This window comes from Leuciscus leuciscus, assembly GCF_965113295.1.
Source record: "Leuciscus leuciscus genome assembly, chromosome: 7".
Lineage (NCBI taxonomy): Eukaryota > Metazoa > Chordata > Actinopteri > Cypriniformes > Leuciscidae > Leuciscus > Leuciscus leuciscus.
In genome coordinates this window covers 1,622,387-1,685,984 of record NC_138731.1, presented here as the reverse complement: position 1 = coordinate 1,685,984, position 63,598 = coordinate 1,622,387, and the positions used below count along the sequence as shown (strand labels likewise).

General features: G+C 43.0%; 3 protein-coding genes across 7 annotated transcripts in view; 1 reads left to right on the top strand and 2 right to left on the bottom strand.

Annotated features, from left to right (window-relative positions):
- Window positions 1–19,704: 19,704 nt before the first annotated feature.
- LOC309502190 (uncharacterized protein) lies at window positions 19,705–31,357 on the bottom strand. The gene is made up of 2 exons (XM_082174466.1): window positions 31,320–31,357; window positions 19,705–20,809 (listed from the first exon to the last, which is right to left on the bottom strand). The coding sequence occupies exon 2, from the start codon at window positions 20,796–20,798 to the stop codon at window positions 19,767–19,769; it is 1,032 nt and encodes a 343-aa protein (XP_082030592.1). The 5' UTR covers window positions 20,799–20,809; window positions 31,320–31,357; the 3' UTR covers window positions 19,705–19,766.
- Window positions 28,302–30,277, top strand: LOC309503691 (uncharacterized protein). Of its 3 annotated transcripts, XM_082176451.1 has the most exons (3): window positions 28,302–28,470; window positions 28,522–28,818; window positions 29,404–30,277. In XM_082176451.1, exons 1-3 carry the CDS (start codon window positions 28,318–28,320, stop codon window positions 29,950–29,952), a joined length of 999 nt encoding a protein of 332 aa, XP_082032577.1. In that variant the 5' UTR covers window positions 28,302–28,317; the 3' UTR covers window positions 29,953–30,277. The 3 variants fall into 3 exon arrangements, 2 of the variants coding, with proteins under 2 accessions (XP_082032577.1, XP_082032576.1); XR_014207822.1 differs by having other exon boundaries at window positions 28,302–28,818; window positions 29,701–30,277; XM_082176450.1 differs by having other exon boundaries at window positions 28,302–28,818.
- Window positions 31,358–63,226: 31,869 nt separating the features above from the next.
- LOC309502196 (uncharacterized protein) overlaps window positions 63,227–63,598 on the bottom strand; it is a 14,069-nt gene continuing 13,697 nt past the window's right edge. For all 3 annotated transcript variants that reach the window (XR_014207181.1, XM_082174473.1, XM_082174474.1), the window contains one exon: window positions 63,227–63,598. This exon is cut by the window's right edge and continues 200 nt beyond it. Coding sequence is in view for 1 of the 3 variants with exons in the window: in XM_082174474.1 (XP_082030600.1) it covers window positions 63,478–63,598 (121 nt within the window). In the remaining 2 variants the exon portion in view is untranslated.

Sequence of the window (63,598 nt, the reverse complement as noted above, 5' to 3'; positions counted from 1 at the left end):
TGTTGTCACATGTGTTTTATGTGAGATTGGGGCTTGTGAATATAGAGAGTGTCGCTGTTTTAGGATGCGCACTACTTTAAGTGCACTCATTTATTCACGGTGAACTTGGGATGCGTTTATTTAAAGGGGAAGTACATACGAGCTCATGCACTTGTGTATAACATTATATAAATAAGAGAGCTCATGCATTGTTGAGTGTAATAATTGTTCATTTATTGCCACAATTCATTCTAAGTAAAAACTCTGGATATGAAGCATCTCGTCTGACTGTTTATTGATAAACGTGCTCCCTTACAGGAGTGCTACATAAAAAGTTGATCAGTTGCTCGTGCAAGCGTGCGTGTGCGTGTGGTCCATGAGCGTGCACACCTCTGGTTGCAGTTTCGCTTGTCGCCAGAGGGGGCATAGTTCTGCAAAAACTCAGAGACTTGCGCATTGCACCTTTAAGGGCAAAGGGATGCCTCATTGCTGTGCCACACACATTGTGCTGTCAGGACTTTTTTCTCTGTATACAATAAATTATTACAAATAATAATTACCAATGCTGTTTCAATGTTGTTGAATAACACAAACATTTAAAGAAATGGAGCTTTATAAATGGTTCACCAAACGAGTACTTAAAAAGGTATTTAAACAATATTTCATAAAACAATGTGATTGATTTTACTCACCTTGACTGTGGCATGTTCTGTAACAAGCAGTTTGTTCTCCTGACCTGCACCATAAATGGATGACAGACAATTGCTAAAACAGTAAGAGATCTTGTGGCTGGCGTGACGGTAAGAGCCACGAGCGCGCTCCCATACGGGTAAAAAAGAGCGAATAAAAATAAGATTTAGATGAGAAATAGGTAAATAAGATCTGTATTGCACTGTCTGTGTGCTCTCGTGTATCATTAGGAGTGTCTGATAGATGTAAACAGTGAGAGATCGTGTGGCTGGTAGTGGCCGGCGCGATGCTAATAGAGCCACGAGACGCGCGCTGCATTTGTTTTGTTTTTTTAAACCTTACATATTGTGTAAGTTCGAGTGGCCGGCGCATATATCCATGACTGGTCGAGTGGCCGGCGCATATAACGCAGTGGCAGGCGCATATATCCGTGACTGGTCGAGTGGCCGGCGCATATATCCATGACTGGTCGAGTGGCCGGCGCATATAACGCAGTGGCAGGCGCATATATCCATGACTGGTCGAGTGGCCGGCGCATATATCCGTGACTGGTCGAGTGGCCGGCGCATATATCCGTGACTGGTTGAGTGGCAGCTCCCCCTGCCACGCAAAGATTTTACCCCTACAGCCTTTAATGCAACAACATCATATCTAAAAACCCTGACAAGGAGGATTTTTTATGCAGAATACATAACTTTACTTTTACTCTTGATACCTTAAGTACATTAAGTACAAGTATGCAAGATAACACTTGTACATAAGTAAGGTTTTAAATATAACTAGTAATATTTCCCCAATGTGCCATTAATACTTACCAAAAGTAGTTTACTAAAGTATCACAATATATCTTCCAAAAATTGCTTTGGCATAACTCTAAACAATTTCTCTTTTCTTTGTTTCCCTAAACCAGACCAGACCCCTTTACTGCAGGATAAACCTGAGCGTGCCAGTGCTGGACAGGTTTTTTAGTGACCGTGACACACAACCTGATATTCGGCTGAGCAGGGAGGCCGTGAGAGTGCTGCTGGACTAGGGGTGTCCCCGACTATGGATTTTCATAGTCGAATCAGAATCGCAAAGTCTTGCCTATTAGTCTTCGACTAATAGTCGAATCATGTGTATGGGGCTGGGGGCGGGGCTTTAACATTTCATAGCCGCGATGTACAGAAAATCACACAAAGATATAGAAGAAAATGTATAAAAACATCTTGGATCAATAAAACTAAGAAATAACATTAATAACTCCAGAAAACATTTTTTAAATCGGCTAAATTACCTGTGCGAGCAGGCTCTAAGTACAGCACAACATCGATGCACCGAAAAAATAAAAAAATAAATTAAATATGAACAGAATATACCTTTCTAATAAATAAAAATACAAAACAAAATAAATCAGAATCAAGTCACAAGATGAGCAAATGTGTGCAAAATGCCTAAAGTGCAGGGGAACATATATTCAAAACACAAGCCACAAATAGTTAGATTAGATAACCCTGACAGATCAATAAATAAAATTAAAATAAAGAAATGATTAAAATAACGATAGTAGCCAGAATTTTCAACTTTGTCTTTTTAACTGCAGAAACAACAATAAATGCTAAACTGGAGTGGCAGTCTTTTTAGCTAAAAATGTTCACAGCATCCAAAAATCTTATTAGAACCGGCTGAAAAGTTTTAAAATCACTTGTACCCTATACCTGATCGAGAGACCAAATCCAGTCTTTCACTCTGTGTCCGTTGGAGTCTTTTGTGCGCGCGGATAAAATACATTGTAAAACACGTAACGTGAAAAACGTTTAACGACTCAATCTCCTAAAACAGTTAAATTAAGGAAAACCATGATCGCACTTCTGCCGGCCAACGTTAACAAGTTGATTTTCCACAGGACATTCTAAAATGCTTAACGTGAAAAAAGCTTTTAAAACGCTTAAAACGCACTTTAACGTGGCTTAACCCTCTGGGGTCTGAGGTGTTTTTGGGGTCCTTGAGATGTTCTGACATGCCCTGACATTTGTGCTTTTTTCAGTTGCTTATAAACATATTAATGGCAAAGGTGTAATTACACTCTATTTAGCACAAACAGGGCTACCATAATATGTGAGCAACATGTATGTACATGTTTGTATTTTTGAGAGAATAATGTTTATGCATGGTTATTGAAAAAACAAAAAATTTAAGTTATATATATTTTTTATAAATATTCTATATGTTATATATATATATTCTACCAAATTGGTTCACAGTTGGAAGCATCTCATTTTATTTTTCCATGTCTAGTAATTGTGCAGTTAATTCTCATACTGTATTTTCAGTTTTGGAATATGTATCCTCTCCCCAAATTTGTCACTAATAAAACACAATAAAAATTATTTAAAGAAAAGTTTACATCTACCTTGTAAATATATTTTTTATTAAAAAGGTTACAATTACAACAACAATTCAAGTGCAATCTTTCTTTGTAAAAACTAAAGTATACATTTTATATCATACATATTTCAAAGTTTAGGATTCATTACTTTGAATATAGCCTAGGCTACATTGGGAAAAACACTAATAACATATTATTTGATTACTTTATTTTTGACAAAACATACTATATTTAACATATGAGCAAAAATTGGCAAACAAAACCTTATTTGAGGTGGCAAATATTTTACAGTAAAAATGTATAATCTATCCAAAACTAGTCAACGAAATGTTGTCTTTCATATGTCTGTAACATAGGTCTTTCGTTTATATAAGAAATATAAATGTTAATTTGCAGTTTAATACGTTGCTTATACAAATACATTTTATTTCAACATATTTCAGTCGATTTTTTGTCATCTCAGTATAGTTTGCTAAAAGCGGATCATTCATTCACACACAGAAATGCGATTAAAATTTAAACAGTCTTTTTGCGAGCGCGCGTCTCTGCCATTCATTCATTCACACACAGAAACGCGATTCACTTGAGAATGAAAAAAACGTACTACAGTATTCTCAGGATCCGTTGCTCCTCGAAATACCAGCACTTCTGAGGTACATTTTCCATTATTCCTCACAGCGCTGCGAGACAGTGTAAACAAGTACAATGATCTGAATAAACTTGATGTGTTTTCTCGAGCTGATATGTGGGCGTTCACAGTTTGTATGGGATCGTCTCAGTCATTTGCGTTTGAATAGCGCGCTCTCCGTGGGCGGAGTCACATTAAAAATAATTAGCTGAGAAGAGAACGACTGACATCTCTCTCTTTTCATACAGATTACATAAACTGAGAATATTTGTTTTTTATAAAAATTACTTCATTTAAAAGAAGAGAATTCAAGCTTCATGCCTGTGTGTCTGTATACCTGTTTGACTGAGTATTCGCTGAGTTACAGTTCATTTTCGGACGCGTTTCAGAATTGACTTCACTGACAGAGAGAAGGCAGAACTCGCATCATGTTTATTTTTCTTTATTTGGCGAAAAGCACAACACTGTTTTTATTATGAGTATACACAAAAAAAATACACACTTAACAGGATCGATTGATGTATAACACAAGCATATAAGATAAAAATAAATAAAATAAATGAATAAAATGTTGCACTGATAAGGAAAAAAACGAGCCTATCGCGCCGGCGCGATAGCCGACCTCAGGGGGTTAATGCATGTACACAGTACACACTTTATTAAGAAACCATACTATGTGCAGATAAGCATATGAATCCAGAATATGAACGCGATGCGTTCCTCCTATATTTTTAATTTAACTATTTTAGGAGATTGAGTCGTTAAACGTTTTTCACGTTAAGTGTTTTAGAATGTATTTTATCCGTGCGCACAAAAGACTCCAACGGATACAGACAGAGTGAAAGACTGGTTTTCCTGATGCTAAATCCAGCCTTGGAGAATATCCTTTCTGATGGTGTACATGATCCACACTTTAGATTTTCTTATCCCAGACATTGTTAAAGATTTAAATCCTTGCCGCCAAGACGCTCCTCTGTCGGTCACGGATTGAAAGTGAAACTTAAATGTGTCACGGGGAGTTTGTATTTATTCACGCACGTTAAAAAATATTTATTAAAAGCTTCTTTCTTTGCACATTTTTATATACAGCATTATCCTAATAGGCTGAATATCAACGTATTGACAGAAAACCGGTAGTTCTATGTGAAATCAGACATTGAGCGCCCTCATATAGCCAAAGTGGCATGATCCTCGTTTCATAACACCTCTGCGAAGATTCGACCGTGAGATCGGTAGTCGAATCAGGCTCCTCCTATCGAATCTTCGACTATTCGGGGTCACCCCTATGCTGGACCTGTTGAGAAGGGAACGGCAACACGGATGGAGTTCCACAATAGAGACCCTGGTATTTCTTTTCTGGCTGGCGTGTGGTACATCATGCAGGGTCGTCTCCGGAGTGTTTGACATGCCTCGTTCCACTGTCCACCGCATTGTCCATCGAGTCACTGAGGAGGTGGTGGCCATTCGCCACCAAGTCATTCACTTCCCCAACACCACAGAAGACCTGGAGGCAGTTTGCCGTGGGTTTGCAGGGCTGGCCAGACACAGAGCTTTCTTGAAAGCTGCAGGAGCAATCGACGGCTGCCATGTCCGCATCAAGCCTCCAAGCGGCCCTGATGGTCAATGCTACAGGAACAGGAAACTGTTCCCGTCCATCATCCTGCAGTCTGTTTGTGACCATCAGGGCCGCTTCATTGACATCTGCGTGGGCTGACCCGGGTCAGTGCATGACGCACGTGTGGTCCGCCACAGCCCACTGTACAGGAGGTCAGTGTACCCTCCTCCAGGGCACTTCATCCTAGCAGACGGAGTACCCATGTCTCCAACACCCACTCCCCCTCATTACTCCCTACAAGAGGCCAGTACGAGGTGTGGGAGCCCAGCGCTTTAATCTTCATCATTCCAGGGCATGCTCCATTATAGAGCGTGCTTTTGGGATGATGAAGACCAGGTTCAGGGCCATCTTCCTGAAAGCGCTGGAGGTGCACCACACCTTTGTACCTCATGTAAGCGAATTGAAAACATAAAAATAATTAACTTATTTTTCCAGATCATATATACATATACGTAGTCGACGTCGACTGAATGGGATCACGCTAGGGAGCCTATCTTCTTCAAGCATGCTAGAACGAGCCAATGCGCGCAATGGCGACGTGAATTGCATCACAAGCTCCGCCCCACGAGTCAGGTATAAATACGGAAGCGGATGCATGAGCGTAACTCTGAGTCCTCTGTTCCCTCCTTCAGGGAACGGTGGGTTGCATACGCAACCAGGACATTCCCTTTCAGTCGAGAACATCAGACGTAGTCGACGTCGACTGAATGGGATCTTAACCCTGGAAAACGCCACTAGAGCTACCACCTTCCAGTGCCTAGACAAAAGGCTGCTGAACCTCCCGCATCTTGAGGTGGTGATAGGACAGGGCTTAGGCCAGGGAAGTCACTGCTGTTCCGCAAGACCCGCTCAGTAGACTTGGATAACACTGGGAAAGCGTGCCCTGTCGATGGAAGGAAGGGACGCTATGGAAGCCACATCCAGCCCGAAGGGGGGAATCGTGGGAGATACACATATGGACTGGGTGAAATGTCGGACAGCACAACATATGGGATGTCACTGGGATGACTCCAGCCTATAACGGGGGGAGGATCAACCAAAACAGTGACGGCAGAAACTCTGCCAAGGGAAAGACACGGGCTCACCGCAGGGAGCCGTACCGTGGAAAAATACACATATGGGATCGCCGTAGGGATCACAACATATGGACCCAGCCTTGCATAAGTTCCACTAACGCATATGAGTGGTAGGCCACGTCCGAGCGCAGGGGGTATGGAGGAGCTCAACAGGGTTCTGCCGAAGGGGAACTCAACTGGAGCAAGATGGTGCACGTATCCAGTCCATAGGAGGGGAATGGCGCAGCAAGCCAACACATCGAGTGGGGCTTACAGTGTTAACTGGCTTCTATGTGAAGAGAGCACACGGGAAGCAACCGGCTCGACACGTAGGCTATAGAATCTAGCGAACGTGTTAGGTGTCGCCGTGCCCAGTCCGAGTGGAGTGAGCTCGCAATCCCGGGGGACAAGGTACACCTTGGGACTCATACGCCAAGATGATGGCATCCACTATCCAGTTGGCCAACCTCTGCTTTGAGACAGCCTTTCCCTTCTGCTGGCCTCCATAACAGATAAAGAGCTGATCTGAGGTCCTGAGGCTTTGCGTTCTGTCAACATATATCCGTAGGGAATGGACTGGACAGAGAAAAGCCAGGGCTGGGTCTGCCTCCTCCGGGGGCAGTGCTTGCAGGTTCATCACTTGGTCCCGAAAGGGAGTGGTAGGAACCTTGGGCACATATCCAGGCCGGGGTCTCAGTACAACATGAGAGTTAGCCGGCCCGAACTCCAGGCACGATTCGTCGACCAAAAATGCATGCAGGTCCCCTCCCCTCTTGATGGAAACCAAAGCGAGCAGGAGAACTGTTTTCAAAGACAGGACTTTTAACTCAACTGCCTGCAGTGGCTCAAAGGGAGGTCTCTGCAGTGCAGTTAACACCAGAGACAAGTCCCAAGAGGGTATAGAGGGGGAACGAGGCGGATTTAATCTACTCGCACCCCTCAGAAACCTGACGATCAGGTCATGCTTTCCAACGGATCTCCCATCCACTGCATCGTGATGTGCGGCAATAGAGGCAACATACACTTTGAGGGTGGAGGGAGACAGCCCTCGCTCCAACCCCTCTTGCAGGAAAGAAAGCGCAGAAATCATATTTCTGGATACTCAAAAGTGGTTAAAAACCTTTGTAGACATAGCTTGCATGACAGCACTACAAAAACACATAAAAGTGAAACCCCATTGCCTTATCTACTGCTTTTCTTATTGTTTTGGGCTTTATAGGGTGAGTGATATTTCTTGTAATACACAAGTGAGATAGACTAGTGCAAATATTACAAATAGGTTGTTGTCTTACCTCCAAGCCACGCTGGCGGAGTTTTTCGCCCCGGTAAATAAATGGTCATTTTCAGACCGCAATTTAATAAATTGAGTTGTCTGCTCCTTGCTCCCTGAAACAATTGTAACAAATTAGCTCTATGAAATATTAATAATCAATAATAACTGGTAATAATTGATTATGAATATTTGGATCAGTTAATATAATTAACTTATTGTTGTAAATTATTATTACAATCAATTAACCTGTTTATCCCGTGAACACTCAGTGTTAATTGTTTATTAATTCTAAGAAATTTGCATTTCCGAGGCATGGGACATTTTTTTTTTTACTTTACAGTACTACTAAGAGCAAGTAGTCAAGATCTATGATTAGAGACTCCAGATATGAGCTTGAGACACGGACAACTTTACGTGTGACATGAACAAGATTTTGTTATCTAGACTAAACACTTAAACTACTCTAACATACACATACATACATGCATACAGTTTACCAAGGGAAAGAGAGCTGAAGCAGAATACAGGAAAGCAAGACGTTATAGCATTGTTTGAAACTCAGCAGATCAACAGCCTTGAGCAAACCAACAGTTTAGTTCTAACACGCCCTTCTTTAAAAGGGGTAAGGATACTTAATGTATCAAATAGTGAGACTAAGTTTGATACTTGCATGTCTCGCCCATTTGAATTAAACTGTCCTGATGCAATTTGTTGAGGCTCCAGCTGGTCTTTGCTGATGTGGTCTTGATGAGAGAGAATCAGTGGGAGTCAGAAGATCTTTGGTGAATGGAAAGACAAGGCCGCAGCCTGGCACAAGCTTGGGGCTCCTTAGAAACTTCTAGTTCAGCATCATCTTCACATCAGGATTACAGAAAAAGACTAAGAGAGTAAGAGGGCTGATCTTGTGATCAGTGATTTTTAAAGCGTGAGGATGTCACACCCTCTGGAGGTGTGTGAGCCAATAAGAAGTTTTCCCTTTGGAGGGAAATTTTAACACCCATTGTGTTCTAGCAGGGCACTTGAATATGTAATTTCATTGTGTGTTTAAGAAAAGAATCTTCAAGATTCTTATAATACTAATGCGTCACAAAGTTAGCAAAATGTAATGTAAATTAACAAATGGGGGTCGAAGATTGGAGTTTATAGAGACCAAACATGCCACACATATGATTTTGGTAAACCATAGTATGCAAAGTCTGAAAGATTAACCCAATAGAGTTTACAAAAAACATAGGCCAAACCACATAAAAGGAAAATCATGAGAAGGGAAAATTAGATACATGTTTATACATTTCTCAAGTGGTTATATATAGAATATATAGGATTAACAGGGTTTATTTCTCCTTCTCAGCAAGTGAGAGTCACAACTCTCTGGAAATTCCTTTTGGGGTCATAAAACTTATTATCAGTCTTAATGTGTCCTGTAACAGGACACCGAGTTTTGCCGGTGTGTTAGTGTGATGTTTAATGAAGACAGAAGATGCAACTGCAAGCAAACCAGTTTTATTGAATGAACACGTAGAAAGTGGTAGAAAGCACACAGTCCAATGAGCCCTGGCAGCGCAGGGGGCAGATGGGCAACCCGACAATCCGCTGAGTGAAGAGATGAGACAGAATCCTCCGATGATGGCTGGCAGACAGAAACTCAACCCGAACCCGTGGTGTGATGAGAAGAGACAGGATCCTTTGACGACGGCAGGCAGACAGAAACTCAACACAAACTCCAACGGGAACCGGGAAACCAACGAAGACCACACAGCACAGGGAATAATCCAAACAACGATCTGACAAACACAGGATGAAAGACCAGGAGCTTAAATAGAGATCACTGATCAGAATCAGCTGGCGCTGATGACAATCAGCGGCTGATCAGCGACCACACCCACACACACACACATATACACAAACACAGAGCGAGAAAGAGTCAGTGAATTCATGAACCGTGACAGTACCCCTCCCCCTAGGAGCGCCCCCTGGCGCTCCCAGGAGGACCTACCTGTTGATTGTAATCATCAATAAGGGAGTGATCCAGAATGTCTCTCGCAGGAACCCAACTTCTCTCCTCCGGACCGTAACCCTCCCAGTCCACCAGATACTGAAATCCGCGTCCCCTCCGTCTTGAGTCCAGAATACGATTTACCGAATACGTAGGTTCCCCATCTACGAGTCGCGGCGGTGGGGGAACCGGGACTGGCGGATTAAGATGAGAACGAAAAACGGGCTTTAATTTGGAGACATGAACGGCGGGATGAATTCTCCTGTACACTGGAGGAAGTTTGAGGCGGACTGTCACCGGACTAATGATCTTGGTGACAGTGAATGGGCCAATGAATTTGGGAGCTAGTTTATTAGACACGGAGCGGAGCGGAATGTTTCTTGTAGAAAGCCACACTTTTTGACCCACGACGTATACGGGAGGCTTTGACCGGTGGCGATCGGCCTTAGCCTTGATGCGTGCTCCCACCTGGAGCAGAGTCTTGCGGGCTCTGGTCCATGTGCGATAGCACCTCTGGACGAAGGCGTGAGCGGAGGGGACCGCGATTTCGGATTCCAGGCTAGAAAAAACTGGTGGCTGGTACCCTAAGCTACACTGAAACGGAGATAGGCCCGTAGATGACACTGGCAACGAGTTATGGGCGTACTCCACCAATGAAAGTTGCTGACTCCAGGAGGAAGGATTCTTGGACACCAAACATCGTAACACTCTCTCAAGATCTTGGTTGGCCCTCTCGGTTTGCCCGTTGCTTTGGGGATGGTAACCCGAAGATAGACTGACAGTCGCTCCCAGTAATCTACAAAACTCCTGCCAAAATTTGGACACAAATTGGGAACCCCTGTCAGAAACCACGTCTGTCGGGAGGCCATGTAACCGGAAGACGTGATCTATGACAGCCACTGCTGTCTCCTTGGCAGAAGGTAATTTGGGCAAGGGAATAAAATGAGCCGCCTTCGAGAACCGGTCCACTACGGTCAAAACAACCGTTTTACCCTGGGAGGGTGGGAGGGCGGTTATAAAATCTAGCGCTATATGGGACCAGGGTCTCGAAGGGACAGACAGCGGTTGGAGTAACCCATCTGGGGGTCGATTGGAAGTCTTACCAGTGGCACATACCGAGCAAGCCAAAACAAAACTCAGAATGTCGCGAGCCATTAATGGCCACCAGAATCGTTGCTTGACCAAAAAACTGGTGCGATTTACCCCTGGATGACATGCCACGCTGGAACAATGACCCCATCGAATAACGTCGGATCGAACCCCCTCTGGCACAAACAAACGACTCGGTGGGCAACCGGGCGGAGGCGTTACCCCTTCTAAGGCCGTCTTGACCTTCGATTCGACCTCCCATGTGAGTGTGGAGATAACTATCCTCTCGGGCAAAATGCACTCGGGAGTAACCGGGCGTTCGGATGGATCAAAAATATGAGATAAAGAATCGGGTTTGATGTTCTTGGACCCCGGGCGGTACGAGAGTGAAAAATCAAAACGACCGAAAAAAAGTGCCCATCGAGCCTGCCTGGAGTTGAGTCTTTTGGCAGATCTAATATATTCCAGGTTCTTATGATCGGTCCAAACGATAAAAGGTACTCCCGACCCTTCTAACCAATGATGCCACTCTTCCAGCGCTAACTTGACTGCCAACAACTCTCTGTTACCAATGTCATAGTTATGTTCGGCAGGCGATAAACGATGGGACAAAAACGCGCAAGGGTGCAACTTGTCATCTGTGGAAGAACGCTGGGATAGAACTGCACCTACCCCCACCTCTGACGCGTCGACCTCCACCACGAACTGACGTGATGGATCAGGGGCAATCAGAATGGGAGCTGAACTGAAGCGGCTCTTGAGGTTAGCGAATACAGCCTCGGCTGTATCGGACCACCTGAACGTCGTTCTGGGGGAGGTCAAGGCAGTCAGAGGTGCGGCTAGTTGGCTGAAGTTGCGAATAAAACGCAGATAGAAATTGGCAAACCCCAGAAACCTCTGTAGGGCCTTACGGGAATCTGGACTTGGCCAATCCATCACAGCCTTAACCTTGTCAGGGTCCATGCGCACTCCCTCAGATGAGATGATGTAACCTAAGAAAGGAACAGACTGTGCATGAAAAGCGCATTTCTCCGCCTTGACAAAAAGCCCATTCTCTAGCAACCTCTGAAGCACTCGTCTGACGTGCTGAACGTGTTCCTGGAGAGAAGAAGAAAAAAATCAATATGTCATCCAGGTAAACATATATGAATTGGTCTACCATATCTCTCAGCACATCATTGACGAGTGCCTGGAAAACCGCTGGGGAGTTGGACAGCCCGAAGGGCATGACCAAATATTCAAAATGGCCCCTGGGGGTATTAAATGCGGTTTTCCATTCATCCCCCTTCCTGATGCGAACCAAATGATATGCATTGCGCAAGTCCAATTTTGTGAATACAGAGGCTCCCTGCAACCGATCGAAGGCTGAAGACATCAACGGCAAAGGATAAGTATTCTTTACAGTGATGTTGTTCAACCCTCGGTAATCAATACACGGTCGCAGAGATCCGTCCTTCTTACCAACAAAAAAGAACCCCGCCCCCGCCGGAGAAGAGGAAGGACGAATGAATTCGGAAGCTAGAGAATCAGAAATGTATTTCTCCATGGCCTCCCTCTCTGGAACTGAAAGAGAGTATAACTTGCCTTTAGGCGGAGACGTACCTGGCATAAGGTCTATAGCACAGTCATAGGGACGATGCGGAGGAAGAGAAGCAGCCCGAGACTTACTGAACACTTCCTTCAGGTCGAGGTACTCCGCGGGCACGTTAGACAAATTCACCGACTCTTCCTGCAAAACAGAACTGGACACCGAAGAACAGGCAGACATTAAACAAGACGCATAACACTTAGTGCTCCAAGCAGACACAGAATTGTGACCCCAGTCAACCCTGGGATTGTGCTGGGTGAGCCAGGGATGACCGAGGACCACCGGAGTATGAGGAGAGTCAAGGAGTAGAAATGAGAGTTCTTCTGTGTGGTTGCCTGAGGTTATGAGTGTCAGATAATCAGTAGTGAATGTAATGACTGGCAGTTCTTGTCCGTTGAGTGCGTTGACAGAAATCGGGTTAGTGAGTGGTATGATGGGGATTTGCAGCTTACGTCCCAAAGATAAGTCCATGAAATTCCCCTCAGCCCCAGAATCCAGGAGTGCATGACAGTTGTAGAAGCGGGTTGCCCATTGCAGTCTCACCGTGAGGAGAGTGGAGGAGGTCTTGCTGGTGGAGATCCCGCCCGACAGTAGCCTCCTGCTTACTGCCGAGCTCGATCTTTTACGGGGCAGGTGTTGATGAAATGGCCAGTTCCTCCACAGTAAAGGCAGAACCCCCGGGATCTCCGTCTTTCTCTCTCCTCCCGGGAGAGCCGAGCTCTACCCACCTGCATGAGCTAGTGATCGAAGGTTGGGCTGACCGTATCACCGCCACTGGCTCGAGGGGTAGCGAAGGTCTCCGGGACCAGGGTCCTGCGGGAATGCTGCTCCACCCGCTGCAGTCGGGCATCCACCCGCAGGGCCAGCTCGATGAGTCCATTAAGGTCCTTCGGGAGATCCAAGGTGTAGATTTCCCCCTGGATACGGTCAGCCAGCCCATGCAGGAACATATCCCACTGCGCCTCCTCGTTCCAGTGACACTCCGCGGCGAGGGTGCGGAACTCGATCGAGTAGTCGGTGACCGATTAGCTTCCCTGGCGAAGGTCAGCTAGTTGACGTGCAGCTTCTCTTCCAGCCACCGCCCGATCGAACACCCTCTTCATCTCTGCCGCGAGTGACTGGAACGAGGAACAGCATGGATCCTTATTCTCCCACACCGCCGTCCCCCACAGAGCCGCACGTCCAGACAGTTGGGTCAGAACCAGAGCCACTTTGGCTTCTTCAGAAGCAAAAGTCTGGGGCTGTAGAGCAAAAAACATGGAACACTTGGTTAGAAATGCTCTACACAGCTGGGGTTCACCGTTATACCTCTCAGGAGCAGGTAATCTTGGCTCAGGTGGATGGTTGGTCTGCGAGGGCGTGGGTGGAGTTGGTGGTGTGGGTGGCGCAGTGGGAGTCGCTAGTTCTTGAATCCGCTGGGTGAGCTCGGACACCTGCGCTACCAAGGCTTGTACAGCGCGCGCGGCCAGTGAGGGCTAAATTCTCCTCCTGCTGGTCCATCCTCGTAGCGCTTCTGGACAGAAATTCGGCCAGATCTGGGGTTCTCGCTGCATCCATGTTGGTCAGATCGTTATGTGACGTTTAACCCTCTGAGGTCGAGAAACGCGCCGACGCGTTTTGCTGGATTTTTTTCACATAGCAGCAACATAAACTTAAATTACTCCGTCATTTATGGTTATACAGAAAAAAGAAATATAAAAAAATAATCTGTGATATTTCTTTTGTATGTGTCCACTTACAATCAAATCAAAACATTGTGCTTTTGTAAAATAAAGAAAATAAACAGGGTGTGCGTTCTGCCTCTCCGTCGCGGTGAACTTTTTTTTCTTGAGCACGTCTATAAACTGAAACAAAACTCAGCGAATACTTCTCACACATTTATGAGCCATATACCTTTATACACATTTAAGTGTGTACTTTTAAATGATCGGATTCAAACTGAAAACAAATATTCTCTGTTTAAGTAATTTGTATAAAACCAACAGGATGTCCAGTATCTCAAACGCTTGCTAATTACTTTTTAATTCGACACGCCCACTCGCGCAAAAGAGATTCACATGCAAATCTCCACATGGAACGCGAACGCCCTCGTTACCTCAAACTCAAAACACCAAAAAACTTCACAAGTCTCTGCTTTTCGTCGAGTTTGGAAGACACGTCTGAGCTTACATTGGATTTACCCCCAGAAGAAGAAGAACGCGATTTGAAGACAAGAAAGATGTAAGGTAAGAAATTCTTACTTATTAGTTTATGGTATTGTTGCATAAACTTCACATTGCAGTTGAACTGTTGCTAGATATATGGTGAATATTATACTATTTAGACCCGTGTTTCCTGTTAAATACTGTTTGTGGATATCTGCTCAAACATAGATATGTATAACCATAATGTTTAATATTTTGGAGCGCGATGGCGTTTGAATGTATCATATTTTGGAGCGCGATTGCGTTTGAAAGGAAACATGCACCAAACATTAGGCTTTATGTTTTTACTATTATCTCATTTCATATCATCATAACGAATGGAAACATTTGAAGTAACATATGATAATCAATATATTTTTCTCTAGCGTAGTTGTTCTTGAAATCTTTTGGAAGATTTAATTTATTGTTATTATTATTTTATGCAGCACTGCGTAGCCTATGCCTACAAGGCACAACAAACCTGGTGTTCATTATATATTGTTGGAAACGTGTGTGTGTGTGTGTGTGTGTGTGTGTGTGTGTGTGTGTGTGTGTGTGTGTGTGTGTGTGTGTGTGTGTGTGTATTCTGTGAATTTTAAAAAGAAATTTTAACCAGAAAAATCTCAAATCTATTCCCAAAATCGTGCAGCCCTATAGTTTCTCTTGATATCAGTATGTTCACAGTTTTTTCTTTTTTGTTTTCTTTCAGGGACCAGATGCAACTGAGTCCTGCTGACTTCAACATTCACATGAGTCTCTGTACATGAACATGGTAAAGTGAAAATCAAACACCTTGGAAATGAAAGGAATGTACAATGTTTTTAGGAATGGCACAAAGGTCTCTGTCTTTGGATCATTGTTTTCAATGTGCTCTTTTGTCATTTGTATTTTTGGATTGTGTTGTGTTGTAAATAAATCCAAACAATCTAAAAGCCATTCTTTTTTAAATCTCCTCATTCTTTGTGCAAGGTTGCTCTGAATGACAGGGCCTGATCGCTCCTAATAGGGCAGTTAGGGGAGTGTCTTTGTCTTTCTCAGGTGTGAAAAGCTTACATATTCATGAGATGATCACACCTCTTCGCATATGGCTTTGTCACACAAAACACGTCTTAGAAATTTTAAATCAATATATTGTCTTATCTGAATGAGCAGTCAGGGTGATTTTCACATAGTTTTGGAGCAAATATTCTAGGCTATGTCATACAATTTTCAAAAGTCTTGTGAAGAAATAATCAGTATGGGTTTCATGGCCTTATTTCAGTGAGAATTTTTTTTTGTATTTTCACAAACCACGCATAAATGTCATTATCTCAAAACTACAAACTTTTACATACATGCTGCTGATATATTATTGTAGCAGAGTTTGTGCTGAATACAGTGTAATTAGACTTTAGCCATGAAAATGTCACTAGTAACAGAAAAAAAACACAAATGTCAGAGCATGTCAGACCACCTTCAGGGCCCAGAAAACAGCTCAGACCTCAGAGGGTTAATGAAGACAGAAGATGCAACTGCAAGAAAACCAGTTTTATTGAATGAACACGTAGAAAGTGGTAGAAAGCACACAGTCCAATGAGCCCTGGCAGCGCAGGGGGTAGATGGGCAACCCGACAATCCGCTGAGTGAAGAGATGAGACAGAATCCTCCGATGATGGCTGGCAGACAGAAACTCAACCCGAACCCGTGGTGTGATGAGAAGAGACAGGATCCTTTGACGACGGCAGGCAGACAGAACCACCTTTGCCTCACTCCCTCTGCCAGTAAAAACTTTCTAAGGTGTTCCCTTAGCCTGACTGCTTTTCTGCTCTCTTAACACAGTAGCTAACCAGCCCAGCCCAACTTCAGGGAGACGTTTGCCTGGATACTGTTCGTTTTCCTTGGTCACAGTAAGTTTACTGTTTGAAGTGTCCTGTTGTTTGAAGTGTTCACATTGGGAAGTGTCTAGCTCTTTGACGTGTGTACACGAGTGCTTTTACTGTTTTGTCTGCACCTAGGCCACTACAGTTCCAGATAATCAGTCACATGTAACCTGGGTGGGTTATGTTAGTAACTTGAGTTAACCCAGAGTATTATAAGTAGCTGCTGCGCTGACTCCAACTAGTCTCCCACTGCTTAGTCCCCCTGCTGGAGAGAACGAGAAGCTGCTGTCTTGACGCTGACTAGCCTCTCACTGCACAGTCCCCCTTGCTGGAAGGAATCAGTGGCTGCTGTCCTGCCATCAACTAGTCTCCCACTGCTCAAGCCCCCTGCTGGAGAGAATGAGAAACTGCTGTGCTGACACCGACTAGCCTCCCACTGCCCAATCCCCTTGCTGGAGGAAAACCCGTAGCTGCTGCCCTGACACTGACTAGCCTCCTACGGCCCAGTCCCCCTGAGGGTAACTCCCACCCTAAGACTCTTTTAATAATTTAATAAAAAGAAATATGTTTTGAATCTATCCATTGAGTCTTGACTTGTTTGTGGGGATACGGTTTGCTTCTCAGAGTAGTAGAGAAATAAGAGTGGCGGCTAGCGCCCCCCTGCCTGTGATAATAAAAAAAATAAAAAATTGTTTAGAAATTAAAACATGACTTACAAGAAGATTAACATTACCATATGTATACCCAACACTACAGAAGAACAGACAGTTGTGTGTAAACATAAGGTTACAAAAACAGAACCTTACAGAATCTGAAAATGTTAAACTAAATAACAGAGATCATGGGAATTGCATGTTGTTTTCTATTTAATGCTGCCTCAACTAAGCTACTTCACTTAATAGATGTTTACATTTAGTCCACAAGACAAAATAACTGAAATTACAAAAATGTTCCTTGTTTATCCTGAGCAGTTAAACTGCCCATCATTCTTCAGAAAAAAACACCACAACAATATTTATTTTTGTAAAGAAATAAACACCAAGACTTTAAAAGCTGTATCCAACTTTATTTAGCATATTAAAAGCAAAATCAAAATTGTATTCTATTAAGTGAAACATGTAAAAATCAAAAAGCTTTAAATTACATGTATACACTAAATGCATGAGTACAGAATGCAGCACTTTTTATGACTTGTGAATCAAACACTTCAGTCCTTCAGATACACTATGACAACATCTATAGCCCTATTCGAACGGTAATTGTTTCTCAGGGGGTCGTAAAATATTTTCACCATTTATAGCGGTTAATCTGAGATTATATTGCCGTCCGAATCCAGAATGTCAGTGTTTTTCTCCCACCACCCGCGTAAAAGTCCCTGGCCGAATTACCTACTGTTTTTTGACAAACACCAAGGTTGTGTCGTGATTTAATTAGGGCTGTAATCTCCCAGTCGACTAGTCGATTTATTGGTCGATACGTTCTGGCTCAACCAAAATTCTGATTGGTCGATTTTTTGCCGTGTTAATTTCATCAGGTGGAAAGCACTAATTGCTAATGGGGGTGTTTTCAGAGCACCCCTGTTTCACAAATAACAGTCTGTCTTCAGAACACCCCCCTTGTTCTCACTTTTTTTGAATTAGCCCAACCCACTGGAAACAGACTGAAGAAAGTACTAGAAGGCCTTGGTCTGGTGGTTCGCTGAAAATTGATTTAATTGTGAGCATTTAATTAACAGTCAGTCCTCCTCTACCATGTCAAAGACATCGGCAGTGTGGCAGCATTTTACAAAAATAGATAACGGAAAAAAGGTAGAATGGAAAGTTTGCAAGCTCGACTACAAACATGGCATATCACCTAAAAACGGTAAGCTAACTTGTCTGCGTTAGGTTGCCTCGTCTATTTCGTTTCTGCTCTCGTCTTGATCTGGTTTGTTTAATACATATTCTTTTTTTATTAAAGTGGACATGCCTTTTGTGTTTAAGAGTAAAAGCTTTAAGTTAATAGTCTATTCGTGTCTCAGCCACGAAGCTGAGCTCCAATGTTCAGCCTTGCTCTGTGTGAGGACATGCACAGAGCGGCTGAAATGATAGTGTCTGTCAGTTATTATAACATGACAAAAACTGATAAAAATCAGATAACATGCTGATATCACTAGTTGACAGTACTATTTTCGGAAATCAAAGGCTATGATATTGCACAGGTGCACGTGATGCAACGCTGTCAGAGCCGACAGATTTCGAGTGTGTCATTTCATTGCAAAATAATTAGGTCAAAAACGATTTAATATACTGCCAATAGCCTACTAGTTTTTTATGTTTATTTATAATTAATTTAGGCAGACAAGGCTACCAAGTACTGCGCAGCTAATTAATCTAACGTTCCCCATATGCATATTATATACAATTACATAAAAAATAAACCAAGTAGCTTTGTGCTTACCTCGTGTACTGTAAACAAGAAGCTGCATTAACTTATTTGCGCTAATTTCCAATTTTTTTTAAAATGACTTAATTTTGAAATAAATTGCAAGACAGATAACCATTTCAACTATATAGCATATCTATCTTCCTATTTTTAAACCGGGTTGCCTATTTAAATAATCAAATAATAAATATGATATTATTATTACATTAAATATGTATTTATTCTCATTATTCCAAGTATGCAACATTTTATTCACAGCAGACAATCGATCTCATGAAAGAGCGTATATATAGCATGAGTTTTATTTCTCGTGCCATTTATACAACAAAAATAGTTTTTGCGTGCAAATAATTCACACTGTAAACCCCTTGGGTAGGATTAGGGGTGAGGAGTGAGTGCGTATTACACGCCATAAAGTGCATATCATATGCACGCAAAAACTATTTTTGGCGTATAAATGGTACGAGAAATAAAATTCGTGCTATAGATACGCAGACAATCATGCAATCGACCGCGTGAGCAGCACGCGCCCCCTCAAAAATTGCTCCTCAAACGTGAATAAATCGTCATCCGAATGCATGAGTTTTATCACTGAGGTGCCATGCAAATTTATTTTTACAGACGTCCACATGAGAAACAATTACCGTCCAAATAGGGCTTATGATCTACAGTAATATAGACTGAGCACCCATTTTACTCTAGTAAAAATGTCCCAAAGCCTGATTTAGCCACCATACTGAAAGATTTGAGGTTAGGTTACATGTGTGATATTTTAAGAAGAAATTTCATGCAATTTAAAGTAGATTTCTGTCAGTTTCTTTTAATAATAAACTCTCAATAATACCATAATGGATAGTATTGTAATTGGTAGTTACATTGAGTGTAACTGAACAATATGAAAAAATTTCAGCCCGATTTTAGCGATGCATTCAGATATTTAAATGACTTGAGAAGTTATAATTAAGGTATTTAACTGAAGCACTTGGTTATCTTTGGAGTTAAACCCTCCTGATATGTTTTCATGATTGAGCGGGTGGCAGTGGGACTTCAGTCGGAGGGTTTGGCACATCGTCAATCTTTAAATCACGGCAGAACAACACTTGTTCTTTACCGATACCCAGTTTGTACTGCCACAGATATACAGACTCATTTGGCTTCAGCTCAACTGTGAGTTGTTCTTCCACTTCAGTCAATTCGTTCCAGCTTTCGTTTTCAGTGTTGACTTTTGAACCTCCATATTCTGCAGAAAAGGAGAACTGAGCCTTCGCAATTAACTTTGCAAGCCCTCCAGTTTCAGCTGAGGCTGACGCGGATATCTTCCAGTTGTGTGTGATCTGGGACATCTTCTCCTTATTGTATCCAACCTTTTTATTGATTTTATTTTGCCATGTCACTGGTGTATTGCTGTCATTTGTTATAGTTTTAATATTCTCCCAAATGCCAAAGGATGGGCCTATAGTTACTGACAGTCCACCAGGAAGGAAGTTAACAACATCAGGATGAACAGAATAGACAGCAGTGCGCTCATCTTTGTTGAAGTTGGTCCCTTTGTAGTACTCAACTCCCCAATCTGAGACTGGCTTTAGGAAGTAGTAGTGGTCTGGCAGGCCCCAGTAATAGAGGCCGTTTCTGCAGTTGGGATGCAGGTCGTATTCTACAGCATCCGAGTCGTAATTCAGGTTTGTTGTTCTTCGATAAGTGCCCTTTTCTTGGAAGATGATGTAAAACTTGCCAAAGGCTGAGAGGTAGTGGTCTCCACCCTGGCAGTTGGGATGAAGGCTGAAAACTACACCATCGCTGTCTGTCTCCAGGTTCTTGACTCTACGGTAGGAACTGCCCTTGATGACGTAAAAGTAGCCATCTCCACTACCAAAGTAATGGTCTCCATTTTGGCAGGCAGGGTGCAGACTGAAAATAGAGATCTCTGAACCTTTATTGAAATTGCTTGACTGCATAAAGCAGCCGAGATCAGAACGGATTATATAATAGTATTTGCCCACTCCACAGAAGTCAGTGCCTTTTGCTTTGCTCTTGGGAATAATGCCGTTCATCGTGCCTGAACCTGCAACACAGAATAAACCAAACATTCAATCTCCACACCAGATGAATGCTGTTATTTTAGTCCTTCTATAGATTAAGCTCACTAATTACCAAAACAGCTTTATATATGAGGGAGGAAAAATGAAAGATAACTCATGATCTAAGCCTGAGCTTTTATTTCAATGAAAATTCAGAAAAGACATTTATTTCAAAATGTACCTCTAATAAATAAAGTGTTATTAATGTGTGTCCAAACCAGAGGCCGTGTTTACTGAAAATGTTATGTCATTGACAGAATTTTTTTAGCAGTGATGGAAATATCTGAAGGCTGTCCGTCATTTTGACAGATTACACTGCTGTTCGCTTAGTGTAAACAGTGCAGTACTTCTGAGTTCTACGTCAGAACAGAAGAAATGGTTGAATAAAGTTGTGGTAGTTAAATTGCTGACAATGGAGGGGTTTACTGCAGATTTCATCAAAAATATCTCAATATGTGTTCCGAAGATGAACAAAGGTCTTACGGGTTTGGAACGACATGAGGGTGAGTAATTAATGACAGAATTTTCTTTTTTGGGTGAACTAATCCTTTGACTCAAGTACATTTCTAATGAAAAAAACTGTACTTTTCCTTCGTTATGCTGGGCGGTGTTCCTCTTGTTACTATATTTTAATTCAATACATGTTATGACATGCATAGTTTATTCCAAGCGCACTGTCCTCTTTATGAGCGATGCCCCATTCACAAATGAATCACTCTTTTGGATTGTTTTGTTCAAAGACTTGATCAAAGTTGGAGAAGTTGGAAAAACTGTCTAAATTGGTTCGCAAATCAGTTTTAATTATTTGTTCAGTTTCCTGCACACACTGAATTGTCTGAAGCAGTTCCTCAATCAGAGTCATAACAGGAAATGTAAGAACATCAAGAGCGTTGGATAAAGTGGCAGTGGACCTACAGTCAAAGTGAAGCAAATCTGCAAATGCATCCTATTGTTTGCCTGCGATGAAGATCTTTGAAACATGATAACACTAGTCAAGTCACCTTTATAGCGCTTTTTACAATAGATTTGTAATAGATTGTTTCAAAGCAGCTTTACAGAGATAACAGGAAATAAATGCAACAAAACTGTTCTGGCCGTACAGCAGATCTAGAAGAAAGTCATTGTTCAGTTAAAGTAGGCTAAGTTCAGCATTGATTCATTTCCGTTGTAAAAATCATTAGTTATTAATTAAAGGGCAATTTACACTACACCGTTTTCAACTGAAAACTGAAAATGTTTTATGCGTTCTGGCCGTTCATTAACACGACAAAGCGTTTTGGTGGCCTGAGAACGCAAACTATGAAATGGGTTTCAAAGTGCAAGTTTTTGAAAACGAAACTGTTATCATCTGTGTAAACTTCAAAAACATGAATCTGTGAGAATGGTGACAGGGTGTACATGCGTATTACGTGTTTATTCTATAGGCATGCGCGTTTGAATGCGTATGTGCACGGGCATGTAGTCTTTCTTTACAAAGTGACATCGCCAATTACCTGTCCGGCATGCATAATACAGCGTTTTTAGTGGTTACAGCAGATCCGTGTGAACGGGAATCATTTTGATAACGTTGTCATATGATTATGATTCAGGCAGCATTACAGGTCAGAGGTCAGATTTGATTGGAACACTCAGAATATTATCCAGTTCCATCTGGTTTAAGATCGGAGTCACGCCGGTATGGAGACGAGTTTGTTGAGGATCAGTGCCGATGGCTGTCGTGTCGATGAGGCCTTCACAGGAGAGAGTCTAGTAGACACAATCTCTGCTGACACTTCAGGGATGCGTTGTGGTCTTGTCTAGGCTAGAGATGGCTGTCGTGTCGATGAGGCCTTCACAGGGGAGAGTCTAGTAGACACAATCTCTGCTGACACTTCAGGGATGCGTTGTGGTCGTGTCTAGGCTAGAGATCGGCCGATATTGATTTTGTATAACTGATACCAATTATTTGCATGTTTATGTACCCGACAGTGGTGGAAAGAGTTCCATTACATTCCCCAAAAAATTTATGTGAATAGAATAAAAAAGTACTTGTCCAAAAAACTACTTGAGTAAGAGTAAAAAAGAAGCTTATATAAAGTACTCATGAGTAGTGAATACTGAGCTGCAGATTCTACCCCCTTATAATAAACACTGTTACAATTAATACATTTAGAAAACATTGTACATACTGTAATTCACATTATCTTTTGTTATTTGTCAGTAAGATTGAAGAATCTCTATCATCCATCTTTTTAAAATGCATCTAAACAACACGGAACGACTAGCACAGAGATGAGAAGATGATAGAGGTATACTCAGTACACTCATCACCATTTTTTTTTTTTTTTTTTTAAATACATTTAAAATTATGTGTAAAAAATGATCATTATTCCCTTACATGGCTACATTTACTCAATGTTATGCTGATAATATATTTATAAGGAAAATTGTGCATTAAATAGGGAAGTATTTCCCGGGAAACTATTTCAAAAGATACACACACACAAACGCATGTCTCTTTGTAGTCTCAGCAAAGCTTTTTTATCAGCAGCACCCACAACTGAATGGAATAAAAAAAAAAAGTCACTTGAATTTTTTTTTTTGCCGCAAGTGCACTTGCTAAATGAAGGCGGATTGTATGAAACGGATCAATCAAAAAAAACTATAGGTTACTATAGGTTACTAATTAAGCGAGTCATCGTGAAGAGGCAAAAACAATGTAAGAAGTGCTCAAAATACGAAGTTCAGGCATTGTTCAGAGTAGCATAAGCCCGAAAGGAAGGATTAAAGGAAAAGGAAAGAATTCTGCATGAGGGTGGGGAGAGCATTTCACCAGCATGGAACTGTGAATGAGAATGTTCTGTAAAGTGATTTTGTGGCTCTCTGTGATGGAACAACGAACCGTTGCTCGTTGACCGATCGTAGGCTTCTGGTAGGGATGTAGACTTGTAGGAGTGAGTGAAAATAGGAGGGAGCTGACCCTGTGCTAGATCTGTAAGCAAGCGTCAATGCCTTGAACTTGATGCGAGTGATGAGAGGGTAGACATAAGGATCTGATGATTCACAGTGTGGAAGGCAGCAGACAGATCCAGGAGAATGAGAACTGAGGATTTGGAAGCAGCTTTTGCGATCCGTAGGGCTTCTGTGACCGACAGCAATGCAGTCTCAGTTGAATGCCCTTTCTTGAAGCCGGATTGGTTGACATCCAGCTGGTTGTTCAGAGACAAGAAGGGTGTTACTTGGTTGAAAGCAACTCGTTTAAGTGTTTTCACTATGAATGGTAGGAGAGAGACAGGTCGGTAAATCTCTACAAGTGATGTGTTTGATGTTGGTTTTTTAAGCAGTGGAGTTACCCGAGCCTGATTGAATGCAGTAGGGAAAATGCCAGTATGGAGGGATGAGTTGATCTACCCCGAGGGGCGCGTCCACGTCCTTTAGCGGCGGCGTCGCAGGAGTTTTTTCGGCAGCATCAGGCAATGACTGCAGTTCTCCGGGTTCTCCAAAGCCTCTTCCGCGTGCTTAAGGCCAAAGCAGACCAAGCTTTGCGGAAATGAGTGCACCACACGCGGCTGGGCAGGCCCGTGATAGGCTGTTCCTGGGAGAAGCGGCAGATTTAGAAAGCGACAAACTGGTAAAACCTCCGAAAAATCCGTGGCGGGCAGCCGTGGAAAGGGAAACAGGTGAGACGATGAGAGAGCTTGGGCAGGTCAGAAGCAAACACAGCTAAACTATGTAAACAACAAAAACAACGGTCACACCTGACAGAGGCTAATCTGGAGGCTAATTTGTCCTCCTGTAGGCATGAAAGGTGAGCAGCATAAATCCAACCGAACTGTGTCAGTGCAGAGATCGCGAGAAGCTAATGTCAGCTGGAGAACAGTACATTTACATTTTTACATTTAGTCATTTAGCAGACGCCCTTATCCAAAGCGACTTACAAATTAGGACTAAGTTCAGCGAGTCATCATAAAGAGGCAAAAGCAACAACAACGCAGGAAGTGCTCAAAATACGAAGTTCAGGTATTATTCAGAGTAGCCTAAGCCTGATAAGTGATGTTTCAAAGGGAAAGGATTTTTTTTTTTTTTTTTCTATAAGGTTAAGTGCTCACGGAAGAGATTGGTTTTCAGCTGTTTTTTAAATCTTGTCAGGGATTCTGCATTCCGGATGAGGGTGGGGAGAGCGTTCCACCAGCATGGAACTGTAAATGAGAATGTTCTGGAAAGTGATTTTGTGGCTTTCTGTGATGGAACCACGAGACGTCGCTCGTTGACCGATCGTAGGTGTCTGGTAGGGATGTAGACTCGTAGGAGTGAGTGAAAGTAGGAGGGAGCTGAGCCTGTGATAGTTCTGTAAGCAAGCGTCAGTGCCTTGAACTTGATGCGAGCAGCTAGAGGTAGCCAGTGCAGAGAGATGAACAGAGGAGTGACGTGGGCCCTCTTGGGCTCGTTGAAGACAAGACGAGCTGCAGCATTCTGGATCATCTGTAGGGATTTGGTCGCACATGCTGGGAGTCCAGCCAGAAGGGCATTGCAGTAGTCAAGCCTAGAGATGACCAGTAGCGCATGCAGGCTTTATATGCCCTCAGGTAAGGGGGTGGGGCCTTACCGGGCATTGGCTGCTCGCTTCTGCCTGTCTTGCTAGACTTGGTGCAATTGGATGCTTCTGCAGAGGTCAGGTACGGATGCCCTTCCCATAGGTGGATTTCGAACGTTGTTTATTAACGAGCTGTAGTAACACACTGACAGAAATGCAGTACGTAAATGCAATTGCTCTTAAGGTGCACTGCATACTGAATCTCCTCCAATTTCAGTACAGAAGGTGTTTTTCCACATTAAGCATTTTAGAGTGTCCCCAACGCACCTTCACAGCACGCTCATACTAAACTTCTCAAGAGTCAACGAGCTGCCGACTTCTCCAAGTGATGCTGCATGAAGAGCGCGAGAGAGAGACAGCAGCGCACAGATCACGCGTCTCTCTATATATATATTATGAAGTAAATGGGAGCGGGAATTCACTGCATTATGAAAGTGGGACTTTAAGGAGTTAAAACTGTATGCCATACCCCCAGCCCCACAGCAAATGTCTGTCACGGTGTGGGTTTTGTCTTGTTCCTTGTTAGTGTCTGTCATATTATTCCCTGCTTGTCATGTGATCCTGCCATGTGTCTTGTCATGTTCAGTTGTTCCCCGTTATGTTGATTAGTCTTCACAGGTGTTTCAGTTTACCACGCCCCCTTGTTATCTTGTTTAGCTTGTGTTCCCTGTGTATATATACCCTGTCTGTTTTAGTATGTGTCCTTGTGTATTTATCACACCACTTCTGTTTCTTCTGTGTTCCTGTTTATGTTCTTGTTTTGGATGGATTATGATATCGACTATTGCCTGGACTGGATTTTGAGTAACGGATTTCCCTATTAAACATTTCATACTGCACCCTTGGATTAGTGATGGCAAAATGAGGCTTCCTGAACCACTGATACCTCGCAGCCCATTGCTTCAGCCAAAGGTTCATTACTCGAAGCTTCATTCAGCATTGCTCACTAGTGACACCTAGCTACTGTGCAAAGAAATAGCAGACAAATTCATTCATTCTGAACCAGTGTCACTGGCTTACACAAGTGACATTCTGAATCATTTTAGAGGTTACATTTATAAATCACACCATTTTATACATGGAATCAAATGTTAAATGATTTGACATTCTAACCTTCAATTACACTGTCATTAAATTCTCTGGCAGTAATCATCATGAATTAGGTTTCATCTGATTGGAAAAACCGTAATAAACAGTATAATATGTCTATTGGCTTTTTTGTCAAGGAGCTCGCTTTTTATACATGGACACCCCAATTTTATACACAATATATTTTTTAGAAAAATATATATATTTTAGAAAAATATTTGTATAAATAAAAATATGCATTTATTTATTTTGTACTCGCGGTTGATGTATGTAACCTTTCATTTGCAATAATAAAAAGACATGAGCAGACATTTGTCCATTACTGTGTATAATATAAAATATGTATCTTTCTCTGTCTGAATTTACTTGTGCAGAGTCACACACACAGTTAATTAAATATTCATTAATTGTTTGGATAGTGACAGTATGAACAACAACAGTGACACTGTGTTGAGTGCAGTGCTTATGTTGGAGGGAGTGTAATAAAGTAAACTGCAACAGAATAGTCTGGAAGGAAGGATTACAATCGATTTTTATTGAGAAACAGAATTATTTCAAGTGTGTTGGGGTAACACACTTATTTAAAAAATGCCAGTGCCAGCTGGTATAAATGAGGATACTGATGCTTCTGTTGAGCCCAGACAGGGGAGGATTCCCTCTTTCTTGCTGGCTCCAATTTCCAGGAAAAAGGAAGAGTCACAAAAAGCAAACAAATCCAAAAGGACAATCCAAATAAAAGAATCCAGAGCAATCCAAATAATCTTATCTAGGCTAATTAATATAACAAGACTATAATATAGCTAAGCCTACTATAATTAATAATAACAATATACTATAACTATTCTAACCTGATAATGTAATAATATACAGCCATAACAATGATAGTTCTCTAACTCTCTGACTCTTTAACACTACTACAACTGCTTTTACTACTACTGACAACACCCACAAGGTGGCGCGAGTTTCGAACCGCCTTTTATCCAGAAGCGACACTCAGACCGAACCGATGACGTATCCACACAAACCGAGGCCTCGTTTGTCATCAGTCACGTGATTTTCACGTTAACAACACAAGCCTCGAATCGCGGCTTCATCTGGCACGCCCATTTTTTCTCGACACAAGCTCCGACGCCTCGGTTCAAATGTCACATCACTACCTTGGATCTTTCCCTTCTTCCCAAGTGTGGATCGTGACAGAAGGACTCCGTCATGTCAAGATCCAGCAGTATGTTTACCAGTGCCTCTTCCCCAGCCACCGAGCGGGAGAGGGGGCAAGGTTTTGAGGGGACCCGATTGGTCATTTTTCGCGGGACCCGTGGAGGCCGCAGTAGAGGAGGTGGACGAGAGAAAGACCAACACCACTCTCCACTCTGGCCCCTCTTCGACCCTGGGTTGGTGGTTTCCAGCCCAGTTCCGGTGGTCCCAGTTCCAGTGATCCCGAGGCCGGTGGTCCCGAGGCCGGTGGTCCCGAGTCCGGTGGTCCCGAGTAAGGTGGTCTCTGTTCCGGTGGTCCCAGTGCCGGGGGTCCCAGTGCCGGGGGTCCCGAGTAAGGTGGTCTCTGTTCCGGTGGTCCCAGTGCCGGGGGTCCCAGTGCCGGGGGTCCCAGTGCCGGGGGTCCCAGTTCCAGTGGTCCCGAGTCCGGTGGTCCGAGTTCCGGTGGTCCCAGTCTCGGAGGTCCCCGTGCAGTCTGAGATAGACAGAGCAGCTGAAACTCTGTTGGATTACTTTGAAAGACTACATCAGATCCTGGAGAGTGCCAAGACTGTCCACAGCACGCCTGCCGAGCCTGTGTCTTCGGACAAGATGGCCGCCGCTGAGCCTGTTCACGTCATGCCTGCCGAGCCTGTGTCTTCGGACAAGATGGCCGCCGCCGAGCCTGTTCACGTCACGCCTGCCGAGCCTGTGTCTTCGGACAAGATGGCCGCCGCCGAGCCTGTTCACGTCACGCCTGCCGAGCCTGTGTCCCCTGACAAGATGGCCACCGTCGAGCCTGTGTCTGTTCCTGAGCCTGAGCCAGTGGCGTCTGTTCCTGAGCCTGAGCCGGTGGCGTCTGTTCCTGAGCCTGAGCCGGTGGCGTCTGTTCCTGAGCCTGAGCCGGTGGCGTCTGTTCCAGTGCCTGAGCCGGTGGCGCCAGTTCCAGTGCCTGAGCCGGTGGCGCCAGTTCCAGTGCCTGAGCCGGTGGCGCCAGTTCCAGTGCCTGAGCCGGTGGCGCCAGTTCCAGTGCCTGAGCCGGTGGCGCCAGTTCCAGTGCCAGTTCCGGTGGTGCCAGTTCCAGTGCCTGAGTCGGTGGTGCCAGTTCCAGTGCCTGAGTCGGTGGTGCCAGAGCCGGTGGTGTCTGTTCCCGAGCCGGTGGTGTCGGTTCCCGAGCCGGTGCCTGTTCCCGAGCCGGTGGTGTCTGTTCCCGGGCCGGTGGTATCTGTTCCCGAACCGGTGGTGCCTGTTCCCGAGCCGGTGGTGTCGGAGCCGGTGGTGCCTGTTCCCGAGCCGGTGGTGTCGGTTCCCGAGCCGGTGCCTGTTCCCGAGCCGGTGGTGTCTGAGCCGGTGGTGTCTGTTCCCGAACCGGTGGTGTCTGTTCCCGAGCCGGTGGTGTCGGAGCCGGTGGTGCCTGTTCCCGGGCCGGTGGTATCTGTTCCCGAACCGGTGGTGTCTGTTCCCGAGCCGGTGGTGTCGGAGCCGGTGGTGCCTGTTCCCGAGCCGGTGGTGTCGGTTCCCGAGCCGGTGCCTGTTCCCGAGCCGGTGCCTGTTCCCGAGCCGGTGGTGTCTGAACCGGTGGTGTCTGTTCCCGGGCCGGTGGTGTCTGTTCCCGAGCCGGTGGTGTCGGAGCCGGTGGTGCCTGTTCCCGAGCCGGTGCCTGTTCCTGAGCCGGTGCCTGTTCCCGAGCCGGTGCCTGTTCCTGAGCTGGTGCCTGTTCCCGAGCCGGTGGTGTCAGTTCCTGAGCCGGTGGTGTCTTTTCCTGGGCCGGTGGAATCCGTTCCTGAACCGGTGGTGTCTGAACCGGAGGTGTCTGTTCCTGAGCCGGTGGTGTCTGTTCCCTGGCCGCCCGAGGGAAGGTCTCCGCCCTGGCCGCCCGAGGGAAGGTCTCCGCCCTGGCCGCCCGAGGGAAGGTCTCCGCCCTGGCCGCCCGAGGGAAGGTCTCCGCCCTGGCCGCCCGAGGGAAAGTCTCCGCCCTGGCCGCCCGAGGGAAAGTCTCCGCCCTGGCCGCCCGAGGGAAAGTCTCCGCCCTGGCCGCCCGAGGGAAAGTCTCCGCCCTGGCCGCCCGAGGGAAAGTCTCCGCCCTGGCCGCCCGATGGACTGTCTGCTCTGCCCTGGCCGCCCGATGGTCTGTCTGCTCCGCCCTGGCCGCCAGATGAACTGTCACTCCCTGTCCCCGTTTCCCTCCATGGACCTGGCCCCCCTTCCCTCCCCCTGATCCTCCACCACTCCACCTCCCGCCTGGATTTTTGTTTGGTCTGTCACGTCTTGTAGCGTCTGGTAGCCGCTCCGTAGAGGGGAGGTTATGTCACGGTGTGGGTTTTGTCTTGTTCCTTGTTAGTGTCTGTCATATTATTCCCTGCTTGTCATGTGATCCTGCCATGTGTCTTGTCATGTTCAGTTGTTCCCCGTTATGTTGATTAGTCTTCACAGGTGTTTCAGTTTACCACGCCCCCTTGTTATCTTGTTTAGCTTGTGTTCCCTGTGTATATATACCCTGTCTGTTTTAGTATGTGTCACGGAGTCCTTGTGTATTTATCACACCACTTCTGTTTCTTCTGTGTTCCTGTTTATGTTCTTGTTTTGGATGGATTATGATATCGACTATTGCCTGGACTGGATTTTGAGTAACGGATTTCCCTATTAAACATTTCATTCTGCACCCTTGGATCTTTCCCTTCTTCCCAAGTGTGGATCGTGACAATGTCAGGACCTGTAGATAGGCTAGCCTATATAAAGATCATTTAATAAGCAGAAATGTGAAATGTACCTCAGCCATGATTAACAGCAGTTGGCGTTTAAGTTTTTATGCAGAATTTGATTTGACGACAGTCACAAGACCGATTACTCGATCCAATCACGCTGATGGATAAAAATAAAATTAAAACAAGCATGTAACGAGTAATGACCACAAACAGAAGGAAAATAGCGGAGTAAAAGTACCGATACATCACTTAAAATGTACTCAAGTAAAAGTACACAATTTTTAAACTACTCAAAGTACAATTTCTGATAAGAAAAATCTACTTAATTACAGTAACGTGAGTATTTGTAATTCGTTACTTCACACCCCTGAATTTGGATGTGACAACTAATGATACATTACACTGAAGACCAGAAGATAGGATTAATTCTGCTTGTTCTCTGACAGGAGCTGCTTTTAACATTGCACTGCTTTTCCAAACAATGCTCTTTAATGCAATACTGGATGAATTTTGATTGGATTTTGCTGAAGCATGATGATTGGTTTTAAAAGCAGACTAGCATTTTGAACGTATTTAGATGTTTATAGAAATTACATAGAAATAACCCTGACATTAGCCTACTATAGTTTTACTATTCAACCGGCGACAAGGAATTTTTAGATGGGTGGTGAGAGAAAAACACAGACCCTGTAAATGTTGAAAAATCCATGATAAATGACTATCATTTGAATATGGCTATATATATATAAAATACAGGAAGATGGATATGAACAAGTTACCAATATTTTTTCAACACTCTGGAAATTAGACAAGGTTTTCTTTTTAGCCCTGTATTTTATATTTTCTTGTTATTTAAATATTCCCTTTCTAATGTATATTACAGGTCTTCAAATGAACTATGAGTCCACAAGTGTTCAGTATTAGAAACATACTAACCTGTTGGACTGTAGACGGAGTCTGAAGAGCAGCTTCTCCTGGATCGAGTCTGAGAGATGTTTGTCTGACAGATTTCTGTCTTATATAAAGCTCTTCAGAGGGCTGGACAAACACACACACAGTCAGATCTGTCAGAAACAGCTCGGTATTTATTAACAGTCGGTCCATTGATGTGAAAAGGTACAATATTTGGGTAACACTCTATAATAACTGCACGCTATTAATTATTAGTTAGTAAGAGTAAGTAAATGTAGTAAATTCAGGTAGTTATAAAGCATTTAGTAGTAAATTTACTCACACAAAGAGTTCACTGACCAGTAAATGCTTTATAACTACCTGAATTTACTACAGTTACTTAAGCTTTCTAAGTGATCTTATGAATCACTGACAACTCCTAAATAACTGGTTTGTAAATAATGCAATACTTCATTTAGAAATGATAAATTGATCATTAATAAAGTGTGAAAATACAATTATTAAACACATTATAGATATGCTTATAAATCAAGAATAAAGCATTTATAGCTGTATTTATAAACTGCTTATTAATGTCTATTAATGCTTTATAAATGATGAATTAACTGTTTACTAATGCTTAACTAATGATTAATAGCGTGCAGTTATTATAAAGTGTTAGCGGTATTTGCCCCTGTTCCAGTTCATACTAGAGAAAAAGCCTAGAGGATGGGAAAGTGGAATAGAGCAAAATAAATACAGGAATTAGGGAAGAATGTTCCTCTTTATAATGTTTAAACGAGAGGATCATCGGTCTACAGATTCAGTGACTCTTGTTGTTACTAGATTGTAATTGACAGGAGTTAACCTGTTAATTGTGGGAGTAATAAATATGCCCAAATATTTGAAGCCACTGATTGCATTTATAAAGTGAAGGTGAACTTTATTATTAATTTTATAGCCAGGTAACTATACAAAACTATTAATCGATTTGAGCAACGTTGAAACATCTCTCAAGCTTTATGAGAAAAAGAGTAGTATCGCCTGCGTACAATCCGATGGTCACGATCTACACAATCTAATGCTCTTAATGATAGAGTTACTTCTGACTGCATTTGCTAAAGGCTCTAAAGAGCATTGATGACGAAGGGCATTCTTGTCACGTGTCTCTGAATATAATAAAATGCTTTTACATTGTATTGTTAGTTCTAACTTTAGCTATCAATTTAAAATATAAGATTTTAACCCAACGTTGAAATGAATATCCTAAACCAAAATGAGACAGTGTTTCAGTCATATGGCGAATATTTATATAACGCTTTTTAAAACAGCTTTACAGTGATAACAGGAAAATGCTTAAATGATGCAAACAGTTCATTTCAGCTGTACAGCAGCTCTTAAAGACAATAGTGTCATTGTTCAGCTGAAGTCAGGTCAGTGTTGATTCAGTGCCGTTGTAAAGATCATTAATCATTTAATCTATAAAGCAGTTCTACAGAAAACAGTGATGTCATCGTCGGCTCAGTTCAGTTCTCATCCAATAGTGCAGTCAGATCAATAATATTGCTGAATATTAACTGTCCCCAACTAAGCAAGACAGAAATTCCTGATAAGAATGAACACAAGAGCTCTCACAAAAAAAGACACCATGCAATAAAACAATACATTTACTGATCTGAAGAAAAGATCACGAAGCAAGGACACAGAAATCCATTTGCTTAATCTTCTCCTCACCACAGCCAAGCATTTATGGGGCCCTCAGTGTCGCCAATATGACTGATTATTGTCAATGCTTGATTATTCGCAGACTATAAATCTAAGACATCATCAATTTTATTAGTTGTAGCTGTGTTGCTTGCATCAATGTATTTTTACTCTTCTACGGTTTTTAATTGTAACAGTATCTAACCCAGAAGAGTGGCCAGCTGTTAATTTGTACTTTAATACTCAGTCTTACAGTACTAAGTGGTATATGTATAATGTGGTAATAAGACATAAAATGAACAGATCAGATGGACCTGTAACAGGATAACAATAATACATTTATTAACATTAAAGGGGTATTTCACCCATACAAATTCTGTCATCATTTACTCACTCTCAAGTTGTTTTAAAGGTGCATTGTGCAACATTTCATGTTAAAAATACCCGTTTTCTAACCCATACATGCTTAAACAATTGCCTGATGGGCTGAATGAGCCCTTCTCTGATCACTGAGATTGTCTCTATAATCCTGTAAAGTAAAATAAATGAGAGGGATTCGGGCCGGAATTTTAGACTGGGCGTGACGTCATGCGTGTTCACGGCACGCTCACATAGCTATGTCTGGCAGGTTTGTGTATTCGGCGGCATTCTCCGTAGAAGATGGATTGTAAGAGACCGGCTTGTAGTTCATTTCAAACACCAACGCAAACTCCACGCAAGATAAAAAAAAAGAAAACTTGTCTCTAGTGCAACCAAAAGGGCAAAATTGGAGTCAGACAGGCGTCGGAATAAGACGAGAGTCAACATAGGAAAGGCTTTCAATAAATGGAGAGATCTCCGGTCTGCTCTAGGGCTCAAACGGGATGCTCAGTTGGCTTTTTTCAAAAAATCTACTAAATAAATCTGCTCTACATGTAGTTTAATGATTTGCTATTCGATTAAAACAGTTCAAATATCTTGAGTGTGATATAAAATGCTGATATATAAGTTAGATAATTAGACACAAATTTTGAGCAAATTACTGCTTAATTAGGATGTATTGCTATTGGAATATACTAGTTAGCAGATCAATAAAACAGGCTAAACCCCCGCCACTCTTCGGCGGATTAGCCTGTTTGGCTTTTATGGTAACGTCATAGTGCCATTTAATTGTTTATTACCTTGAGACAATTGAGTGTACTTTTTTGACCGACTGTGCTTTGAGCTTTTACAAAGTAACAACTTATATTGTTCATGAACGTGTTTCCATAATAATACAATCATAAGTGGATACAGTAAACACATAACACAGTTCAACATGGAGATAGATGGAAATAAAAAACGAAGTTTTCTACTACCCCCGTTTTTCCCTCACACATAAGTGTGTAATTTACTCAATTGCCTTTCCTTTCACATATTTAAAATGACTTGCAGATTTATAACTTTATTACCTCTGAAGACATTATGATTGTAAACAAAAGATTTGCGGCTGATGCTCCTTTGGTTATGAACAGCTCATGCTCGTGCAAGCGTGCGTGTGTGTGGTCCATGAGCGTGCACATCTCTGGCTGCAGTTTCACTTGCCGCCAGAGGTGGCATAGTTCTGCAAAAACTCAGAATCTTGCTTAATGCACCTTTAAACCTGAATGAGTTTCTTTCTTCTGTTGAACATAAAAGTTATTGTGTGTATTTGACAGTATTAGCACAATCAGACACAAAAGATAAAGTCCGGTAACCGGGCTCTGTTTGACAGGCTTTTAGTGTGTGTGCGCGCGTTCAGAAAAAGCGCATGTCCCACTGCATGCGAATGAAAGGTTTAACTGGCAAGCCTTTAAAGCAAATGCAAATAATGATCTTTTGTGATTGCGAATAAGTGCAGTGTCCCGTGAGTGTAACTCTGCCGCTGCGTTAACATCTGATGCGAATGTACGTAGAGTTGTAACATGCACCAATGCTACATTTTCTATATGTCTAGTTCTGTCATGAAACTCTAGATGGTGCAGGCTGATGGTAGTGTTGGGTCCGAATCCATCTTTGTTGAGTTTAAATCAAGTCCAAGTCCAAGTCCAAATAGGCCCGAGTCAGACTCGAGCCCGAGTCCTTAACATGCGAGTCCGAGTCGAGTCCAGGCCGAGTCCACAAAGATTTAAATGATTTGAAATTGACCTTTCACAAAGACCCGCCCCTCTTAGTTACTGTTGCTACGTCCGACAAGCCATTCCGCTCTCACTCCACATGTTCTCACACAGCGAAACATATATTGCGGAGCAAAGAGGACACTGACAATGCGCCAACAGGCAAGACAGAGCAGGCTACTTTTGGTATGAAATAAAGTCTCAACTTGAAATTCAAACAATAAATACAATTTTATGGCGCTTTAATGTGTAGCGCCTCAGTTCAAGCAGCATGTGAACTGATCATCTATTTTAGTTATAGCAGGAATTAAACATGAATGAACATTAGAACTGTAAAAATATGTCAATACACACCATTTTTCAAGTTCAAATCCACTGACTGATTTGGTTTGTTTGTCAGACAAAAATGGCGGATATCTGCATTATGATTGGTCAGATCGCATGTCAATCAAACTCTGGCAAACTTTCTCAAACACTGAGCTCTAAATTCATATTTTAACCTTTACAAAATGATTGCAATGTATAGTTGCAGTCATACGTTTACCTACTGTACATCTTTCAGAATCTGCAAGGTAATGCTCAAGAATGCAACACGATGTAAACTTTTGAGCAAGAAGATGGTAATGTGTACATTTTTCTTATTTTCTTTTACATGTTAATAACTTATTTAGCTTCTGAAGGGCAGTACTTTATTAATTTATACATTTTTAAACAAAATAAGAACAATTTACACCAATTTAAACCCCCTGGCTCTTAACGGATGCTTCCTTCTTGAGCATCACTGAATGTTTGTAATAGTTGTGTATGATTCCCTCAGTTGTCACCAGTGTGAAAAGATGGATCTCACAATCATACAATCACAGCTAGTAAAGAGTCAAATATGCAGAACATGCTGGAAAAGCAAAGAATGTACAGGAGCTGGAGGATTTATCTGAAGACCATTGGGCAGTTTAACTGTTCGGGACAAACAAGGGACTCATCGACAACCATTGAAATAAGATATAATAACAGTTGTGGATGATCCAGATAATTACACACAATATTAAAAATCAAGCGTAGGCCTATGTAATTTGTCTTGTAATTTGTGTTTGTATTTTGTCTTGTGGACTAGGCTATACTTAAAAATATGTTATGTAAAAAAGCTTTTTCAGGGCAGTACAAAAAAAAAAAAAAAAAACGTTTTTATGATCCTTCTTATTAAAAAATTAATAAAAATAACATTTTGGAGGTTCTGTAAGGTGTATGTAAACTTATGACTAAAGTGTAAATGTAACAAAAATCATCACATCATTAGATGCCAAAATGTTGTTATGGTTATCACGTTCTCATGTTGCTATGGTTACTATGTCACAATTTCATGACTCGCAGGACTATAATTTAGCGGATTCACTCCCACATTTAAATGCAGTTATCACTCCTTATAATTTACAGTGTGAACTTAACCACTGGTCCTCTAGAAGGATAAAGCTTGTGCTGAACATTTTGAGCGAATTCTCCGCATGGTGACTCTAAAACGCCTCTGATTGGCCACTGCGTTCATGCGCTTAATATACATGTCTGTGATTGGCTACAATGCTCAACGCTGAAACAACATAATGCAAGTAGTTTCGTTTAGTTTTTGAATAATAATATATTATGTCCTCCAGTGCCTGGACTCGACTGTACTTGGAACATTTTCTGAGTCTAAAATGTACGAGTCCGTGTCAAGTCCAAGTACAAATTCACCCGAGTGCGTGACAAGTCCGAGTTCATTCAAACTTGGACTCGAGTCCGAACAATAATAATCTACAACCACAGCAGCAGGAGCAGTGTAGCAAATCTATTCCGCCAAGGCGAAATACAGTTGGTGGTCAACCAGAATCCCTATTACCGCCGTCGAAACCGCATTTTGTTTTGAATGAAATGTTGAAGTTTAAGTGTTTTGGCACACCACGCCGAGAATAATGATCTTGTCATTAATTCGAGTAAAACAGAGGAGATCATATTTGGGTCTACATCTTATACTCATATAATGCCTGTTTTTATTCATAATGAAAAAATCCGACAGGTTAAAACATACAAGTATTTAAGAGTGATGATAGATATGTTATCTGGGAAAGATCATATCGATACTCTCTGTAAAAGAATAAAGCAGAGAATCTACTTCCTTCGTCGTCTTAGGTCATTTGGTGTATGAAAACAGATTCTTCTGGTGTTCTTCATGTTCAGTGATAAGGAGTATACTGCAATATTGCAACTCTATATGGTATAAGAGTTTGTCTGTTGTGCTAAAAAAAAAAAAGTTGTTTAATCAAATAAAAATTTGCTCAAGTATTGTATGTCAAACTCTTGAGAAGCTATATGATTCAGCTTATAACAATTTGTTAAGGCTAGTTAATAATATAGTTTCTGACCCTAATCATGTCCTGGATAATGAGTTTGTATTACTACCATCAAACCGGAAGTACAGAGTTCCAAGATTCAACAAAGTGAAGCTGAAGTACTCTTTTGTGCATCAGGCTGTCTTTGAGTTGAATAAGACACTTGATCAAAAATCTTAATTATAAGCGAAGGTGTTGTATAAGCATAGTATATGAGTGTAAGGTGTAACAAAGGCAGATGCTTAAATGAGAAGAGATGCTTAAATGAGAACACTAGTGTACTATTTATGAAGGCTATATCCTTAACACCAAGCATATCTGCTGACTGATATTGCTCCTGTGAAAGTCAGGAAGAAGAGTGGCAGACAAAAAGCACCTTGGAGAAACTCAACAGCAGTGCAAAATATGAAAAGACAATGCAGAAAAGCAGAGCGCATGTGGCGGAAGACAAAACTTGTAGTCCATTATAACATCTACAAAGACAGCCTGCATGCTTTCAATATGGAACTAGGCAAAGCTAGACAGACTTTCTTCTCAAATATTATAAACTGCAATTTAAACAACACACGCACTCTTTTTGCTACTGTAGAGAGACTGACAAACCCCCCAAGCCAGATTCCCAGTGAAATGCTCTCAAACATCAAGTGCAGTGAGTTTGCTTCTTTCTTCTCTGAGAAAATCAATAACATCAGAAAGGTGATCAGCACATCCTTGAGTTGCGCTGGGGTCAGACAGATCAGACCACCTGAGAAAGTAGTAACTTTGTCTGATTTCCAAAAAAATTGATGGCAAAATTTTGGAAGAAACCGTACAGCACCTTAAAACATCAACCTGCGCTCTTGACACACTTCCCACATCTTTTTTCAAAAGTGTGTTAAACAGTTTAGAAGCAGATCTTCTAGAAGTGGTAAATGCCTCACTTCTCTCTGGGAGTTTTCCAAACTCCCTGAAAACTGCAGTTGTCAAGCCCCTCCTGAAAAAGAGCAATCTGGATAAGACCATATTAAGCAACTATAGACCGATCTCAAATCTTCCTTTCATAGGCAAGATCATTGAAAAAGTTGTCTTTAATCAGCTGAACAAATTCTTAAGCTCGAATGGATACTTTGACAATTTTCAATCTGGTTTCCGACCGCACCACAGCACAGAGACAGCGCTCATAAAGATAATAAACGATATTCGCTTAAATACTGATTCAGGCAAATTATCAGTGCTGGTACTACTCGACCTCAGTGCTGCATTTGACACTGTCGATCACAACATACTTCTTGACAGGCTGGACAACTGGGTGGGGCTTTCTGGGATAGTCCTAAAATGGTTCAGGTCATACTTAGATGGGAGAGGTTATTATGTGAGTATAGGAGACCATAAGTCTGAGTGGACATCCATGACATAATCCTCAAGGCTCAATTCTTGCGCCACTCCTGTTCAACCTGTATATGCTCCCAATGAGCCAAATAATGAGAAAGAACCAAATTGCTTACCACAGCTATGCAGACGACACACAGCTGTACTTAGCCCTATCGCCTAATGATTACAGCCCCATTGACTCCCTGTGCCAATGCATTGATGAAGTCAACAGTTGGATGTGCCAAAACTTTCTTCAGTTAAACAAAGATAAAACTGAAGTCATTGCGTTTGGAAACAAAGATGAAGTTCTCAAGGTGAACGCATACCTTCACTCTAGGGGTCAAACAACTAAAAATCAAGTCAAGGATCTTGGTGTGACACTAGAGTCAGACCTTAGTTTCAGTAGTCATGTCAAAGCAATGACTAAATCAGCATACTATCATCACAAAAATATTGCAAGAATTAGATGCTTTGTTTCCAGACAAGACTTAGAGAAACTTGTGCATGCTTTCATCACCAGCAGGGTGGATTATTGTAATGGACTCCTCACTGGCCTTCCCAAAAAGACCATAAGACAGTTGCAGCTCATACAGAACGCTGCCGCTAGGATTCTGAGCAGAACCAGAAAATATGAACATATCACACCAGTCCTCAGGTCTTTAAACTGGCTCCCAGTTAAACTTAGGATTGATTTTAAAGTATTATTACTGGTATATAAATCATTCAATGGCCTAGGACCTCAATACATTGCAGATATGCTCACTGAATATAAACCCAACAGATCACTCAGATCATTAGGATCATATCAGCTAGAAATACCAAGGGTTCACTCTAAGCATGGTGAGTCTGCTTTTAGCTATTATGCCAGCCACAGCTGGAACCAGCTTCCAGAAGAGATCAGATGTGCTCCTACAGTGGTCACATTCAAATCCAGACTCAAAACACTTCTGTTTAGCTATGCATTTACTGAATGAGCACTGTGCCACTATTCGTCCGACTGTACTGTACTGTATTTCATTTTATTTTTCTAAACTGTTTTAATTATTCTTATTTCTTTTTATTATTTTAGAAGAAATTCTTCTATGTAAAGCACTTTGAATTGCCATTGTGTATGAAATGTGCTGTATAAATAAACTTGCCTTGCCTTGCCTTGCCTAATATAAAGTTTAAGAGAGTGTAATGTATAATGTGTAAGATTGTTTGTGAGTGTAAATTGTTTGGTGTGAATTAAGTGTATGTCGAAATTTATTGGATGTTGATTGTTGTAAACATAGACACTGTCTCGCAAGACAGTCTAATCAGACTTGTCTGATAATAAAGTATCATATCTTATCATATATGATCTTTATTTCCCTGTTCATAGTCTGAATTCTTTTTTACCCCCTATACACTTCTCAGGAAAAGGCTTGTGAGCAATATATTCAGTCTGATTGGAGCTCAATGACTGGTTGTAAAGCAGACTCAAAACACAGTTGCTTTAATCATATCTTAAATAGCTTTGTAAGGAACTTTTATAAAAACGTTCTGATGTGTTTTACACACGGCTATAAAGAAGAGGCTTGTCAGCAATATAACCAATATGATTGACCTGAGCTAACATGATGAACTAACAATGATCAGTTGTATTTTAACTAATGTTAACAAAGATTAATAACTTCTGTAACAAATGTAGCTATCGCTCATTGTTCATGTGTTGCCTTAACTAATGTTAACTAAAGTGACCTTATTGTAAAGTGTTACCTATTGTTCTTTATAATTCTTTTGCACTTTAATCTGTTTGAAACATTTGTTTGTCTTATAAGTTGTGTTTGTATGTTCAGTTCTTTTTGTTATAAGGAAAAAAGTTATTGAACACTTTTTTTGCAACTTATTTCAATATCATGATAAGACCGAATACCGTGATAAAAGCTTCTGCAATTATCACAACATGAAAATTTGAAACCGTCACATGCCTAGCTGATCTACATGGTTTTCTACGATCATTTTGTTCTACTGATTTGATGTCAGAGTGTTTGGTATTTGGCCCTTTGCCTTGTGCCAAATATTTTGAAACCATATGTTTGTACATAGCTAAATATTTGCTGAACGTCGACCCAGATCCTGGCTGTGAGCGGAGCGTTTTAAAGGATAGATGTAAGGGATAATCCACGGTCCATTTCTGTCCCCCAAGGTACAATCTACTAGGGCTGTAGTCAAGACCACCTTTGTCGAGTCCAAGACAAGTCCAAGACCAGGACTAGTCGAGTCCAAGTCAAAACCGAGTCCAAAAAGTTTCGAGTCCGAGTCAAGACCGAGTCCAGGACAGGACAGGAAAAAAAAGTCTTATGCATGACATTATCAAGACAATCATGGCTGAGCACCTCCGCAAACTAATAGAAAACAACCAAAACAATCCAAGGTTTTTATTTAACACCGTGGCTAGACTAACAAATAAACAGACATCACCCGAACAAAATATCCCGTTACAGTTCAGTAGTAATGATTTCATGAACTTCTTCACTGAGAAAATAGAAAGCATCAGAACCACAATTGTAAACGTTCAATCTTCAATCGCGCCTTATAATTCAGCTTCAATTATCACCCCGAAAGAACAATTACAGTGCTTTACAACTATAGAACAAAAAGAGTTAAATAAACTTATCACTTCATCTAAAACAACAACATGTTTATTAGATCCTATACCAACTAAACTACTGAAAGAAGTGTTACCTGTAGTGGAAGATCCTCTCCTCAATATTATTAACTCGTCTTTATCTTTAGGTCATGTTCCAAGAACATTTAAACTGGCAGTTATAAAACCTCTCATTAAGAAACCACAATTAGATCATAATAATCTAGCAAATTATAGACCCATTTCAAATCTTCCATTTATGTCTAAAATATTAGAAAAAGTGGTGTCCGCTCAACTGGGCTCTTTCTTGCAACAAAATGAGATCTATGAAAAGTTTCAGTCTGGATTCAGACCGCATCATAGCACTGAAACTGCGCTCGTTAAAATCACAAATGATTTACTTTTAGCTTCTGACCAAGGCTGTATCTCAATACTAGTTTTACTTGATCTTAGTGCTGCGTTCGATACTATAGATCATACATTACTCTTAGATCGACTACAAAATTATACTGGTGTTCAAGGACAAGCACTAAGCTGGTTCAAATCATACCTATCTGACCGCTACCATTTTGTCTATTTAAATGGAGAAAAATCGATCATAACTCCAGTAAACTATGGAGTGCCGCAGGGATCTGTATTAGGCCCTCTGTTATTTTCAATATATATGATGCCACTTGGAAATATTATAAGGAAACATGGAATTAGTTTCCATTGTTATGCTGATGACACTCAAATATATATTTCATCACGGCCGGATGAAAACGCTAAATTTTCCAAATTGACAGAGTGTGTTAAAGATATAAAAGATTGGATGACCCGTAATTTTCTTTTATTAAATCCAGACAAGACAGAGGTAATACTTATCGGTTCAAAAAACCGCCCACAAAACCTCGCACAATACAACTTTAACATCATAGGATGTCCTGTTACTTTATCCTCTACAGTAAAAGACCTGGGTGTCATACTCGATTGCAACCTGTCTTTTGAAAATCATATTTCATATGTTACAAAAACAGCATTTTTCCACCTTAGAAACATTGCTAAGCTACGTAATATGCTATCAGTTTCTGATGCAGAAAAGTTAGTTGGGTCTCTGGTCTTGAAGTCAGCAGTATGGAAGGCCTGCTGTATCATAAACTCCCAGAAGTCTATACTCTAACAAAATTACCAGTTTCAAAACGACACATACCAATACAAGAATCAATAGACAAATGGAAATACTTACGTGAGGTGAAGATTCCACAATTGGATGCTGACATTGAGTTGTTAATAGGCACAAATGCTGCAAAGCTTATGGAGCCTTGGAAGGTGATAAACAGTAGAGGTAATGGGCCATATGCTGTTAGAACACCCTTAGGATGGGTCATCAATGGGCTCATGCAAGAAACAACATGTCAAATGCAAGGAAGTCACTCATGTACTGTAGTTAATCGCATATCTGTAGCAGATTTGAATGACTTGTTGATTAAGCAGTATCATCAAGATTTTCCAGAACTGGCAGCTGAGGAAAAATCAGAGATGTCAGTCGAAGACAAACAGTTCATGTATATGATGGAAAGTTCAAAGGAACTAAGAAATGGTCATTATTACTTACCGTTACCTTTTAAAGAAAATGATGTAATGATGCCAAACAACTACCAACAGGCACAGCAACGTGTTATGTCTCTGAAAAGAAAATTCGAAAAGAATGATCAATATCATAGAGAATATACTGCATTTCTAGAAGGAATGCTTGAAAAGGGCCACGCAGAATCTGTGCCATCTGATGAACTGGAAACACAAAGCGGAAAGGTGTGGTACATTCCACATCATGGAGTGCACCATCCAAAGAAGGGCTCCCTGAGAGTTGTATTCGATTGCTCCGCATCCTTCCAGGGGATATCCTTGAATAGCAAATTGATGCAAGGTCCAAATCTCACCAGTAACTTGGTAGGCGTCCTGTTGCGCTTCCGCCAGGAGCCAATCGCCCTTATGGCAGACGTGGAAAGCATGTTTCACCAGGTGAGAATTATGGAGAAGCACGTGGACTTTTTGCACTTTCTATGGTGGCCAAATGGTGACACAGGTCAACCACTGAAAGAACACAGAATGACAGTGCACTTATTTGGGGCAACGTCTTCACCAAGTTGTGCAAGTTTCGCCCTCAGACAAACTGAAGATTTCAAAGATCTCTTTTTGCCTGAAACAGTGGAAACAATTAAGCAAAATTTGTATGGAGATGATTGCTTGAAATCGGTGGCCACTGAAGCTGATGCTGTGACGTTGTGCAAAGAGCTTGAAAGAGCTTGCTCAATGGGAGGCTTCCGTTTGCACAAATGGATAAGTAACAGCAGAACAGTCTTAATGTCCATCCCACAAGCAGCCAGAGCAAAGGAGGTCAAAGACCTTAACTTGGAATCCAGTGATCTTCCTACAGAAAGAACTCTTGGCATACAATGGCACGTAGAAAGAGACAAACTCACTTTTGCAGTGAGCCTGAAACATCAGCCATGTACTCGAAGGGGAATACTGTCCATCGTATCCTCAGTATACAATCCTCTTGGCTTCATCTCTCCATTCGTCCTTACTGCTAAGAACATTCTGCGAGATCTTTGCAAGCTGAATTATGCCTGGGACAAAGCCCTACCAGACCACTACATACAGCTGTGGCATGAATGGATGGCAGGTCTAAGTTGCATTGGAGAGCTCAGTGTCAACAGATGTCTCAAGCCAAAAAGCTTTGATCCGATAACATCTGCACAACTACACCACTTTAGTGATGCGTCTGAAAGTGGTTATGGCTGTGTCACGTACCTTCGTCTCACAAATTCAGAACATGAAGTGCACACCTCATTTATAATGGGGAAATCACGAGTTGCACCACTGAAACAAACTACAATGCCAAGAATGGAACTCACTGCAGCAGTACGAATGGATAGACTGATCAAAGCAGAGTTACAACTTCATTTTCTGAGGCAGATAGTACATCAACATTGAAGTACATTCAGAATGAGAACAAAATATTTAAAACATTCGCGGCTAATAGAGTGAACACAATCAGAGAAATGAGCAAAGTAAAACAATGGAGATACATAAACACTAAACAAAATCCAGCAGCTTGTGCATCTCGTGGTCTCAAGGCCAGTGCTCTTCTGAATTCAAAGGTTTGGCTGAATGGTCCAGAATTTCTCAAATGTCAGGAATCTGAATGGACAAATTCTGACATTGCCATACAAACACATGAAGAAGATGATGATGATGATGATGAGGTGGAAGTGAAGGATGTTCTCATCATGAACTTAATTGTAAAGGAAGAACTAAATCCTACTCACATATTCATACACTATCACTCAAATTGGAACAATCTAACCAGAGCAGTAGCATGGCTACATAAGCTAAAAGACGTTCTCTTGCAATGAAGTCTGAAAAGAAAGGAAATACTTACCAACATGAGCATTAAGAACTCAAATGCAGAGAAACAATGTCTGATGGAAAGAAAAATGCAAACAGTCAAAAAAATGCATGAATGTACAGCAGATTACTTTAGAAGATGTCAAAAAGGCAGAAAATGCAATTGTACGCTTTACTCAAATGGAGGCATTTCCAGAAGAAATCAAAACCTTGCAAAAGGAAAACGCTAATGTCAGTCATCAGAGCCACATTCGTAGGCTTGATCCTATTCTGCAAGATGGATTACTTCGTACAGGAGGGAGATTAAGCAGAATGGCTATGCCAGAGGATCGAAAACATCCTATGGTTCTTCCAAAACACCATCATGTGTCCAAACTGGTGTTGAAACTAGGGCTGGGGGAATTAACGCGTTAATCTTTGCGATTAATTTGAAATGTTTAACGCGTAAAAAAAAAATAACGCAATTGACGCAGCCCTTTTTTTTTTTGCCTCGTTTTAATGATTTCCTGTTGCGTCTGCTATTAAAAAGGCCGAAATATGCCGTCCCGCCCCTCCATGTTCGGCGGTCAGGTTTCATTCTCGGGCAGCTTTCATGAGCGGGTCTTTTCCGCTCGGTATGTGCGTCGCGCACGCGCGCGTGAGTGTGTGTGTCGGTCGGTCGGCGCGCTCTGTGCTCCGCGCGCGCGCGTGCGTGCGTGTGTGTGTGTCGGCTCGCTCTGTCGTTAATGGCCCAGCAGCGGCGAGCTCTCCGTTCCGTGTGTGTGTGTGTGTGTGTGTGTGTGTGTGTGTGTGTCGGCGGCTCTGTCGTTAACGGCCCAAAGGCTTCAATCATGTACTAAGCACTGGAAAAGTAAAGTCCACTCAAGTAACGTGAAATTTCTCTGTTGACTTCTGTTTGCTGAGCTGGTATAGCCATGCTGGGCAACAATGGTAAAATGACCTGCTCTGATCACATGCTCTGGTAATAATAGCTTTGTAGGACTATATTTTGTTTTAATAATTAATAAAATAATAATAATAATAATAATCTGTTAAATGGATTATGTTGATTGATTATTGAAAAAGAATAATATATTGATATATTGATGTTTAATATTTTAATATAGGGCTATTTTCTGTTCCCTTTTTTTCCTGTGTTGTTTAATTAGGTGATTCTAAGTTTAAATATTGATGATTACAAGCTTGGGGGAAGCGCAATTAATTGCAATTAATTACAGAAATTGTGCAATTAATTAGTTAATTTTTTTTTTATCGATTCCCAGCCCTAGTTGAAACACATTCATGAACAGCTAGGCCACTGTGGAAGGAACCATATGTTGGCCAAACTGCGACAGCAGTACTAAAAAAATGCCATAAAGGAATGGAACCAAAGCAACAAACTCCAAGTACCTCTGCAACAAAAGGGCATAGAATGGACTTACAACCCACCTGCCTCTTCACACTTTGGAGGAGTATGGGAGAGGTTAATAAAACAGGTCAAACTAATACTTCTATCACTAACAAAGGATCAAATAGTAGATGACGAATCCCTTCACACTTTCATCTGTGAGGTAGAAGCCATAATGAATAGTCGCCCACTTACCTCAAACTCAGATAGTCCAAATGACCTCGAACCTTTAACACCCAACCACCTTTTACTTCTCAAAGGACAACCCACATTACCGCCTGGCTTATTTCGGAAATCAGATGTGTATAGTAGACGCAGATGGAAGCAAGTACAATACTTAGCTGATATGTTTTGGAAAAGATGGGTTAGAGAGTATCTTCCAAACCTACAAGAAAGACAAAAATGGTTTAAAGAGAAAAGAAACTATGCAAATGGTGACATTGTGTTAATTGCAGACCCTACTGCCCCTAGGGGATCTTGGATGTTGGGAAGAGTTATTGATACAAAGAAAGATTCAAAAGGGATTGTTCGTAGTTTGACTTTAAAAACGAAGACAAGTGGACAAGCGGGCAGCATACTAGAGGCACGCAGCTCGCAAGTGGTTTTCTCTAGAATACACTGTTCTCCCGTTATTGCAGCATTGTATTTTAGTCCAGGTAAGGCCATCTTCGATTCTCTTTTTATTTTTCACATTTTAACTTAACATAATTCTGTATTTCAGTTAGACGCATTGGCACTTTAGAGAAATAGCCGCGAGTGAAACAAATTTAAATTTTTATAGCAATCGAATTTGCACGTAACTTAAGCCCTTGCTCCTAAGCACTTTCGATTTGACACATTCACGCGTTATTGACTTAATTGGCAGAACGAAACAGCATCTGTAAGAATTGTAAGAATTGATAGATATAAATAGAAGAGCTTCAGATCACTTCATTAGGACAAGCGGGCAGCATACTAGAGGCACGCAGCTCGCAAGTGGTTTTCTCTAGAATACACTGTTCTCCCGTTATTGCAGCATTGTATTTTAGTCCAGGTAAGGCCATCTTCGATTCTCTTTTTATTTTTCTCATTTTAACTTAACATAATTCTGTATTTCAGTTAGACGCATTGGCACTTTAGAGAAATAGCCGCGAGTGAAACAAATTTAAATTTTTATAGCAATCGAATTTGCACGTAACTTAAGCCCTTGCTCCTAAGCACTTTCGATTTGACACATTCACGCGTTATTGACTTAATTGGCAGAACGAAACAGCTGTACTCACTCAAGCGGTGAGAGCATTATCTGTATATCTGTGTAATTTGCGCGCTGTCGCGGAAGCGTCAGCGGAAGCGTTCAGCCTCCTCGTGTGAAGACCGACTCGGGTAAAGACCAGCGACTCTACCTGCGCGACTCCACCGAGCAAGGACACCAGAAAGGCACTTGCGTATCTCCTCTTCCCCTTTTTTCTTCCCTCTACTTATCTTATTGTTCACCTTCATCAACATGTGCTTTCAATACATTCCTGTTATCTCTCGGCACCGTCCTTTCATCACGCGCAATAGGCAGCGCAATACTGCCAATCTGCGTCCCATCCTCACATCCTCACATACTCCTCTCTCTCTTTCCGTGGGTCTATGGAATTGTCAGTCAGCAGTCAATAAAGCTGACTTCATTCCAGCCTTTGCATCTCATTCTACTCTTAGTATCTTGGGGCTGACTGAGACCTGGATTCGTCCAGAAGACTCAGCAACCCCTGCTGCTCTCTCTAGCAATTTCTCCTTCTCCCACTCCCCTCGCCAGTCTGGGAGAGGTGGGGGTACAGGGCTTCTCGTTTCTAACAATTGCAAATACTCCACGCTCTCTTCTCTATGCAACAACAACTCATTTGAATATCATGCTATTACACTTACAACCCCCATTAAAATCCATATTGTAGTCATTTATCGCCCCCCAGGTCAGCTGGGTAACTTTGTAGATGAGCTGGATGTGCTGCTGTCCACTTTCCCTGAGGACGGCACCCCACTTCTAGTCTTCGGTGACTTCAACATTCATCTCGAAAAGCCACATGCAACAGACTTCACCTCTCTCCTAGCCTCTTTCGATCTCAAACGACTCATCACCACAGCTACTCACAAATCAGGCAACCAACTGGACCTGGTTTACACACGCAACTGCACCACAGAAAACATCCTGGTGACACCTCTCCACGTTTCAGATCATTTCCTCATTACTTTCAGTCTACAACTCTCTACCCCTGCACCCCCACCCCCACCACCAGTCACTTTCAGACGAAACCTGCGCTCACTTTCCCCCTCCCATCTCTCCTCTGCCGTGTCATCCTCTCTTCCCCCACCCTCACAATTCTCATCTCTGGATGTGAATACCGCAACGGACACCTTATGCTCCACTCTAATCTCTTCTCTAGACATTATCTGCCCTCTCTCCTCCAGGCCAGCACGCACTACTCCCTCTAACCCCTGGTTATCTGAGGTTCTTCGGGAACACCGGACCAAACTCAGGGCAGCGGAGAGGAAATGGCACAAATCAAAAGACGCATCTGACCTGAGTATGTATCAATCCCTCCTCTCCTCCTTTTCTGTTGATGTTCATGCTGCAAAATCTTCATACTTCCACAACAAGATCAACAGCTCCTCCAACACACGATTACTCTTCAAGACATTCAACTCTCTCCTCTGTCCACCTCCACCACCTCCCGCCTCCTCCTTAACTGCTGACGATTTTGCGACCTTCTTCACCAACAAAACAACAGCTATCAGCAGTCAGTTCTCAGCTCCACACACACAGGAACCCAGACCGACCCCTTCCACAGCCAATACCCCTCTGTCCTCCTTTTCTTCGCTAACCGAGGAAGAAGTATCTACACTTCTCCTCTCCAGTCACCCTACCACCTGCACGCTTGACCCCATCCCCTCACACCTTCTACAAGCCATCTCTCCCACACTTCTACCATCACTCACACACATCATCAACTCATCCCTCCACACTGGCACCTTCCCTACAGCATTCAAGCAGGCTCGGGTTACTCCACTGCTCAAAAAACCAACGCTAAACACATCATTGGTAGAGAATTACAGACCTATCTCTCTCCTACCATTCATTGCGAAGACACTTGAAAGAGCTGTCTTCAACCAACTAACATCCTTCTTGTCTCTAAACAACCAGCTGGATGTCAACCAATCTGGCTTCAAGAAAGGACATTCAACTGAGACTGCATTACTGTCAGTCACAGAAGCCCTACGGATCGCAAAAGCTGCTTCCAAATCTTCAGTCCTCATTCTCCTGGATCTGTCTGCTGCCTTCGACACGGTGAATCATCAGATCCTTCTGTCCACCCTCTCATCGCTGGGCATCACAGGAACTTCACTCCACTGGTTTGAGTCCTATCTCACAGGTAGGTCCTTCAAGGTCGCATGGAGAGGCGAGGTATCCAGAGCACATCAGCTGACCACAGGGGTTCCCCAGGGTTCAGTTCTTGGTCCCCTCCTCTTCTCCATCTACACCACATCACTGGGACACATCATACAGGCACACGGTTTTTCCTACCACTGCTATGCTGATGACACACAGCTCTTCCTCTCCTTTCAACCAGATGATCCCACAGTAGCTGCACGGGTCTCAAGCTGTCTGGCGGACATCTCCACATGGATGAAGGAACACCACCTGCAGCTCAACCTGGCAAAGACTGAGCTTCTCGTCCTCCCTGCCAATCCGTCTCTACAGCACGACTTCACCATCCAGCTAGAGTCATCATTAATCACCCCATCAAGATCGGTCAGAAATCTTGGAGTAACGTTTGATGACCAGCTGACCTTCACAGATCACATTTCAAAGACAGCTCGATCATGCAGGTTTGCACTGCACAACATCAGGAAGATCAGGCCTTTCCTAACTGAGCATGCAACACAACTTATCGTCCAGGCCCTGGTCATCTCTAGGCTTGACTACTGCAATGCCCTTCTGGCTGGACTCCCAGCATGTGCGACCAAACCCCTACAGATGATCCAGAATGCTGCAGCTCGTCTTGTCTTCAACGAGCCCAAGAGGGCCCACGTCACTCCTCTGTTCATCTCTCTGCACTGGCTACCTCTAGCTGCTCGCATCAAGTTCAAGGCACTGACGCTTGCTTACAGAACTATCACAGGCTCAGCTCCCTCCTACTTTCACTCACTCCTACGAGTCTACATCCCTACCAGACACCTACGATCGGTCAACGAGCGACGTCTCGTGGTTCCATCACAGAAAGCCACAAAATCACTTTCCAGAACATTCTCATTTACAGTTCCATGCTGGTGGAACGCTCTCCCCACCCTCATCCGGAATGCAGAATCCCTGACAACATTCAAAAAACAGCTGAAAACCAATCTCTTCCGTGAGCACTTAACCTTATAGAAAAAAAAAAAAAAAAAAAAAAAAAAAATAATCCTTTCCCTTTGAAACATCACTTATCAGGCTTAGGCTACTCTGAATAATACCTGAACTTCGTATTTTGAGCACTTCCTGCGTTGTTGTTGCTTTTGCCTCTTTATGATGACTCGCTGAACTTAGTCCTAATTTGTAAGTCGCTTTGGATAAGGGCGTCTGCTAAATGACTAAATGTAAGTGTGTTAGACAGACCGATTACAAAGGTTTGCTTATTGTTGGAAAATGACATGTGGATATGAATGTCCAATGTATATGTAATGTTTACTTCACCTTGTAGGAACTGACATGTATACTGATCTTTACACGCGCACAATGGACTATGGACTATTCGAGCAAGGAATTTCTTGCAACGTGCACACATGCATACATACACAAATACTCACATACACACTGAAATTGACTTGAACGCACAATGCCTCTTGTGGCATAAGTCAAGTCAAGTATATTTGTATAGCTGTTACGAACCGCTCGAGACACGAGGGTTAAGATCCAAACGCAGCTTTATTGTGGGTAATCCAGAGGCGTAATCCAGTGTACAGGCAAAAGGTCAAAATACAGGTAGGCAGTCCAAACAAACCAACAAAGAAACAAACAAAACAGGCAGGGACCAGAGGCAAAAGAGTAATCCAGGGAACAGGGCAAGAAATCCAAATAAACCAAAAGACAAGAAACCAGGGAAAAAGCTCGGAATTGCAGTGTAACACTTAAACAAGACTTTGCGGTGAGTGAATGAATATGGTATAAATAGACTGAGACTAACAGGATGAGACAAAGGTGAATGCAATCAGTGAATGAGGTACAGGTGAATGTGATCAGTGATGAGTCCGGGCAGTGAGTATGGGAAATGTAGTTTGTGAGTGATAATAGTCTTATGTGGAGTGCCCTCTGGTGGCTCTCAAGGGCACTCCAGCTGGTGACCGTTACATAGCCCCCCCTTTAAGGAGCGGATTCCAGACGCTCCTAAAACTGTCCAGGAGGGAGGTGGAGCGGAGGCGGACCCGGGGGCGGGATGGAGGGCCAGGCCCGTGGAGCGGAAGAGGACCTGGAGACGCAGCAGGCAGTGCAGGCGGCCGGGGCGGAGCAGGCAGTGCAGGCGGCTCCAACGGTTCAGGAACATGAACAGGCTCAAGAACAGTAACAGGAACGGGCTCAGGGGATGCGGTGACCATCTTGTCCGAGGACAGAGGCATGGAGTCGGCCGTCTTGTCCGAAGACACAGTCGTGGAGTCGGCCGCCTTGACCGTAGACACTGGCTCGGCGGGGACCATTTTGTCCGGACACTCTGGGCTGGACGAGACCAGCATCTTGTGAAACTCTGGGTCAGCGGGCATGACGCTCACAAACTCCTGCTCAGGCTCGGCGGGCATGACGCTCTCAGTCCCAGGCTCAGCTGGACTGGCGTGAAGTGCAGGCTCGGCTGGACTGGCGTGAAGTGCAGGCTTGGCAGACGTGACGGGTCTCTGGATCGGCAGACGTGACGTGAAGCTCAGTCTCTGGATCGGCAGACGTGACGTGAAGCTCAGTCTCTGGATCGGCAGAAGTGACGTGAAGCTCAGTCTCTGGCTCGGCAGGACTGACGTGAAGCTCTGGCTCTGGCTCGGCAGGACTGACGTGAAGCTCTGGCTCTGCAGGACTGACGTGAAGCTCTGGCTCTGCAGGACTGACGTGAAGCTCTGGCTCTGCAGGACTGACGTGAAGCTCTGGCTCTGCAGGACTGACGTGAAGCTCTGGCTCTGCAGGACTGACGTGAAGCTCTGGCTCAGGGGATGCTGTGAGATTGTGGGACCCCTCATCCACAAAGCCCACAGTAAATGAGAAGCCGCTTATCCGAAGAGCGAGGTCGACATATTGTATAAAAGTCCATTGAGGGGTGTTGTCAGGCATGAGGTACTCTAACATGTCCTCAAGCCCATAGCGGAACATGTCTTTTAAGACCGCATGAGGTCCACCCCATGGCAGAGCTCACAAAACTCCTCCACATAGTTCTCAATCAGGCTGTCACCTTGGCTGAGACGGAAAAGACGGATTACTGGGTCCATGGTTTGCATCGCTGCTGGATCTTGGTGAGGCGAAGTCTTCTGTTACAAACCGCTCTGAGACACGAGGGTTAAGATCCAAACACAGCTTTATTGTGGGTAATCCAGAGGCGTAATCCAGTGTACAGGCAAAAGGTCAAAACACAGGTAGGCAGTCCAAACAAACCAACAAAGAAACAAACAAAACAGGCAGGGACCAGAGGCAAAAGAGTAATGCAGGGACCAGAGGCAAAAGAGTAATGCAGGGACCAGAGGCAAAAGAGTAATGCAGGGACCAGAGGCAAAAGAGTAATGCAGGGACCAGAGGCAAAAGAGTAATGCAGGGACCAGAGGCAAAAGAGTAATGCAGGGACCAGAGGCAAAAGAGTAATGCAGGGACTAGAGGCAAAAGAGTAATCCAGGGACCAGAGGCAAAAGAGTAATCCAGGGAACAGGGCAAGAAATCCAAATAAACCAAAAGACAAGAAACCAGGGAAACCGCTTGGAATTGCAGTGTAACACTTAAACAAGACTTCACAGTGAGTGAATGAATGAACATGGTATAAATAGACTGAGACTAACAGGATGATGAGACACAGGTGAATGCAATCAGTGAATGAGGTACAGGTGAATGTGATCGGTGATAAGTGATGAGTCCGGGCAGTGAGTTATGGGAAATGTAGTTTGTGAGTGATAATAGTCTTATGTGGAGTGCCCTCTGGTGGCTCTCAAGGGCACTCCAGCTGGTGACCGTTACAATAGTGCTTTTCACAATACAGATTGTATCAAAGCAGCTTCACAGTATTAGCCGGTAACAATAAGAGGGCCGGTGTGTCGGAGCCATTTGTGACATTTATGTTGAAGTTAATTTAATGACCCCTGCTGGTGAATCATGACCTTGCGGCCTTGGAAGGCCTTGGAACAGAAGGAGTTAAATTTGCACACCTGTGCCAATTAGTGGCATAGAGGTAGACAAAGGAGGAATCCTTGAGGTGTTGGAAAGTTTGGAATTGGATGTTGGAAATGCATGGACGCCAGCAGGCATATGGTTTTCAATTTATTTACTTGTCGGTTTATTTATCAGTTTAGTGACAGTTTATCGTATTGAAAGTATTGGATGGATTACGTCGTTCGTCATCCATATTTATGTTTTCGTTTTTACAAGTTTGAATTTATTTATCGAGAGAATCAAATGCTATACTGGAATAAAATGAACAATCTATTGAAACCCCTGAGGCGTCTGAAGTGACTTACTGGAAGGCACTACAAGACTGATACAAATGTATGGGCCCCTGCGTTTGCTATGGTTCATGAGATTTGAGGCCAAGTATGGGCTGAAATATGTGCCACCAGAAACTGAATTTGAAAAAAATATATTTGAATTTGAATTGCTAAACTTGAATAATTGCATTGGAAAACTGAATTTGAATCACATAATTTGAAATTGTATTGTTTAATTTGAATAATTGCATTGAAAAACCGAATCTGAATTGTATAATTTGAAATTGAATTTATTCGTTTGGAACTGAAGTCCAATAAAATTTGATCCTCACTGAAAATTAAACTCTCTATATATCCTCCCATTCAGTTCTTACAATTCAGATTCAGTTCTCAAATTCAATTTCAAGTTACTGTGACACAGACATCCGGGTAGTTGGAGGATGAAGGAAGAGCAATCGAGCGCAGATCGATAGTTAGCGTTCATTGGCGCACAGGACTCCTCTTGGGCCAATCAGCACCTACGTTTTGGAGCATAGAACGTACCCGCCAAGATACAAGGAAGAAGTGCTTGCCTTGCCGAGACTGGCGTGACAACCATGGATTCGGCTGGGACAAATACGGTAATGACAATTTATTTGTTTACGATCTAACGATCTTTTGTTTAACTGTTGTTAATGTTATATAGCTATTTCGTATAAACGGGGGAAATTAAATCTTTCTCCCGACGTTGCAAACACAGTAGATATTATCCCACGGTTTTATGGTAGCCTACTAGCTCTGGTAACAACATCTTTGCCTGGTGTTTATTATTTCTAAGCGTTTGCCTCTTCCTCCGGTGAAAATGTTGTTGCAAACGTAGCTAGTGCTAGCCGCCGCCAAGTAGACTGGTCATGTCTTCAGCGTGATTATTTTTGATAACTACTCCTCGTGATTGTCATTGTCAGGGTACTGTTTACTGAGAGGGAGAGAGAGAGAGTAGTAATTGTCTGTGTCGCTGTGTTTGGCAGGTGCTAGCATAATGTAAGGCCATACACTTCAGGGCAATTACACCATAGCACTAGCCCTATTCATTTGAATTGAATGCATAGCTAATTCCGGTTGACTTGAACACAAAAATAGCACATTTACACTTCGAAAGAAAGCTTGCTGTTTTGTTTAATTAAATTTAATAGTGCAAATGGCATTTTGGTCTATAAATATAGTGCCTATTTTATTAATATTTTGTTTTATATTGATATAGCTAGCCATTTACTTGAATAACTTTTTGCAATATATTTTCTTTGGAATATGGAAAACATCCCACTTTGTATTTCTTTTTATTTGGTAATATTTAAGTTATTTATATTGTTTTATGGGTTATTAAGTTGATGTATTGTATAGCTTTTCCAACCTACACTCACAGAAATATTTCACCCAAAATGTAAGATTTATGTAATTTTATTAAATGACAAATTCCCATTTATATTTTTTTCATAATTTTAACACAAATCTACCAAATAAACTTTATACAATTTATTTTCATTAGGATAATAAAACCTATTTATTTTAAATGCATAATCCTCAGGTTTATGTAATTAGTTTATGTAAAGTGTAATTATTCTAAATTAATAATAAAAAGTTTATTTATTTAAAATACATAGTTTATTGTATAAATTGCATAATAATTAAGAGAACTAAATCAGGATAATTAAAAAAGTTAAATAACATTTATTTGAATCATGTTAAATGTATGCTTATATACTAAACCAAATTAAACAATGCATCACATTTATGCAATTGTTTCCCCATCTTATAAAAAAAAATAGAATTAGACCAACTTGAAAAATCCAGATTTATTTATATTTTTCTTTGATGCAAAACTCTGGATTGAGCCAAGTTAACATCAGCCAACATTTAGGAAACCATCCATGAACTAGGGGTTTCACAACTACTGATTTTTGCTAGTCGACTAGTTTTGCATAACAGTCGACGACTAGTCGACTAGTCGTTAAATTATTTATTCATTAAATTGACGCATTAACGCATTGAGCATTGTTAAGGAAGACAGAGGAAGGAGTTCTGGTGAATTATTGGAAATGTATGTTTGAAATTCAGAAATAACATAATAAATAAATTCATCAGTTATTCTTGTGTTAATACAAAAACAGCAGCATTCATTTAAAACATTCTTGTAATTAAAACATTCTTGTTATGAACTGCCACACCACGCGCATCAGCGAACGTTGCAGATAAGCATTGCCACATGGCTAGCCTCAGGCTCAGACAATAACATTGTCAACATCACGACATATTTTTTGCATATAATTTTAACTGTGCATTTTTCATTGCATCTTTAAGCAAATATCATTTAAGCATATAGGCCGATACAAGTTTGATGTAGGTTATACTGAACCACTATATTTTTGTATCACCTGCGACCACTTGCGGCGCCAGGATTTTGATTGTAGGTGGGCCTCCAGAAAACGCCTCGGTTACGACTGTAACCTCGGTTCCCTGAAGAGGGAACGAGCGTTGCGTCGAAAACTGACGCTATGGGAACGCTTTGCGTGATGACGTCTTGAAGCACATGTAAAATCAGTCCAATGGTGTGGCGGAACGTCAGAGGCGGGTGACGTCACGTACCAGGAAGCTATAAAAGCCGGCCCGAAACAGAAAACGAAAGCTTCGTAAAGTCTGAAGTCGCGCTGACAGGCATGAAGGAGATATGGCAAGGCGACGCAACGCTCGTTCCCTCTTCAGGGAACCGAGGTTACAGTCGTAACCGAGGCGTTCCCTTTCAAGGGAACTCCCGTTGCGTCGAAAACTGACGCTATGGGAACGTCTATACCAACGCCTCCATAGCTACAAATGTCTGTCCTGTGTGTAATCATGTGAGCAGCACTAAGAAGACAAAACATGAGACCCTGGAGTAGAGTCTAAATCCAGAGAGTAGAACCTGACGAAGGTGTGCGGTGAGGACCAGCCTGCCGCATCACAGACGTCCTGTAACGATACTCCTGATATAAGGGCCTTAGAGACCGCCATACTCCTAGTAGAGAGCGACCGGACAGCCAAAGGAGAAGGCTGTCCAGCCGCCTCATAAGCCAGTGAGATAGTCTCAACCACCCACTTGCTCATCCTTTGCTTAGACACTGGACCTCCCTTGTTAGGGGAGCAAAAGTCACTTTTACGCCACAGGGCAGCTCTGTGGACATACGCGTCTAACGCCCGAACAGGGCAAAGCAAATTATTCGCCTCCTGGTCCGATTTCGAAAGGGAGGAGGACCTCCAAGTGCCACGAAGGAAACGAGATACCAAGGGGTCTTTCCCCACAGACATTCCACCCAAAGGACTGTGGTAAGCACCTATGGCCGCCACATAGACCTTTAAAGTGGACGGGGTCAGACCTGCAGTGAACCGTTCCTGCAGGAACTCCAGCACTGTACCAATTGGGCAGTGGACTGGGTCCAACCGACGGTCACTACACCAAGAAGTGAATACTCTCCACTTCAGGGCATAAAGTTTCCTCGTGGAGGGAGCTCTGGACTGTAGAATGGTCTCAACAACCTCGGTTGAGAGACCTGACTCTATGAGCTGGGCCCCCTCAGAGGCCAAGCCCACAGGTTCCACAGTTCTGGCCGAGGGTGAAATATCGAGCCCTCTGCCTGGGACAGAAGGTCCCTCCTGACGGGTAACTCCAGAGGATGCCCGTCGAGGAGGGACACAAGATCGGGAAACCATACTCTGCCCGGCCAGCGCGGGGCTATAAAAAGCAGGCAAACCCGGTCCCTGCGAACTCTTTCCAGAACTCCCGGGAGCAGAGCAACTGGGGGAAAGGCGTACAGACGTAGCCTCGGCCACGTCTGTACCATAGCATCCAGTCCCAGAGGAGCTGGATGCGTGAAGGAGAACCAAAGTGGACAGTGAGACGTCTCTCGAGACGCAAACAGATCCACTTATAATTTCCATATCAGCTCCACCACCTCGGGGGTGGAGCCACCATTCCCCGGGCCTCGGCCCCTGTCTCGACAGAGTGTCTGCTCCTATATTCTGGACCCCGGGGATGTAGGCTGCCTTGAGTGACAGCAACTTCCCCTGGGACCACAAGAGGATATGGCATGCCAGCGCAAACCCCCTTGATATAGGCGACTACCGACGTGTTGTCCGTATGTACTACACATGGTGTCCCCTGAGACCTGTGATAAAGCTCCTCAGAGCCCGGAAGACAGCTAACATCTCTAGGCTATAGAATGCCAGGAACGATGATGGTCTTCCCACAGACCTTGAGATGAGCGACCCTCAGGATCGCTCCCCAACCCGTGAGGGAAGCATCCGTCGTTAGCAGTTTGCGACGACAAGGAGCTCCCAGCACTGGGCCCTGGGACTGGAACCAAGGTTTCTTCCACATAACCAAGGCACGTAGGCATCACCGCGTGACCTTGATTGTGCGAAATGGGTTGCCCCTCGGGGAAAAACCCTCTGGTCCTGAGCCACCACTGCAGGGGCCTCATGTGCAGCAGTCCAAAAGGTATCCCGTTGGAAGCTGCTGCCATGAGACCCAACAGTCTCTGGAACTGTTTGACAGTGAGTAGCTGGCCTAGCTTTACACTTCTCACAGCTGCCAGGATGGAATCGAAGCGTGGCGATGACAGGCGCGCCTGCATCGACACTGAATCCCAAACCACGCCTAAAAAAGTGGTCCTCTAAAATGGAGAAAGCACACTCTTCTTGGCGTTCAGCCGTAACCCCAACTCTTTCATATGGGCGAGAACAACATCTCGATGTTGAACCGCCATCTAATGCGACTGAGCTAAAATCAACCAATCGTCGATGTAGTTCGTGATGCGAATACCCCGGAGGCGCAGAGGCGCCAGAGCTGCATCCACGCATTTGGTGAAAGTGCGGGGTGATAAAGCCAGGCCGAATGGAAGAACTCGATATTGGTATGCTTTGCCCCCGAAAGCAAACCTCAGGAACTTCCAATGACACGGACGGATGGAAATATGCGTCCTTGAGGTCTATCGTGACAAACCAGTCCTCGGACCTGATCTGTGGCACGATTTGTCTCAAGGTTAACATTTTGAACTTGAGCTGCATGTACTCGTACAGAACTCGAAGATCTAAAATGGGACGCAATCCCCCATCCTTTTTTGGAACTATGAAGTACCGGTTGTAAAACCCGGTTTCCCTGTTGGAGGGGGGTACATATTCTATGGCCCCTTTCTCTAACAGAGTGTTTACTTCCTGTTCCATAACCAGAACCTGCTCGGGGCCCACCACTGTGGGCAGGACCCCCATAAACCGCGGTGGGCGTTAATAGAATTGTATCTAATACCCTTTTTCCACGGTCTGCAGGACCCAACGAGAAACATTTGACAGTAGCTTCCACGCTGTCAAAGATTCTACTAGAGGTACCAGTCTCTCGAGACTGGTTTCTGGATTTTGTTGCTGTTGAGTAGTCGGTTCGTCGCCCTGTAACGGCGCACCGGCAGGGAACGACCAAACAGACTGCTCCAGCACCCTCCTCAGAGGGGGCGGGCATCCCGAGGCCACTACGTTTCCGGGTGGACCTTGAGATATGTGCTCGCCGGAGACCGCTGCGCCCTGTAACACCGGAGGCGGCAGGGTTGGCAGAACGGTCCCCTGAGGGCACCGAAGAGAGACGGCACCGTATTTTTCTCCTGCTGTTGAGTAGTCGGTTCGTCGCCCTGTAACGGCGCACCGGCAGGGAACGACCAAACAGACTGCTCTAGCACCCTCCTCAGAGGGGGCGGGCATCCCGAGGCCACTACGTTTCCGGGTGGACCTTGAGATATGTGCTCGCCGGAGACCGCTGCGCCCTGTAACACCAGAGGTGGCAGGGTTGGCAGAACGGTCCCCTGAGGGCACCGAAGAGAGACGGGCACCGTGAAAAGAGGTGTTCACCGCTCTGCTTCGGGGGGACTACCCTCATTTGTCCTGAGCCCTCAGACATCAGGACTTTTTCCCAGCAGCCTTCTTGGCGGTAATAACGGTCCGCAGATCCGTTTTACCCCTCGAAGACTGCTGGGTTTGAGAGCGCCCTCCGTGTCCCCGAGATTTTTGTGGGGGAGCACGGGAGGACACACTCTGTTTTTGAGTGGCACGATGTTCAGCGCTCTTTTTAGAGGAGTGAGGCTGCTCCCGCTCAGCAGCCTCAATGAAAGAACGGCGGGGGAGAAGTTTTTGTAATGCAGCTGCCTGTTTAGCAGCTTCCTGAGATTTAGCTACCGCACTGTTTACTGCATCACCAAATAAACCAACAGTGGAAACCGGAGCATCTAAGAGAACGTGCTTTTCTTTCTCTTTTATATCGCTCAAATTGAGCCACAGATGCCTCTCAGTGGCCACCAGGGCTGCCATAGACCGCCCGATTGATTTAGCGGTCTCCTTGGTGGCCCTGAGAGACAGATCTGTGGCTCTGCGTAGTTCAGCCACTGTGTCAGGACCAATTCCCCCGCCCTCCTCTAAATCCCCCAATAATTCTGCCTGATAGGCTTGCATAATAAACATCGTATGCAGACACGCTGCAGCTTGGCCATTTGCGAACCCCAGGTCTGAGATCGCCGCCGAGCCTCAGCCGCGGCGGGACCCGAGCCCTGGGGAACGCGATCGGGATTGAACCGAGCCAAGCGGGATCGGAGCGTGCGCAATGGAAGCGCGTCGCAATGCACACAGTCACCACCCTCGAGTGCTGACTGGGCATGCTCCTCACCCAAACAAACAACACAAAGAGTGTGAGTATCACCTCCCGTTAAATAACGCGGGCAGGGATGGACACACACTCTAAACTGCTGCTTGCTCGCCATACTGAATATATATATATATAATATAGACAGACAACACCAAATAACAAGGACAGATTCAACACAGAGCGCAACTGAAGACTCAGAAAGCTTTCGTTTTCTGTTTCGGGCCGGCTTTTATAGCTTCCTGGTACGTGACGTCACCCGCCTCTGACGTTCCGCCATACCATTGGACTGATTTTACATGTGCTTCAAGACGTCATCACGCAAAGCGTTCCCATAGCGTCAGTTTTCGACGCAACGGGAGTTCCCTTGAAAGGGAACTGGATGGGCCAGTTAAAATAAGGCAAAAAAAATAAATAAAAAAATAAACGGGTTCCCCTTCATCTCCGTTTCAGCGCTTTTCTGGGCACTGAGGACAGCGACTCAGTAGCCTAACAGTTACCTGAATTTAATGCGTAATTAGCATAGGTTAAAAAAGAAAAGAAAACTTAAACAGGAATTTTTTGTTGCTTTTTTAAGACAATTACAATTTCATTTAATTTATTGTTTAGTAAAATTATAGGCCTATTATTTTTAGTTTATTAACAGCAACAACAGCTGTAAAGATGAAGTTGACGATCGCCATATCTCCGTAGTGAACGCGCCTATAGAGAGAAATGCACATCATGGATTACATCTCTGATTATGTAGCCTATTTCTTTTTGTTTTAAATTGTTAAAAAGACATTTCAAGCTTTCTTAAGATATATTTCATGTCTGTGAGGCCTACGCTGAGTTTCGTTAAGTTAGGATGAGAATGAGATGCGCTCCAGTTCACAAGCGGACGCCTCCATGATTAGGCCTATATCGTCTGCTATATTTGCTTCTTGGTTCCAGGCAATTGGTTGATAATTTTTTTTTATTAAAATTAAGATATAATTTATACAAAACGAAATTCACTTAAAAAAAGTCTTTCTACAAAACAAAACTTAATTAAGTGGTCAAAATCATGTCTGACCCACGCCATGTCTCTCGATATATTGCGCATCCTATCTTACTCTGCGGTTCACTTTTCATAATCAACATAGATGAAAAAATAACATTATAATATTTTAACAAATATGAAACTAAATGAGCTTATTTAATGGCTACAACACGTAGGCTATAGTAGACCTACAGACTCTCTATTTGTACAAATTGCTGCACATTCATTTTATTCTGAATTTTGCACACATAAGTTGAAAGTCATTTGTTTGTGCATAGCAAAACATATCTGCAACATTTATCAAGTTCACTGATAATTATGCGTGCATTTATTAATTATTATCTTAATGAATAATGAAACAAGGACGAAGCATGTAAACTGCGTTGTTTGTTTAGAATGGAATGGATCGCAAATAGATCCGAACGAAGAAACGTACAAAACCATAGTAGAAAATGGGTGGGCCCAGACCTAAAATGGGTGGGCCCAGGCCCACCCGGGCCCAATGGTAGCGCCGCGGCTGCCTGCGACACACTGGCTGCGTGGCGTGAGCGTCTCAGCTTTACAGGTTGGAGTTTGCACACTGCCTGCGTGAGACACGCGATTCAGGCGCGGCTCGAACCGCTAGAGTGCAGAACAGCGGAGTTTGTATGGACCGAAGTGCATGCCTGAGCTTGTGTTTTCGGTTAAGCTGCGTTGCTTTGACATTGTGGAAAATAGAATAATAGAAACAAAATGTATTAGTCTTTTTACCCGTTATTATTAATCTCGTTTTTAATTTAAATTAATCTCGTTTTTAATTCAACTTAATTTCGTTTTTTCTTTATTTAAATTTCGTGTTTTCTTTATTTAAATTTCGTTTTTTCTTAATTTAAATTTCATTTGTTTTATTTAGCCTAAATTTCGTTTTTTCTTTATTTAAATTTTGTTTTTTCTTTATTTAAATTTCGTTTTTCTTTTTTTAAATCTACCCTTTAGCCTACTGTGTCAGTAATTTGTTAGTCAGAAAAATATTAGACAACCTTAAAAGTATCGCTTAAGTTAACAGACCTGTGTGTGTGCGTTTTATATCACCAGTGCAGTGTCCGTTCTCGTAGCCCTGCCCGTGTGAGGTGCGCCATTTCCCACTCGCGCTGTTCTGTAGTTTACTAAATGTTTATTAATTCTGAATGTGTCCCGTTTTGCGTGTCCATCTATATTGCACCAAATGCGACATTGCACTCCATGACCTTGACCGTTTTGGACGCATAGGTACCTCAGCGCCTGACGCCATTTTGTTTTCCGACTAGTCGATAAGGGCCGACAGCGCCGACTAGTGGTTGTGACAGTCGACTAGTCGGCTAGTCGACTAGTTGATGAAACCCCTACCATGAACCCACTTACACAGCCGCACTCGAACATCACATGACTTTACAGAGATCCATTTTCAGTTGCTATTGCTAATTAACGTATCATTAAAGAATTAGGAAATAATTTTAACATATCTCTGGGTTGGAACACGATGAGAAAAAAATGGGTAGGGGCTGTATAAGTTCATTATTGCCAGCCAAATCACTGGAGCAATTTCAGTTTCAGTGTCTGTACTTTCGGGGAAAGCTTGGTTGAGTCCAGGTCCATCAGGATTTTACACCTCAAATGTACACTTCAGGCTTTTAAGGTAGCTCAAAGTTAACATCAGCCAACATTTAGGAAGCCATCCATGAACCCACTTACACAGCCGCACTCGAACATCACATGACTGCTTGGACACCCAAAAAAATTAATAAATAAAAATAAAACTTTACAGAGATCCATTTTCAGTTGCTATTGCTAATTAACGTATCATTAAAGAATTAGGAAATAATTTTAACATATCTCTGGGTTGGAACACGATGAGAAAAAAAATGGGTAGGGGCTGTATAAGTTCATTATTGCCAGCCAAATCACTGGAGCAATTTCAGTTTCAGTGTCTGTACTTTCGGGGAAAGCTTGGTTGAGTCCAGGTCCATCAGGATTTTCTGGTACACCTCAAATGTACACTTCAGGCTTTTAGGGTAGCTCAAA

Coding starts and splice junctions, on each gene's coding strand:
- LOC309502190 (XM_082174466.1), bottom strand. CDS start 20,798: ATGAACGGCATTATTCCCAAGAGCAAAGCAAAAGGCACTGACTTCTGT.
- LOC309503691 (XM_082176450.1), top strand. CDS start 28,318: ATGCCTGCCGAGCCTGTGTCTTCGGACAAGATGGCCGCCGCCGAGCCT. Junction 28,819..29,403: donor CGGTGGTGCCAGAGCCGGTG/GTGTCTGTTCCC, acceptor CCTGTTCCCGAG/CCGGTGGTGTCAGTTCCTGA.